Genomic DNA, 60,948 nt, shown 5'->3' with positions numbered 1-60,948 from the left:
GTTCCTGCTATACTCATTCTAACCAAGAGATGGCATCAGGGAAGTTTCTTCTGAGCTGCCTGCTAGTGAATTAGTGAATGCTAAGGAATTTGGCTGGTCTGACCTTCCTTCCTTCCTTCCTTCCTTCCTTCCTTCCTTCCTTCCTTCCTTCCTTCCTTCCTTCCTTCCTTCCTTCCTTCCTTCCTTCCTTCCTTCCTTCCTTCCTTCCTTCCTTCCTTCCTTCCTTCCTTCCTTCCTTCCTTCCTTCCTTCCTTCCTTCCTTCCTTCCTTCCTTCCTTCCTTCCTTCCTTCCTTCCTTCCTTCCTTCCTTCCTTCCTTCCTTCCTTCCTTCCTTCCTTCCTTCCTTCCTTCCTTCCTTCCTTCCTTCCTTCCTTCCTTCCTTCCTTCCTTCCTTCCTTCCTTCCTTCCTTCCTTCCTTCCTTCCTTCCTTCCTTCCTTCCTTCCTTCCTCCCTCCCTCCCTCCCTCCCTCCCTCCCTCCCTCCCTCCCTCCCTCCCTCCCTCCCTCCCTCCCTCCCTCCCTCCCTCCCTCCCTTCCTTCCTTCCTTCCTTCCTTCTTTCCTTCCTTCCTTCCTTCGAAGATTAAGGGCTTCTATTCTAGCAAGGCTGTGGAGTGTCCGTCCAATGCACCCCAGTTTGCAAGGTCTCTGGGAAACCATAGCTTAGGAATTGCCACACATATAGCCTGTTCCCTAGTGTGAGAAAAGCAAATATTGTATGTTCTTCCAAGAAAATTACACATGAAGGAGTTCTGTGAGAAGAACATACAGTATTCTGTACAAAGCTGGGTCATATGTTGACATGTTAAATTGACGTGTTAAATTGCCACCTATAGAAAACTGTTCAAAGCCACCTAAGTAATCTAAATCCTTTGTTTCTACCTTGTTAATCATTGACTTCCATTGTGAGTGATCTAATCCCTCTGCCTGATCCAACAATTTATAAATAGCTACTTGAAATCAATAAACTTTGTCACTGATTTGCAAGAGATTTCTGCTTCTGCTTTCAGTTCGACCCTCTGTAATCCCAGAATCATTTCTCTCATCCCAGTTAGAGGACCCATGCATAATTTGTAGAGCTGGCTATTACAGATCCTCATAACAAGGTAGGTATTATTTTTTTTACCTCCATTTTACAGTTTAGGAAGTTAAGACCCAGGATCTCACAGTTAGTAAGTTTCTGAGGTTAGCTTGAACCCAGGTGTTCCAGACTCCAGGATGTACTCTACCACCAGCTTCCTATGAAGACCATTAGGAATTAGTCAGTTCATTTCCTTCCTTTTACAGAAGGAAGGGAAGCATAGTGAGTTGAATTGATTTGCCCATGATCACATAATTTATAAACAGAAGAACTGGGATTTGACCTTGGGTCCTCTGGCTAAACCAGCTTCTCTTGTCTTGTCTGGTCCCTATCCAGTGGTATGGAATATCTTCTACAACAACCTCCACACATGGTTATAGAGCTTTCACTTAACACTTCCCATGATGGAGAACTTGCACAGCTTTTGGACAGCTCTTGAAGAGAGGAAATTTTTCTTTATGTCAAGATGAAGCCTTTCTTCTCCTCCCCTCTTCTTCCTCCCCCTCTTCCCTCTCCTCCTCCTTCCCTTCCTCCTCCTTCATTGTATTAAAATGAAAAAAAAAAATGCAAATCAATGCACATGGTTCTCTCTAAATAATCTTCCTAATATACACAAGACCATACAACCTATAACAACGAGATGGTAAGAAAAATGTCCTTGAACATTGCAGGTGGGGCATAATTATCATCCTCAAAAGTCAGAACCATGTAAAAAACAGGATTCAGGTGCTTGAATCCATAGGTCTTGAGGACATTACAAGTGCCATAGTAGCTTAATTAATGCTATTGACTGACAGACCGACTAGTTTCCTCATGTATAATAGAAAGGGATTTCATTAGATGGTCTTCAAGATCTCTTCCACACTGACTTTGTCTCATGCAGTTATAAATGCAACTTCAAATTTCACAAAAGGACAAAACAAAAAACAAAGCTTCCACTGAGCCACTTAGCTGCTCCTTCCACATGACAAAATGTATCTTTTAAAAACGAAAACCACTGTCCTCCCCAGAACATTGAAAAAGTCTGAAAATCTGTACAATATGTAACACCTGCGTGTCTACCCTCTCCATGAGGTGGTGGGTTGGGGGTGTTTTCTTCTATCTCTTCATTGTAGTCATGCTTGACCTTTATAATTTTGTTAATCTGCTTTTGATTTTTGATATGTAGTTATTTTTCCCATTTCCATTATTTCCTGTGTATTTTGTTTTCTTGACTCTCTTTATATCACTGTGCATCCATTCATATAGATCTTTCCACTCTTCTCTGTATTCATCATACACATTACTTTTTTCCCAGTGCATTAATATTCCATTGCATCCATGGATCATTATTTGTTTAGCTATTTCCCAAAAGATGGGCATTTACTTTGTTCCAATTCTAAACTGTCAAGAAAATGTTGCTATCAATATTTTGATGTATATGGGAATTTTCTTCTTAATGATGGCTTCTTTGGGGAATAAGCCCAGCAATGAACTTTCTGGTTCAAAGAGTATGGAAGTTTTAGTCACTTTATTTGCATAATTTCAAATTTCTTTCCAAAATGGTTCTACTCTTTGGGGTCTCTAACTTAGAAGCCAATCCTAAAACTTGGGGTTCATTAGATCTTACAAGGTTACAAGTTTGGGATTTCTAGATTCTGTATTGACACTATGAAGACTACATCTCCATAGCTGTGAGAGGTGTATGATCTGCTTCTTTTCCATTTTGAATGATATGATCTTTAATATTAAGGTGGTATATCATTTTAGAATATGTTGTGGAAATGGTATAAGGTAAACGATGGAAAAGGAAATGACAAACCACTCCAATATTTTTGCCAAGGAAATCCTAAATGGGATCACAAAGTCAGATGTGACTAAAATGACTGAACAACAATTTGTCTAAGCCTAAATTTTCCAGACTGATTCCTAGTTTTCCCTGTTGTTTTTTTAATCAAATAAGGATTTTCTCCTAGGTAATTTATATTTTCCACTTTATCAAACATTGGATTATAGAGTTCTATTATTTCTGATTCTTTCCTGTTTAGTCTGTTCCTTTGATCTAATTCTATTATTTAAGACAATACCAGATGGTTTTTATGACTGTGCCTTTATAATATAGTTTTAATTTTGGTGTGCTACTTTTACTTCATCTCTACCTCTTTCCATCATTTCATTTGATATTCAAGACCTTTTGTTTTCCCAAATGAATTTTATTATTTTGTCAAGTTCTGAAAAGTATCCCCTTGGTAGTTTAATTGACCCAGCATTAAAGGTGTAAATTAACCTTGGAAGTATTGTCATTTTTATTATATTTACATGGTCTAGCCATGAGCACCAAACATTCCTCCAACCATTTAAACTGTTCTTTATTTCTTTAAGGAACGCTTTGTAATTGACTCTATAGACTTTTTTTGGTGTTTGGTAGATTGATCTCCAGATACTTTATGCATTTTGTAGTTACTTGGAATGAGATTTCCCTTTCTACTTTTGCTTCTTGAGTTTGTTATGATTATACAGACACACTGTTGTTTTTTGATGCTTTATTTTGTGGCCAGCAACTTTGCTGAAGCTATCAATTGTCTTGATTATGTCTTTACTGATTAGAATTTTCCAAGTATACCATTATATCATCAGAAAATGGAGAATTTTAGCTCCTTTTTACTTATCTTAATGCCTTTAATTTCTTTCTCTTGTCTTATTACTTTTGCTAGCATTGTCAGAACTATATCAAATAATAGTGGGGAGAATGGATATCCTTACTTCATTCCCATATTTATTGGAAAGAGTTCTAGTGTATTCCCATTGCATATGATGTTTACTTTTGGTTTTAGGTAGATGCTTTTTATAATATTAAAAAAAAAGACCCTCCATGCTTATACTTTGTGGAGGTTTTAGCATACAGGAGTTTATGTTTTGTCAAAGGCTTTTTCTGCATCAATTGAGATGATCATGTGGTTTTTGATGTTTTGATGTGATTAAAGATGCCCATTATCATCACTATTATTTAATATTGTACTAGAAATGCTAGCTTTAGCAGTTAGAGAAGAAAAAGAAATAGAAGGAATTAAAGCAGGCAATAAGGAAATTAAACTATCATTCTTTGTGGATGAGATGTTGGTATACTTAGAGAATCCTAGAAAATCAATTTAAAAACTAGTTGAAATTATGAATAACTTTAGCAAAGTTGCAGGGTATAAAATAAACCCACATAAATTATCATCATTTCTATATATTTCCAACAAAGCCCAGCAGCAAGGGTTAGAAAGAGAAACTCCATTTAAAATCACTCCAGACAATATAAAATACTTAGTAATCTATCTGCCAAGACAAACATAGGAATTATATGAACACATTTACCAAACACTTTTCACACAAATAAAGTTAGATCTAAACAACTGGAAAAACTTTAATTGCTCATGGATAGGCCAGACTAGTATAATAAAAATGACAATCCTATATAAATTAATTTACATATTCAGTGCCATGCCAAACTACTAAAAAACTATTTTATAGAACTAGAAAAAGTAATAACAAAATTAATTTGGAAGAACAAAAGATCAAGACTATCAAGGGAAATAATGGGAAAAAAGTGAAGGATGGTGGCCTAGGGGTACCAAACTGTACTATAAAGCAATAATCATCAAAACAATCTGATACTGGCTAAGAAATAGAAGGGTGGATCAATGGAACAGATTAGGGAAAAATTATTTCAGCAACCTAGTGTTTGATAAATCCAAAGATCCCAGCTTTTGGGTTAAGAACTCAACAAAAAACATTGGAAAACAGTATGGCAAAAATTAGGTTTAATCAATATCTCACACCTTTTACCAAGATAAGGTCAAAATGGGTATGTGATTTAAACAAAGAGTGATATTATAGATATTATAAGTAAATTAGGGGAATGTAGAATAGTTTACCTGACAGATCTATGGTGAATTTATGATCAAATAAGAGATAGAGAACATTATAAGATGTAAATAGATAATTTTGATTTTATTAAATTAAAAAGTTTTGTACAAGCAAATCCAATGCAACCAAGATTAGAAGGGAAATAACAAATTGGGAAAAAAATTTATAACATGTTTCTCTGGCAAAGGTCTCATTTCTCAAATAAAAAAGAACTAAGTCAAATTTATAAGAATTCAAGTCATTCCTCAACTGATAAATGGTCAAAGGATATGAATAGTAGTTTTCAGATGATGAAGTCAAAGCTATCAATAATCATATGAAAAAAATGTTCTAAATCCCTCTTGATTAAAGAAATGCAAATTAAAATAATTCTGAGGTACCACCTCTCACCTTTCAGATTGGCCATTAAATTAAAGGAAAATGATAAATATTGGAGGGAGATTGGACACTAATGCATTGCTGATAGAGTTCTAAACTGATCCAGCCATTCTGTAGGGGAACTTGGAATTATGCCTAAATGGCTAAAAGGAATGCATACCCTTTGATCTAGTAATACCATAGTAGGTCTGTATTCCAAAGAGATTGATCATGATTAAATATGTTGATTCTTTTCCTAATGTCAAGGTATAAATCACGCTTGATTATAATGAATGAGTTCTTGGATAAATCACTATAGTCTGTTTGATGGGATTTTATTTAAAGGTTTTGAGTCAATATTCATTAATGGTATTAATTTTTAGTTTTTTCTTACTGGGCTTTATATTTTCCTATTTTTGGTATTGAGATTCTATTTGTCTTATAAAGTGATTCTGGTAGGATGCTTTATTTCTCAATTTTTGAGAATAATTTGTGAAGTATGGATACTAATTGTTCTTTAAAAATTTGATATAATTCTCCTTTGAATACACCAGGACCAGGAATGTTTTCCTTTGGCAGTTCCTTTATAGCTAGATCTATTTCCTTTTCTAAGATAGGTTTAATTAATATCTCTATCTGATCATCTTGTGGTTTGGATATTTTATATTGCCAAAGGCATTCTTTTATTTCTTTTGTGTTCTTGGTTTTGTTAGCATATAAGTGCATAATATATTCTGATTATTCTTTTTATTTCTTCTTGTTTTGTTGTGATTTTACCTTGTTCATTTGCTATTTCATTAATTTGATTTTTTGTTTTCATCTTTTTAATCAGATTAGCTAAGGGCTTATCAATTTTATTAGTTTTTTCAAAGAACCAGATTTTAATTTCATTTATCATTTCTATGTGTTTTGTTTCTAATTTATTTATTTATTCTCTAATTTTTAATATCTTGTCTTTTGTGCTTTTTGGTTTATTTTGTGGTGTTTGAATTGTTACATATTCAATTCATTATTCCTTTCTTTTTCTATGTTGTTAATTAATGTTTTTAAGGTTATAATTTTTCCACTGAGGATTGTTTTTACTGTATCCTAGGAATGTTGATATGTTGTTTCATAATTATAACTTTCTCTTACATAGTTATTAACTGTTTTTATGATTTCTTCTTCAATCCACCAATTATTTAAGATTTCCTTGTTAGGTTTTCTTATGGGTTTGTATCTTTTTTTGTTTGTAGTCCCTTGAATGTATTGCTATTTTTATTGAAATATGCTCTATAAAGGATGTATCAGCACTTCTACACTTTGTATACTTGTTTGTAATATTTCTGTGCCCTAGTACATGATCAATTTTTTAAAAGTTTCATGTAGTGCTGAGAATATGCATATTCTTTTATAGTTCTGTCAAGAAGATGCTGTAAGTCTTTTAACTCTACTTTCTCCAGAAAACTAGTTTATTTAGTTCCAAAATTTGTTTGTTTATTTTTTAGTTAGGTTCATCCGAAATTGAGGATAATGAAGTTTTCTGTTACTACATCTTCCTAAAATTACATGTTTCTCTTACAAATTTGGTTACAAAGGCATTCAGAGCATATAAGTTTATTACTGATATTGCTTTGTTGTCTATGGGTTCTTTCAGCATAATGGAGTTTTCTTTTTATTCTTTTGAAACCTTTACTTTCTGACTTAGTATCAGTTCTGAGATAGAAAAGCAGGAAAGTCTAGGCAGTTTGGGGTTAAGTGATTTGTTCAGTTACTCAGCTAGGAGATCAAATTTGAACCCAGGGCTTCCCATCTCTAGTGCTACCTAATTGCCCCTCTAACATAGTTTTCTTGTTTATCCCTTTTTATCTTTTTGAATGTTTGTTTTTGTTTGGTCAGATAGCATGATTGCAACTCCTGTAATTTGGATTCCATTTGATGAAATAGATTTCCCTCCATGCACTGTTTTAAATTGTGTTTTTAAATGTGTTTATATCTATTTTAAAATATGTTTCTTGTAAGAAATAGTTTGTAGGGTTGGTTTTGTTTTCTTATTTAGTCTGTCATGTTTTTCATCTTATTGTATTACTTAAACCATTCACATTTAAAGTTGATAGGTAGTGTTATATTTTCCTCCATCTCTCTCTAATATTGCATTTTTCAATAATCTTTTTCCTTCTCCTCTTCTGTCGAAAACATAGTATTGTACTCCTGGATTCCTTCAGTTACATTGCCTTAATCTTTTTTAAGGTTTCTTCCTACTGCCTCTCTTTCCTTTACCATAATCTCATCTTCTCCTTATTTATCCCTTTCCCTCAGAAATTTTGCAGCATTTAAGATAAAACATTTCTTCTATTATTAATGATTTAGAGAATTATTTCATGTGATTTTTTTATACAGTATTGATTCTAAGATGGAAGCTAAGTGTTTAAAAAAAAAAGGCCTGCTTTAGTCTCAACCTCGTCTCTTTGGCCATTTTCTCTCTCTGCATTCTTGGCAGGTCTTTTAGATTCCTCACTGACAGAGTCCAGTGTAGAAGCGAGGCCTTGGGTCCTTTTCACTGAGCCCATTTGCTAACTGTATGACCCTGTGCAGGTCATTTAATCTCTGTCTATCTTATCTTCCTCATCTGTAAAATGGGGCTATTAATAGCACTTACCTCTCCAGGGATGATCAAATGGGATAATACTCATAGAATGCTTTGTAAAACCTTTTGTTGTTGTTCAGTCATTTCAATAGTTTCAGATTTTTCATGATACCATTTGGAATTTTCTTGGTAGGGACACTGGAGTAGTTGGCCATTTTCTTCTCCAGCTCATTTGACAGACAAAGAAACTGAGGCTAACAAAGTAAAGTGACTTGCCCAGGGTCACAAAGCTAGGAAATGTTTGAGGCCAGATTTGAACTGGGGAGCTCCTGACTCCAGGCCCCATACTCTATCCACTGAGTCACCTCACTGCCCTTAGAGTCCTTTTTAACAAAAATTCACATTTTCCTTTTTATTGGTAAATTGGAGCATTCTTTCATAGGGTGGTTAAAGATTTACAATTTTTCTTTTCCTAACTGTATTATGTGAGCTTTGACTTCTTATCTTTAGGAAGTGAACTTTTCCTTTTAAAAGATGTTTTAGTAATTTTTTTGTGGTTTTATATCCTTGTTACTTCCCAGCCTCCCTCTCTCCCCTCTCTTCTGCTCATGGAACCTTTCCTTATAGCAAAGAAAAGCAGCCAAGTAAGACAGATTATTTCACCAAAAGCATCTGACAGTGTATGCAAAATTCTAGCAGTGTATGCAAAATTCTATATGTAGAATCTACCACCTCTCCACCAAAAGAAGGGGGGTATATTTCATCATCAGCTTTTGGGAATCAAAATTGGTCATTGCATTTAATCTGCATTTTAGCATCTTCATTTGCATTAATTTAGTCATGTATATTTTTATATTCCTTTCATCTCCACTGCATTGCTTTGATGAGTCATCCAGATTTTCTCTGAATTCTTCATATTCACCATTTCCTACCCTGTGATAATATTCCATTGTATTCATGTATAACACTTTATTCAACCATTCTCCAAGGGGTGGGCACAGGCATTATATTTAGTTTTCTGCTACTACCAAAGAGCTGCTGTTATGAATATTTACAAATAAATGCTTTTTGATATATGGGTCTTTTCTTCTTTGTCTTAAGTCACTGTGGGATATTTGTGGATATGAACTGTTCAGTGACTTTTCTCACATAATTCCCAATTGATTTTCAGAATATTTGAACCAATTCACAGCTTCAATAGTGTATCCTTGTGCCTGCCTTCCCACAGCCCCTCCAGCATTGACTATTTCTGTCACCAATTAACTTTGCCAATTTGATGGCTCTGACATGAAAGCATAGAATTATTTAATCTGCATTTCTTTCATCATTTCTGACTTGAAGCACTTTTATATGGTTGTTGACAGTTCCTTTAATTTTTCTAAACTTTATTGGAAACTTAACCTTTTTAAGGTTAGGGAAGACTTACTGACTGATCTTGTTTGACAATGTCAAACCTCTTTTGATCTCTTGCCAGCAATGGTATTAACTACCCCTCACACTACAGCAGACCTCTTAACCTCCTACTTCACCTAGAAGACTAACTAGCGAGGTAGCGCAGTAGATAGAATGCCATAACTGGATTTGAGAAGATCTGGGTTCAAATGTGAATTCAGATACTTTTTTTTAAAACCCTTACCTTCCAAGTCAATACTAAGTATTGGTTCTAAGACAGAAGAGTGGTAAGGGCTAGGCAATGGGGGTTAAGTGACTTGCCCAAGGTCACACAGCTGGGAAGTATCTGAGGTCAGATTTGAACCCAGGACCTCAGTCACCTTTTTAAAAAATTTAATTTTATTTAGTCAATTTAGAACATTATTCCTTAGTACAAGAATCATATTCTATTCTTCCCTCCCCTCTCCCCGCCCTTCACATAGCCAAGGCACAATTCTACTGGGTATTACATGTGTCCTTGATCAGAACCTATTTCCATGTTGTTGATGTTTGCACTAGGATGATCATTTAGAATCTATATCCCCAGCCATATCCTCCCTCAACCCAGGCAGTTGTTTTTCTTCTGTGTTCTTTCTGGTAGATCCCTCTGGGTTGTTCAGGATCACCCTCAGACACTTCTTGTGCAAATCACTTAATCTCAATTACCTAGCTCTTACCACTCTTCTGTTTTAGAATTGATACTAAGACAGAAAGTAAGGATTTTTTAAAAAAGAAAATTGAATTAATCAGATTCCCTTGTTTCCATCCTCTGTTCCTCAAAACTAAATACTATTAGCCTTTCTTCTCCTTTCTAATGTAAAAGAAAAAGAGACATCTACTTTTGTCATTAAGTCTAATCCCTCTAATAATAATGATTCATATTTAAAGAACTTAAAGATTTGAAAAGCAATTTACAAGTGTTATTTCATTTGATACACAACAGCTACAGGAGGTAAGCACTATTATCCCTATTTTGTAGATAGAGAAACTGAAGCAGACAGGTTAAGTGTCTTGCCCAGGGTCACACAGCTTATAAAAAGTCTGATGTCAAATTTGAATTCAGGTATTTTTTTTTAACCCCTTACCTTCCATCTTGGAATTAATACTGTGTATTGGTTCCAAGGCAGAAGAGTGGTAAAGGCTAGGCAATGGAGGTTAAATGACTTGCCCAGGGTACACAGCTAGGAAGTATCTGAAGCTAGATTTGAACTCGGGACTCTCATCTTTAGGCCTGGCTTTCTATCCACTGAGCCAACAAATTCCTTCCAGAACTCAGATCTTCTTGACTCTACACTTAGTGCTCTTTCCACTGTGCCACCTAGTTGCCTCCTGCAGTCTATGCTCTTGATCTTTCCCTCTCCTACCTCCTTCTAGAATTTGCTCAAGGGAATCTCTCTCTCTCTCTCTTTCTCTCTCTCTCTCTCTCTCTCTCTCTCTCTCTCTCTCTCTCTCTCTCTCTCTCCCTCTCTTTCTCTCTCTCTCCCTCTCTCTCCTCTCTCTCTCTCTCTCCCTCTCTCCCTCCCTCTCTCTCCCTCTCTCTTTCTCTCTCTCTCTCTCTCTCTCTCTCTCTCTCTCTCTTCTTCTCTCTCTGTCTCTCTGTCTCTCTGTCTCTCTGTCTCTGTCTCTCTCTCTCTCTCTCTCTCTCTCTCATGCATTTCAATCTATCTTTCACCATCTCCCCCCTCAACTGCCTTAGTTCTCCTTAATTCTATATCACCATCACTAACTATTCAAGTCTGTTCAGACTACCTCTTTTTTCCCTTCCTCTGCTAAGCTTCTGGAAAAGTCATTTACAATTAGAAATTAGATTAAAGGCAATGACTAATCTTGGTTTCAGACAACTGATGGTGAAACTCACCTCTTGGTAGAGGTGGTAGACTATAGGCACAGCGCTGCGGAAGCCAGCAGACATGATTGATCATTGTAACAGATGGTTTTTCTTAATTTCTTTTCTTTCTTTCTAGGCAAAGTTCTATGGGGGTGTTGATAGTAATTGGGAAGTGCCAGTGGTGTGAAAAACAAAAAAGCATCAGTAAAACATTTTTAAAAAATGATCTAAACCTAATGGTAGTAATTTCTTGCCACCCTCTCAACCTTGCCTTTGAGCTTACACGCAAATCATTTTACTGAAACTGCTCTCTCCAAGATCATTCATGTCACCATCAAATCTAGTGACCTTTCCCCAGTCCTTAATCTCCTTAACTGTTCTATGGATTTTTAAACCTGTTGATCACCCCTTCAGAATGCATCCTCTTTCTTTCCCTGGCTTCAGAAACATCTCCTCATTCTCCTTCTCCCTCCAATGAGTCCTCTATCCAATCCCCCTCGGTGGAGGTGGTTGCCTAAGCTCTGTCCTCTTCTCTTTCCTCCTCCCTCTCTCCTCTCTTCCTTGGAGGTCTCATAACTTCTCATAGCTTCAACTACCCCCTCTGTCGGGATGACTCTCAAATCTCGATTTCTAGTGCTGACCTCACTTCTTAGCTCTAGGCCCCCATCTCCTACTGCCTTCAGCCATCCTTATGGAGTCTGCTCTAGCCAAAATGAAAAGCTCTATGGTCCTGATGCATATTCTGTAGGCTCACCACCTCCTTGTTTTTGCACACACTGCACCCTATGCTAAGAATGTCCTCCTTTCACTCTTTTTAACTGTTGAATTCTTATTTCATCCTGGAAGTGATAGGGAGTAATTAAAATTTACTGAATATGGGGCTAACAAGAAGGTTGATCATAGATTTAGTGCTGCAAGAGGCTTAAAACACCATCTAATTTAAGTCTTTTATTTTTCCGATGAAGAAAATGGAGCGTAGGAAAGTTTTTTGGCCCAAAGTCATACAAATAGGAAGGGTCACATTTAAGGTTTAACTCCAAATATAGGGCTCCTTCTGCAAGCTGAGTTCTTTTGCTTGTGTTTCTTTGTAATTAAAATGGGGGTAGCAATCGTTGTGCCAGCCACCTGTCAGGGTCTGTGACTTGGATTAAAGGAGTATCACAAAAGAATTAAATTACCCAGTTGATGCCAAAAGCAATAGGCCCTTTCATGTGATCTATTTAAGGGAAGATCTCAAGGCTTAACTGGAAATACACAAGAGAGTGAGAGGAAGAGTTAACCAGGGCAGAGTATGAAGCAGTCTGTATTGAAACTGGGACTGCAGACTCTGAGGTTAGCCAGGAAGGGGCTGGGAATGGATATAGTCAGAGATGCTATTTGGTGCTCAAAGCCTGTAGCTCTGTGGCTCAATGAGAGGCTACTGCTAGGACTCAGTGGATGGACATATACAGTGTCCCTTTCTGAGACTCTTGGACCTTCAGGGCAGCTCCCTCAGCTCTGGGGCAATGAGTGGGTCAGAGAGGGGATGATCAGGTGCGTCTGAAGAGCTTCCTAGCCCTGAGAACACAGGTAAGGAGACTTGATATCACTTAGGAAGCTGGAAGGTTTTTTAAAACATTCACTAAAAAATTTAGAGGTTGAAATTCTCTATCTCCAGTCCCTCCCCTGCCCATTGAGAAGGCAAGAAATATAATATGTGAAGTCATGCAAAACATATTTCCATATTAGTTATATTGCAAAAAAAGATAACTAAACAAAACAAGAAAAATAATGGAAAGAAAATGCTTGAATATTCATTCAGAGTTTATCAGTTCTCTCTCTGGAAGTGGGGAGCATTTTTCATCTTGAGACAAAACTAGAAGTTTCTAGCCCAGAATAGAAGGTTCCAGATGTGAAGGCTTTCAGAAAAGGAGCTTCAAAGAGGAGGCAGAGCATGGCTAAAAACTAGATTGCTTGTTGAACAGAAAGACTGGATCACAGAAATCTCTATCTATCTCTCTGTCTGCCTATCTGCCTGCCTGTCTATCCATCTCTATCTCTGTCTCTGTCTCTGTCTCTCTTTCTTTGTCTCTGTCTCTTTCTGTCTCTGTCTCTCTCTGCCTGTCTATCTATCCATCTGTCTATCCATCTATCTGTCTATCTCTCTGTCTATCTGTCTGTTGACAAACCACCCATCCATCTATCCATCCATCTATCCATCCATCCATCTATCCATTCATACATCTATCCATCTTTCTAACTATCTATCATCCATCCATCTATCTATCTATCTATCTATCTATCTATCTATCTATCTATCCATCCATCCATCCATCCATCCATCCATCCATTTCTCTCTCTATCCACCCATCCATCCATCCATCCACCCATCCATTCATTTCTCTCTCTCTCTCTTTCCACCCACCCATCCATCCATCCATCCATCCATCCATCCATCCATCCATTTCTCTCTCTATCCACCCACCCATCCATCCATCCATCCACCCATCCATTCATTTCTCTCTCTCTCTCTTTCCACCCACCCACCCATCCATCCATCCATCCATCCATCCATCCATCTATCTGCCTATCTCTCTATCTGTCTGTCTGACCTATGTGAAGGTATTTTTATTGAAGTCCTCTAATCCAAGCCCTGCCTGAAGTCTCCTCTACAATGTCCTTGACAACTGGACAAGTGATGGGAAGCTTGTTCCCAACAAGACATCCCCATTCTATTATTGGGCAGCTCTCACTGGTAGAAAATTCTAGGTGTGATATAGTAAAATAGATCTTAGACTCCAGAGACCTTAGTTCAAGTCCCAGTTCTAACACTCACTGAGTTCCTTTTCTGTAATATGAGATGGTTTGATTACATGACCTCTGAAGTCCCTTCACATTTGAAATTTAAGTTCTTTCTCATATTGGGCCCAAATCTGCCATCACATAACTTTAATTCATTGGTCCTACCTCTGTTGCTGTCACACACTCTGTGTGGTCTTTGCTGAGGATAAACTGCTACCACTGAAGCTTTAAGCACTGCGTTCATGAAGCCCCAGGTCAAGGAGGCAAGCAATAGGTGATGGCATAGATTTCTGTTGTTGTTCAGTCATTTTTAGTTGTGTCTGACTTTGTGACCCCATTTGGGATTTTCTTGGCAAAGATACTGAAGTGCCATTTCCTTCTCCAGCTCACTTTAACAGATGAGGGAACTTAGGCAAATAGGGTTAAGTGACTTGCCTAGGATCACACAGTTAGGACCTGTCTGAGGCCAGAGTTTGAACCCAAGACCTCCCATCTCTAGGCCTGGCTCTCTATCCACTGAGTCACCTATCTGTCCCTGTCTTAGTATTCATTCCAAGACAGAAGAGTAGCAAGGGCTAGGAAGTTGGGGTTAAGTGACTTGCCCAGGGTCACACAACTAAGAAGTGTCTGAGGTCAGATTTGAACCCAGGAGCTCCTGACCCCAGATAATGATAGAGATAGAGAGACCGTTAGGTGGAGAGCAACCAAATAGATAAATAGGGAACTCAATAAGCAAACATACAGGGTATTTATTTAGTGCTTAGTCTATCCTAGGCCTAATAGGGCTAAGGCAGGAATTAAATTAATGGGAATTGGGGATACATCTGGAGGTTTTCCCAGAGGGTAAGCAGGGTGTACTCAAGTGAGCCAATTTGTCTTGTCTGTGAAATATTAAGCCCTTATCTTCTATCCTAGAATTGAAATTAAGGCAGAAGAGAGATAAGGACCAGGTAGTTGAGGTTAAGTGACCTGCCCAGGGTCACATAGCGAAGGAAATATCTGTGGCTAGATTTGAACCCAAGTCTGATTCCAAGCCTGATGCCCTATCAGACTAACTAGTTGCCCCTTGACTTTACATTTTAAACTTGAGACTGAGTTGAGAGGAACCCATGCCAAGGCTCTGGGAGGCAGGACCCAGAAGAGTTCCTGGGGATTGATGACTACCAGTCTGTCTTTCCTCCAGCTGTGCCCAAATATGGGCAACTGTTTCTACATATTGGAAACTGTCTTGTCTTTCAGGCTGCCACAACACCAACCCTTTATGCCTAGGGCCATTTATCCTTTACATGTGCCAGGGTGTGATCCTGAGGACTCAGTGAGATAATGAACTGAAAATCAAAATGCCAGCTCTTATGATCAGCGGTGGTGCATTGCAGTGGTCCTCGTGTCAGCAGAGTGGGAGCAGGACAGGGAGCTCTTTTGCCATTCCATGAGTCCTTTGAAAAGAATTTGAAATGTCTCTAGCATAAAGGAGCAAGCTGGAAGGGGGAGTGGGGAGTGGGGAAGGTTGGTGGGTGGGAGTCTGGAGGATGCAGAAAGGGTTCTCTGAAATCCCAGCTCAGGAGTCCTCAGGTCATTCCTTGGTCTGGGACCAGAGAGCACTTTAGAAAATGAGATCTGGGGGCGAGAAGCAACAGACAAGCTGTACATCCTTTATTAAGTTTCTCAGTCATTGGGCCAAATGGGTGATAAGAAGACAGCTTAGACTTGGCAGGCAAACAGCAGAAAGTTATCTCTCCAGAGGAAAAAAAACAGGACAATCTCGTTTTCTTCCTTTATCGTTATGGCTGGGGAGCAGGAGAAAATTGACAATTATCTATTCTCCTCAAGACCTCTCTTTTCATTTTCATAGAGGCCTTGGGAGGGTGTGTGTGAGTCATGCTTCCAAGAGCTTCAGAGACAGGAGGCAGACTCCAGGAGCCTGAAATCACAGCCAGCTATAGTTATTCCTCTAAATTTATCCCTCCTTTCCCTTTCCACCCTTCAAGGTTCCTCCCTCTACCCCCATTGCTGTCATGTGTCTATACTGGCCACTTCAGGGTTTCATGAGAGAAAATCACTACCTTTGGGAAGTTCTCAGGATGGATGGGGGAAAACAAAGCTGACCCTAGGGAGCTTCTAGGGTTATTGGATGACCCAGGACAAGTGGAAATAAAAATATGCATGAACAGGAACAGTAAGAGAGAACACATAGTCAAGATGCCAGTATTTATTTTGTTCTTGCAGTAGAAGCCTTGCCCATGCTCCTTGTGAGTTTGGTTTATTTTGATTTGCACAGGATGGGAATATAGAATTTTCTCTGGGGCTAGCTCCTCTCCCCATCTTCATTCTCAAATTTTGGGTGATACAGACGGCACCCTAGGGTTTTTTTTTTGGAAAAATTTATTTAATTAGTTAATTTAGAATATGTTCCATGGTTATATGATTCATGTTCTTTCCATCCCCTTCCCCCACCCCCCTCCTGTAGCTGACACACAATTCCACTGGGTTTGACATGTGTCATTGATCAAGACCTATTTCCATATTATTGATATTTGCACTAGGAGCTCCCTAGGTTTAATGTATTCTGTTGGTCTATATACTTAAAACTATAATTCATGAGCGCCCACCAGTGTGGCTACTTTTAATAATCAGCCATTTGACACAATGAAGTAAGATGACATCGTATGAACAGTAGCAACAAAACCTTCCTCTCCCCATGAACCTAGGATACACTCTGCCACAAATACGTACCCTTTCCGTTAGAAGAGTGGATATACATTGCTACTACTGTTACCAGAGTATGGGAGTTGTAGAAAGACAAACGTAGGGAACATATGTAGGCAAGACAACTCATGGGACCCAAATGTCCTTTCTCTTATGGTATAAACATGCTTTTTGCCCTGGACACAGCATCTTTGCTGGTCAGGTTGCTCAGATGAGTTGCCTGGGTCTCCTCCTGACCACTGGGAATGACTCTCTACCCTGCAGTTGAACTCTTTTCTTTTTAACCCTTACCTTCTGTATAAGTGGAAATTTGGTATCCTTTGGACTTCATCTTCCCGCATTCTTTCCTCATTCCAAAATTCCCTTTTCCCTTTCGTGTGTGTGGTTATGTTGTTTGTATATAGTGGAGGTGGCTCCTCCCTCTCGTTCTCTTTCTTGGTTTCTCTAGCCTTTTACTTTCCCTTTGCTTCAAGTTAAATATTATTAAACATAATGCTTGGAGTATGGAATACTAATTTTTAAAATGTACACTTCCATCTTAGAATCAATACTGTGTATTGGTTCTAAGGGAGGAGAGCAGTAATGACTAGGCAATGGGGGTGAAGTGATTTACCCGGGGTCACACAGACAGGAAGTGTCTGAGGTCAAATTTGAACCCAGGACCCCCCATCCCTGGGTCTGATTCTCAATCTACTGAGCCACCTAGCTGCTCTTGAACTCTTTGGATTTGCTGTCTTCCTAGCATGGCATCTCCCATTGGTCAATTTGCTTTGTTGTAAGATGTCGTTGCTAATGGGGGAGAGGAAGAAATCTCTCTCTCACTGGAGTCTGGAAAAGATGTAAGGTAAAAGGCAAAGGAAGATTTCTTTTTTAGAGCTGGGTTCTGTCTTCATAGCTGGCACTTTTTCATTAATGGAGATGAATTTCTCAATGGAAACTTGTGATAGGACCAGGCTTTGCCCTATTTCCCAGAAATAGGGAGTAGATTTTCCTAATGGGCAATAAAGCTGTACCTGGGACTTGATTGACCACAACCATGTCCTTGCCTAGCCACCTAAGAGTATAAAAAGTCCCACTCACGTAGAGCCAGTATGCCTTCAACCTGTGTATATTTAAAGACTTTTTGAGTCATCTTAAGTTCTCTGCTAACTAAATGGGCTTCCAGATATAGATGAGGAAGGGCTGCATCCAGAGAAATGAAATTCCCATGTATTTTGGTGTATACTTTGCTAGAGCAAAGTAAACTTTATTTTCTTAACTGTGATTTGTTTGTGCCTCATTTTGTCTTCTCATTGAATCTGAACAAGGTAGTGGGACCAAGTCCTTTCCTAAAACATTCTCTTGTCTCAACTGACTCCAAAACTGGTAAGCTTGACTTTTAAAGATCAGAAGGGATATGGTTCATCCTTCTGCCAGCCAATGGCTGGCTAATCACTCTGGATGCTATCCAGTTTGATGAAGGGGCTTCATGTGTCATAAAAGGAAAAATGAAGTATAAAATCTTCCATTACAAGTTATGAACATAACTAATTATTTTCTTTGTTATCTTGGATTGACCTAACCAACCAGTAGGGATAGGATAGATCTCTTGAATACAGAAAAAATATTGGAGCTTACAACTGGAACAAATTTGATCAATAATCAAATCCAACCCTATCTGATTCACCATTTACTAATTGTTGAGTGATGTTGAACAAGTCATGTTACCTCTCAGATCCCCAGTTTCCTCATTTGCAAAAGAGGGATAATAATACTTGTATTGTCTCACAGAATTGTTGTGAGGAGTTTGTCCTTTAAAGCCATTGATAACCTGACTCCCTCCTACCTTTCTAGTCTTCTTATACTTTAATTCCCCCTAAATACTTTGCAATCCAGTGACTGTCTTTCTTGATAATCCTCAAACAAGATACACCATTTTCAAACTCCAAGCATTTTCACTGTCTGTCTCTCTTGCCTAGAATGCTATCCCTCCTCATCCCCATCTTCTGACTTCTTTTGATTCCTTCAAGGGTCAAGCTAACATTCCACTTTTTTTCTGAAGCCTTTCTCAGTCCTTTGTTGATTGTATTGAATTTAATATGCATATAGCTTGTTTGTACTAGTTGTTTGAATGTTGTCTCTCTCTAAAGAGCTGTTTTTAGTCTTTCTTTGTAGTCTCAGAGCTAAATAGTAGGTTCTTTTGCAGTCTCAATCTATTATTCTCTTTTGTTTCTTTGGTGAGGCTTGCCATTGCACTCAAGGTTTTGCTATTCTGCTCATTATTTTTATTGTTCAGGTCATAAATTCTGCTCTTGAAATTCTAATTTATTTTTTAAACCACTCAGGAACATGCTGTATTTCCATGTTCCTCTCAAGTTCCACAGGGTCTTCTGTTTCATCAAGTGTTAGACCATTTTTCAAATTTTCCAGTATTTATTCATAGATGCCTGAACTCATCTACTAGATTTTGAGGCCATATTTGCTTCTGTTGTTACTGTTTTACTTGTTTTATCTGCTTGCACTCAAGATCTTTGAGTTTTCTTCTTTCTGAAATCTTTAGTGCCTTCCATCACTCCACACTTTATTTCTCTTATCATTCACTTTCTGACTCCCTTCCCTCTGATTATAGTTTCTCTGGGGGCTGCATCTCAAAGTCTCTCAGCCTTCTGCCTTACTGGGACATTCACAATTCACCAGCCTAGGTCTCTGCACTCTTTGGGATCAGGACTGGCCCCACTTTAATGTTATGTGCTTTCCCTTAGGACAGGTGGAGTGCTACACAGTCAACCACTTGCGAGGTGTCCTATCCAACTCCCTCTGTTCCTCAGTTCTCTGGCCTGGCACCAGAGGTTCAGAGCTTTGCAGTATTGGTTCTTCTGAGTTGTGCCCCCACCCCAAAGGGAGCCTGTAGGAATTGGGATAAATCCCTTCATCTCAAGAGATCTCAGTTTCCTAATCTGTAAAAATGATAGATTTTGACTAGACAATTCCTAGATCTCTTCCAGCTCTAAGTTTATGATCACGAACTTTAAATGTTACAGAAAGGGCTTTGTACACGTTTAAAAGCTATGTAAGTAAAACGAGAAACTGGCCAATAAGGACCCAGCCCTTAGAGCATGAACATTATCCATGTGGAGCCCTGGTGAGCCTGCTTCTGGAAGTGTATGATGGATGGGTCCTTTCCTTCCCTGATTCAGAGTCTGCCCATCTTCTGTCTGCTAACTGCCTGGAGATGAAAAGTCTTTTAATTGTCTGGGAAGCTAGAACGGAGGGTCCGTGTGAGACTCCAGTAGACAAAGTCTTTCTCTTTTCTGGTAGCTAATGAGGTCGATGGGGACCGGAGATGGGTAGAACCAGGTACGTCCTTGTACAGAGCTTTAAAAGGTTAGAAGAAAGCACCAGAGTGCTTGGCAGCGCCTGTTTGGTCAGGGGAAATATTTCGTAGCTGTCACTTCAAGTCTGGATTCACTCTGTTCAGGATCAGTGTGCTCTTGGTTTGGGATTTTATTGTACTTTGAGTCTTGCTATTTGATATGAAGTAGGATGGATAGCATATAGAACTCTGGGCTTGGAGTCAAGAAGACTCTTTTTCCTGAGTTCAAATGTAACCTCAGATACTTACTAATTGAGTGAACTAATTAATATTAACTGGTGGCATTTAGGTGGAGGTTTGTGATCTATGACACTAAGAGTTAATTATTATATGCTAATATAATATGACTTGCCTTCTTGGGGGGCAGGAAAGGAGGAACAGTAGAAAAAGAGTGAAAAATTAGATTTCTGGAAATAGTTAATGTGAAAATTTGTTTCTTTTGGATAATCATATTTATTATAATTATAGCAAATAATATGTATTATATTGTTACATGTATTAGATTATGTTATATATTAAAATGGTCAGTTAAAAAAAGAAAAGAATTAGAGCTAATGATAATCATATCAAAAAAGAAGGAAAAGAACATTAATGAATCATTTAAAAATACAAATAAGAGTGCAAAAAAAAAGTAGAATGAGATCCAGACAAGCCTTAAAGCATTGTTGAAACTACTGTGTTAAATTTGAAATATATTTTTAAAAAGCTATATGTAATCCATAATTTAATATGTTGTCTTATTTCCTTTCTTTGATTCATGCTTATTAATGCTTATCAAGTTCATAATAATAAAAGATAAAAATTTTTAAAATTTAGTTGATTGAATTCAACTCATATATTAAAGGAATACCCACTATAACCCATCCCACAAGTGATTATTCAGCATCTGCTTGAAAACTACCTCAAAGGTAGACTGAATAAACCAATTAAATCATCCCCCATATCATTTAAAGTGAATGTCAGGGGCAGTTGGGTGGCTCAGTGAATTGAGAGCCAGGACTAGAGTCTGGAGATCCAGGGTTCAAATTTGGCCTCATATACTTCTTAGCTTTGTGACCATGAACGAGTCACTTAACCCTGACTGTTCTTCTGTCTTGGAATCAGTACTTTGTACTGAAATGAAGGATTTTTTGTTTTGTTTTTAAAGAAGGCAAAAAATAAATAAAGTGAATGTCAAAGAGATAGCTAACTGGCTCAGTGAATACAGAGCCAGGCTTGGAGTCAGGAGGGTCTGGGTTCAAATTTAGCTTGAGATACTTTAATCCCTCCACCCTTAGGCTCCTCTGCCTTAGCATCGATACTTAGTATTAATTCTAAGACAAAAGATAAGGATTTTAAGAAAAAATAAAATAAAGTGAATGTTAAGATGCTAGGTTCTGATCTCTTAACTAGGTGAAAATACTTCTCCATTGAATCAATTAATCAGAGACTTTAAAGTAAGTATGGAAAAGTACTTGAGTAGCTGGAACAACTTTGAACATAAGAGTGTTTTCATATCGATTTCACTTGAGGAGAACCTCAGGTCTGTGACACTCTTTCTTCGGTATATAAATAGCACTGGGGCAAGTGGGGCTGGTCCAGCTTAGAGAAAGCACTGTGACAAAGCAGTCTTACACCTTCTGGAAGTCTGTTTGCTGGAGTCCTCCAGATGTTCAATTCTGGGGGAAATGAGGGAGCTTCTCTGCTGGGCTCTTGAGAGAACCTTGGCTCTCCCCTTCTTAATCTTGTTTGGTGTGTCCTTGGCTCCCAATGGAGATTCTACTGTAAGCTGCTGCTCTGTCCTAGGGATACTGCTAGGATATCAATGGGAACATGAGAAGTCTGAAATCCTTCTAAGTTCTTGAGGTCCTCCTCTGCTTAAGGGAAAAGGAGGAGACCAAGAGAAATGCCGAGGCTCTCTCAGGATAGTTTGGTGGTACAGTGGATCGAGCACTGGGCTCAGAGTAAGAAAGACCTGAGTTCAAACCCAGCCTTAGACACCTACTAGTGGTATGACCCCAGGGGAAAGTCACTTGGCACATTTACCTCAGTTTCCTCATCTGTAAAATAAACTGGAGAAGGAAATTGCAAACCAAAGCCAAGGAAACTCTAAATGAGGTTATGAAGAGTTGGATGTCATTGAACAACAAGAGGTTTATTTGAAACACTCTTTTCCCCACTTTCTTGGACACAAACAATCTCAATATTTTATAGATAGCCCACAGGGTGTGATCAATATAAAAACACTTTTGTGTTCAATGTTGTTCAGTTATTCAAGTACTTTTCCATGCTTAGTTTAAAAAGCCTATGATTAATTGATGCAATGGAGAATTATTTATTTTATTTTGTTATTAAAAATTTCTTAATAACAAATTTCCACATAAGTTTTCTGAAGTTATATGATTCAGATTGTCTACCTCCCTTCTTCCTTCCCCTCTCCCGGACCTGACAAGCAATTCAATCTGCAGTATACATGTATTATCACACAAAACATATTTCTATATTATTTATTTTTGTAAGTGAATAATCTTATAAAACCAAAACCCCAAAACATATACCCAAATAAACAAGTCACAAATCATAGGTTTTCATCTGCATTCCTACAATGGAGAATTATTTTCACCTGGTTAAAGTATCAGGTCCTAGCATCTTGATATATTTTTTTTTAATCCTTACCTTCCATCTTAAAATCATACTGTATGTTGACTCTAAGGCAGAAGAGTGGTAAGGGCTAGGCTGTGGGGGTTAAGTGACTTGTTCAGGGTCACACAACTAGGAAATAACTGAGGTCATATTTGAACCCAGGACCTCCCATCTCTAGTCCTGGCTCTTAATCCACCAATCCACATAGTTGTCCCTTTGACATTCAAGTTTAAATGAGGTTGGGGAGGATTCAATGGATTTATTCAGGTGACCCTTAAGACAGTTTTTAAGCAGATGCTGAATGAACCACTTGAGGGATGGATCATAGCAGGGATTCCTTTTGTTTATGGGTTGAACTCAATGGCCACTGAGGTCCCTTCCCACTCTCAGATTCTGGAATCTGAAAGTATAGCAGAAATGCCTATTCATGTAATTGTGATAGGGAGGTCAGCAAGCCCCTGGTAAGCTGCCTTCCAAAATTATTAATTCATGATTTCATTATTGTTGTTGTTAGTAGTAGTAGTAGCTTTGCTCACAACTGTGACAATGGACAAGTTATTTCCACCTTCTGCACTGGTTTACTCATCTTCAAGACAGGGAAAGAAGAGCATCAGTTGATTTCACAGAATCCCTGAAAGCTGAAAGGGCACAAAACAGGGGCTCTTAACCTGAGGTTCATGGAGCTGGCCATGAAAAGACATCAGGGGTTGTATGAGCTCAGATGGGAAAAAAAAACAAACAAATTTAGGTTCATGTTCCCTAACCTCTAGTGAAATCTAGCACTTTTTCCACTCATTTGACAACCTTTTCTTTGCAGGACTCTGGTTTTCACCAGACTGTCAAAGGGGCTCTATGACACCAAACAGATGAGGAACCCCAGGTGTAAAGCAGAGGAAAACATATACCAGGGCTTACAAGCACAAGTGAGATTGGTCGCTGTTTCTGCAGGTACAGCAAAGGCTCCCTTCCTGTCCCTCCCTGAGGTCATCTCCTCACGTCTCTTTCTTCTCCTTTCTCCTTCCAGCCCTATGAAAGGGCAAGCCCTGGGTCACTCCATCTAGCTGATTGATGAAAACAGGCAAATATACCTCCTAGGAGTCATTCTGGTTGCCATGGAGCTTCCTCCAGTCTTCTTGCAGGTTGCAGTAGGGAGTGAATAACTTTGAAGCAAATAGAAGAAAGCAGAATTATTTCACCCAGGCATATGGGCAACTAACAGCTATCTAATTTCCCCTTTGAAGACCTCATCCAGCACATGCAGCCTATCACAGCACAGCCTTCTTGCAGTAAGGGAATACAAATTCAGAACTAGCTGAGGCCTTAGAAATGATTTAGTCCAAGCTTCTCATTTTACAGTGGGGAAAAAATGAAGCTGAGAGAGATGAACTGATTTGTGAAAGGTCATACAGGTAGTAATTGGAAGGGCTGGGATTTGAACTGACATCTTCTAGCAACATCTAGGATAAAGTGCCAGGCCTGGAGTCAGGAAGCCCACCTAGCTGCCCCTCCATGTGAATGGGGCTTGTTTTATTCTTTGCATTTGTATCCCTAGTGTCCAGCACAATGCCTGGAACATAGGAGGCATTTAAAAATACTTGACTGATTGATGGGAAGCAGGGTGAATAGGTGATATAGTTGATAGTGTTGGGCTTGGAGTCATAGAAATTTACCTTCCTCGTTCAAATCTAATCCCAGACATTTTTTTTCTATGTGACCTTAGACTAGTCACTTAACCCTGTTTGTCTCAGTTTCCTATAAAAAAATAAATTTCTATAAAAAATAAAATTTCCTATAAAATAAACTGTAGAAGGAAATGGCAAATCACTCCTAGATGTTGCCAAGAAAATCCCAAATGAAGTCACAAAGAGTCATATATGACTGATTAAGCAATAACAGGGTAGAGAAACCTATTGGTGATACCTGGGGCCAAGATTCCTCACAGCAATATTTTCTTCTCTCTTTAAATCCCCAACTGCACCCTTATGCTGAAGCTTGCCACTGATCACCAAATCTGAGAAGATGGAAGTGATTGATGTGAACTCTCTCAACTTTAAAGCACCCATTCTCTCCTCTCCCATTACCAAAGAAAAGATGTCCCCATCTTTGATGCCACTCCCTCCCACCTCCTGCAGGACCCTTCTTCAGCAGGCATTCCCCCTTCTGCCATGCATCTTTCATTTCTCCCTCTCCACTGGCTCCTTCCCATGGCTCTATACCTATTCCTTGGTTTTATTATGATTAAAATTTTCTGGAGACTATCTTAATTCTGTAATTATTATTTATTAAATAGCAAAAAGTAGAAAGAGAAAAGGAGACAGAGTTAGAGGAAGAGAGAGAGAGAGAGAGAGAGAGAGAGAGAGAGAGAGAGAGAGAGAGAGAGAGAGAGAGAGAGAGAGAGAGAGAGAGAGAGAGAGAGAGAGAGAAGGAGGGAGGGAGAGGGAGAGACACAGAGACACGTGTGGCTGGTTAGCTCATTCAGAAGTCTCCTCCTCCAGCAGGCTGAGAACAGACAGACCACTTGCCTCAGGAGTCTGTGGTCCAGAAAAAGAGTCTGATTCCCTGTCCCCTCTGCCAATCTCCTCTTTGCAAATCTCCCTTTTCCCAGCCTCTCTGATCGAAGAATTCAGTCCTCAATCAGGACAAAAGGATGCCAGGAATAACCACGTGGGGTTTAGAATGGCCACAGGAACATGTGTAGTGTTTCTCCATGTGGCTCTGTCTAGTTTATTTAATTACTTTATCACTCAAGAGACTTGTTTACAGATAAACAAAGAACTAGTCTCTACCCTGCCTGGGGTGGGGTGGTAGAGAAGCCAATTTATAGCTTCATACATATTAGGATCAAGCATTTTTTTTTTTGCTTTAAAATCAGAAGACTGTTTTGGGGACCAAAAAGGGGTATAAATTAATTTTAACTTTCAACAGTTTTTTATTTAAAAAAAATCATTTTTCTTTGATCATTCTTCCTTTGGCCTATCCACTTTCCTTCAACATCCTATCTCACACTTTCCCTCAATGGGCAAAATTCTTGAAAAAAGTTGTCCATATCTGATATTTCCACTTTGTTACTAGCCACTCTTTCCTCAACCTCTTGTGGGCTTCTCCCACATGATTCCTCTTCTTTTCTATTAAAAGTCACCAATGTGCATCTAATTGACAAGTTCAATGCCTTATTTTTCAGGGCTCCTTTTTGGCCTTTCTGGTGCATTTGACATTGTTCCTCTCCCTCCTCCTTTATACCTTGTCTCTTGGCTTCAGAGACATCACACTCTCTTGGCTCTCCTCCTACCTCTCTAACCATTCCCTCTCAATCTTAAAAAAAAAAATGTCTAGCTCATTACTCTCATCTTGACCCCTTAAGACTGGCTGCATTCTCTTTTCTCTCTGCCCTTGACTTCTTGGCAATTTCTATCATGAACCCAGAGCTGGAATGCTCCTCAGACCATCCAAGCCAACTGCTCTCATTTGAACAAATGAAGAAATGGAAACTCAGGGAGGTTAAATAACTTGCCCAAGATCACCCAGGAAGAACTTGTCAGAGCTGAAATTAGAACCCAGGTCCTTTAGCTCCAGTCCAGTGCTTACCTTACTTTACCACCTTCCTAAAGCTTCCACTCTCATCTCCATGTGGGGTGACTTCTCAATTTATAATAGCTCCACCTCTGACTTCTCTTTGGAACCTCAGGCTTAGATTTCCATCTGCTTTTGGGATATTTCCCCCTGGGCATCTTACCAGTACCTCAGCCTGTCCAACACAATAATACTGTTTCCATTTAAACTTGTCCCTCCTTTTGACTTCACTCAGTTTGTCAGTGACACTATTGTTAATTTACCTGTCTCCTATGCTCAAGAGCTTCATGTCATCCTTGACTTACTTTTCCTGCTGACTCTCTCTCTCTCTCTCTCTCTCTCTATATATATATATATATATATATATATCACATTGGTCCACTTTTTACAACTCTTTGAAAAAATTGTATATTTTTTCCAGATCACATGTAGATACAATTTTCATAATCATTTTCTGACATTTTGCAATCCTTGTTCTCTTCCTTCATCCCAATCCTCCTGCCTCCCTGAGACAGCAGATAATATGATAGAGGTTGTACAAGTGCTATCCATCAATACACATTTCCATGTTGATCATGTTGTGAAAGAAGACACGTATCTCTTGGAAAAAATGTAAGGAATGATATAATTCAATCTGCATGAAGACTCCATCAGTTCTTTATAGGATGATGGACAGGCTTTTTCTTCATGAGTCTCTTGGGGCTGTCTTGGATCCTTGCATTGTTTATAATAGTTAAGTCATTCACAGTTGATCACTGGATATTATTACTGTTACTGTGTATTACATTCTCCTGTTTCTGCTCACTTCACTTTGCATCAGTTCATATAAGTCTTCCCAGGTTGTTGGTTTTTTTTTGTGAGATTTTAACAAATTTAATTTAATTATTCCCAGATTACATGTACATACATACATACATACATATATATATGTATATGTACATATATATATATATATATATATTTAAAACCTCACCTTCTGTCTTGGAATCAATACTGTGTATTGATTCCAAGGCAGAAGAGTGGTAAGGTATAGGCAATGGGGGTTAAGTGACTTGCCCAGGGTCACATAGCTGGGAAGTGTTTGAGGCCAGATTTGAACCTAGGACTTCCTATCTCTAGGCCTGGCTCTCTCAATCCACTGAGCTACCCAGCTGCCCCATTGATATATTTTAAAAAATTGATTTCATATTTTTCTTTTTAAAATTAATTTTCTATTTCCCCCATCTCTCACAGTTCTTGTTGCTATTACTCTAGCATAGGCCCTCATTACTACCTCCTCAGTGTATTGAAATGGTCACCCAGCAGGTATCATCACCTATATAGTTTTACCTCTCTTCAATTTCCTCTTTATATTGCTACCAGAACATTCTTTAAATATAGATGTAGTATTTGTCACTCTTTTGCTCAAATCTCTTCAGTGGCTTTTGAATCTACTGCGGGAACAGAAATGCAGACATATGATTGATTACGTAGTTCAATAGGGATGTGATTAGGGTTTGATGTTAAAGGATCACTCTACTGCAAATATGAATAACATGTAAATGGGTTTTGATTCTTCAGTAGATGCAGCCAGATCCTGTGTTATCCTCACTCTGGTTCCATGGTATCTGAATGACTTCTTCTTAGCAGCTTGTAATATTTTTTCCTTGGTCTGATTGTTCTTGAATTTGGCTATAACATTCCTGAGTGTTGTCAATTGGGGATTAAGTACAGGAGGTGATCTGTGGATTCTTTCAATCTCCACTTTTCCCTCTTGTTCTAGAATATCAGGGCAGTTTTCTTGGACAATTTCCTATAGTATGATGTCCAGGCTTTTTCTTTTGTCATGGTCTTCTGGTAGACCAGTGATTCTTAAGTTGTCTCTCCTGGAACGATTTTCTAAATCTTCTGTTTTGTGAGCGAGGTGCTTCATATTTTCCTCAAATTTTTTCATTCTTTTGATTTTGTTTTATAGTGTTCTGCTACCTTGTGAAATCATTTGTTTCTAGTTGTATTCTGGTTCTTAAAGACTGGATTTCATCCCTGGCTTTTTGGTCATCCTTCTTCTTCTGGTCTGATTTTCTTTGGAGGTCATCTTTCATCTCCTTTGCCTCATTTTCAAGCTGGTTGATTTTGGCTTTCAAGACACTATTTTCTTATTTTAGTTAAAGTGCCTCTGTTTCCAGATGACTTATCTTAGTTTTTAAGTTCTTTTCCCAGTTGTCTTCAGCCTCTCTTAATTGTGTTTTGAATTTTATTTTAAGTTCTTACAGAGCCTGTATCCAATTCACTGGGGTTTCTGTTTTTTTACTTGGTGTTCCCTCATCCTTCTCTGTTCCGTTTGCTCTTTGTTCATTGCCTGTATAGAAGCTGTTGATTATAATTTATTTTTTCTTTTTCTGTTGTTTGCTCATATTTACCTCTTCTTTATGCCCTGCAGTTGCCTGAACTCTTGCTCCTCTCATTTTTTGTTGTTGTGGTGGTTTTGGGCTTTTCTTTCTGCCTTCACCCTTGGAGTTTTGTCAGTAAATCTCTCAGTGAAGTCTGTGGGGTAGGGGTGTTGGAGCTTGAGCTTTCCTGCCCTCTGAAAGTTTTGGTGGGATTAAGTCCAACTGGTTTCTGGATGTGCCCTGAGGCCAAAACCTCAGGAAGGGGGCGGGGCAATATGGAGTGCCTCTGCTGCTGCAACTGCTGCTCGCTCTGTGTTCTGTGTTTCTTCTCTAACTGCTTCCCCACTGCCTGTGATGGACACTCTGAGCCTGGCACAGCTTTGCCCACAAGGTTCTCCCTCCAGACCAGTGCTTTTGCCCACCCAGAGGTTCCAGCTGCCGATGGAGGCTTAGAGCTCTAGGTGGGGGAGGGGTCCCAGGGCCTTCCTTCTTCCTTCCCCTTAAATGAGAGTGTTTGTGGATTCCTGCTTTGGGGGGCATACCTTTTAAGTTGAGTCCAGCAGGAGTGTTCCTTGGCTCTGTCTTGTTGTTAAGTTTGATTTTCAGTCCCCTAAGAGTATTTAGTTTGTAATTGGTAAGGAAGCATTTTCAGAGGTCTGTACATTTGCTGCCTCTATGCTGCCATCTTGGTTCTGCCTCCTCAGAAATAGGTTTTGAACAATGATACATGGATAACCCAGTGGAACTGCTTGTCTGCTCCGGGAGGGGGGAGGGAAGAGTGGTGAGGGGGGGATCATGAATCTTGTAACCATGGGAAAATATTCTAAATAATAAAAGGGGAAAAAAAGTTCATTCTCCTTTATCTGGTATTGGAGTTTCTCCATCTGGTCTTTCTAAACTTCTCTTCTATTTTTCTCTTCCAGGGTCTTTGTGCTCCAGCCAGGCTATATTGCTCTCTGTCCTACCAACATATAATGTATAGTCTTGCTTCCATGATAGTCCCTAAGTCTCCAATTTTGTCCTTTCATCCATCACCCATTAAATTTCTATCCTTCAGCTATCTCTATGAAGTCTTTTCTAACTGGTTCTTTCTCCAACTGCTTTTCAAGCCCTCTTGTCCCACACATAGTTCTTTGTTTGGTATCTCTCTAAGTCACTTATCTGTATGTGTGGCTTGTTATTTATTCATGTCTAACCCTTTGTGACCCCCATTTGGGGCTTTCTTAGCAAAGACACTAGAGTAGATTGCCATTTCCTTCTCCAGCTCATTCTATAGTTGAAATTGAGCAAACAGGGTTAGGTGACTTGTCCAGGGTCACCCAGCTAGTAAGTGTTGAGTGGATTTGAATTGGGGAAGATGAATCCTTCTGACTCCAGGCCCATTGCTCTAGGCACTTTGTACCTTCTACTTGCCCAATAAGTGTGGCTTAGATGCAAATGAGCTCTAGGATAGTAGAATTAGCCTAGAATTTGACATCTAGGGAAGGCAGGATTAGAACAGGAAGTCCAGTCATAGAGTCGGACTGGAAGAAAATAGACAGATGATGAACAAAGTCTCTGCCCTATCCAAACTTGGTCCCCCACCCCACCCCAGAGCTAAGCAACAACAATCTACACTCAGGAGTAGGTACTTAATAAATAACTTTTGAATTATTTAACCAAACAGAAGGAGCTCTCCTAAGGCTTAAGGCTGGGAACATGCAGTCTGCTTATACACAGATAAATCCTATAATTCCTTCTAAGGAGATCTGGGCTGGGAATGTATCTGAAGGAAGAAGGAGAGGTAGGCATTGTTTCTGGGGAGCTCCTTTTTATACCCCTCTAGCTCCACCCTAGTTACAACCCTAGAAACAGATTAGCTACAGAAGTCAAGGGGGTGGCAGGGAATAGAGAGAAGTTCAAAAGAATCAGATGATGCTCAGAAGTTATAGAAGGACAAGCAGAAAAAATTGGATTTTATGATTAGGAAGCCATAGGGATCACTAAGTGACCATGAGCTCACAGATTTAGAGCTGGAGGGTTTTCTAGATGTCTTCTAGTTTAACTCCCTCATTTAAAAAATATCTCTATTATTATATTTTGTTTTCATATCACCAAAAATTTCCCCCATGCCTATTTCCTCCCACTCCCAGAAAGCAAATTCAAAGAATATTTTTAAGGGAAACAAAAAGAGGAAGAAGATGGAAAATGAGTAAAAACTGATCAATACATCAAGACTATGATAATACAATATATATGATGGTTCATATTTATGGACCTCACAATTCTGCAAATGTATCTCTTCTTTGGGGTCAAGCTTTTTTGGGCAATGTGTAATTTTGCAACATTCACTTTTGATTCCTTTGTGGTTGTTGTTTCCATTAATATTGCAATGTCCTTCTCTTACAGATGAGGAAACTGAGGCCTGGACTGGTGAAGTAACTTGTTCAATTTCACATAGGTATTAAGCCATGAATATCATTAGCCCTGGAACACAGGGTTCATTCCACTTCCATTGGGATGGATGTGAGCAGGTAGAATAGGCTCCAGTTTCTTCATGCTTGGGACTCTGGCCATATTGCGTAACATCAAGCTAAGGCACTATCTAAATTCCATCTCTGTGTCCACTCTAAGTCATTCTTCATTGCCTGGATTATAGACTCTGTAAGGCTTTTCTCTGAAGGGGCAGGAAGTTGTAGAGATCTGAACTGGAGTGGGAGGGAGTTCCAGAAGGATCTGCTTCCAGAAACCATCAGGAATCCCCTTGCTCTAAGGCAGAGGTATGAATCTGCACAGCCTCCTCTCCCCATTCACTCTAGGGAAGAATAGAGAAGAGGTGTGGGTGGATGGGTGGGATATTGCAGAGATTGAAATATTTTGATGAGATCCCTCAGGCTCAGGTCCCTGGGATTAGTCTGGATTCCATTCCTGGCAAGGGGAGCAAACAGTCAGATCTCAATTATCTAAACTAATTGGGGAGGGCTGGAGTAAAGAAGAGCAGATAATAGTTATGCGTGGTTCTTGAATGCCTTCTCAGGCCTTGTTACTGCAAGCAGAATGTCCAGGACTAGAAACATAATTGTCCATTGTCTGCTGCCCTGGTTAGACCACATCTGGAGTTTCTCATTATGTTCTTACATGTTAGGAGGGACATTGAAAAGCTACATTGTGCTCAAAGGAGACTAGCCAGAATGGGTAGGAGGACGGAAATCAAATTTATATAAGAGGATTCATTGAAGGAACTGGGGATATTCTTTTTTTTTTTTTAAACCTTTACCTTCGGTCTTGGAGTCAATACTGTGTATTGGCTCCAAGGCAGAAGAGTGGTAAGGGCTAGGCAATGGGGGTCAAGTGACTTGCCCAGGGTCACACAGCTGGGAAGTATCTGATGCCAGATTCGAACTTAGGATGTCCCTTCTCTAGGGCTGGTTCTCAATCCACTGAGCTACCCAGCTGCCCCCTAGGGATATTTATTCTGAAGAAGGGAAAGCTCAGGGAGGATATGACACATCTTTCAGTATATGAAGGGTTAAAAATGGATTGGATTTATTTGGGGGGCTTCAGAAGGGAGAACCCAGACTTTTTAGCTATGAGGGAAAATTACAGTGAAGTAGATTTTAGCTGGAAATCCTTTTTTTCTGTTTGGATCTGTCCAGCAGTTGAAGGAGTTGCCTTGGCTGTTCTTGACTCAAGAGTCAAATAGAAAGGGATCCATGCAGGGTGTATATTGACTTAGAAAACCACAAATTAACATTATCTATATTGTTCAGTATTTTAAATTTTATTTTGTTGAACAGTTCTTAATTACATTTTAACTGGTGAGTTTTGGCTGCAGTGAGCTTGATGTTTCTGTTATAGCTCACAATGTAATAAGAGCTTCCCTTCCAGCTCACTGAATGCTTTCCTTCCAATAACTAGGTAAGGTAGACAGTGCAAATGTTATTATCCCATTTTACAGAAAAGGAAACTGAGGAATAAAATGATGTGAATTGCTTGACACTTGTAAATGTCTGACCTGGGATCTAGCATAAGTCACAATCTTAGGAGACATTAAAAGATACAAAATAACTTCCAGGACTTGGAGAATAACCATTTTGCTACACTTTGCCCTAGTCGAACCATATCTAGAGTATAGTTCTGAGCACCAGATTTTAAAAAGAACATTCATAATAATGAGTGTCTAGAGGAGAGTGACCAGATTTACTTTGAGTCTATGTCAAAAGAAAATAACCTGAAGGAACTGGGGCTATTTAGCTTTGAGAAGAGAACACTTAGGGGGCATGTGATAGCTGCCTTCAAAAATGTGAAGAAAGGGGGGTAACTGGGTGGTTCAGTGGATTGAGAGCCAGACCTAGAGATGAGAGGTCCTGGGTTCAATTCTGGCCTCAGACACTTCCCAGCTGTGTGACCCTGGGCATGTCACTTAATACCCATTGCCTAACCCTTACCACTCTTCTGCCTTAGAACCAATACATAGTAAGGGTTTTGAAATTTTTAAAAAATGTAAAGAGAAAATAGATTCATTCTGGTCAACTCTAGGGAGTAGAACCAGGAGCTATGAGAGGAAGCTGCAGAGGATCAGTTTAGAAGAGTCTTTAGACACCATTTTGTCCAGCTTACTCACTTTACAGATGAGGAAAACTGAAGCACAAAGAAGATTTGATCAATGGAATCTGGCTGAGGAGAGATTTGAACCCATATCTTCCTGCCTCCAAGTCCAGTGCCTTAATTGCTATACCATGTTGCCTCTCTATTTAGACTTGATTTAAAGACAGACTTCCTAACAGAGCTATCCTGGGCTCTCTCTGACAGTCTGGGCTGTCTCTGGAGATCTTTAATAAAGCGACGGCTACTTGTAATTTTTGTTGTAAAGGGAATTCTTTTTCCTATCATGGCTGGAATAGGTGGCCTCTGAAATCCCTTCCCACTTGAAGATTCTGGAACGCGGATTCTGTTACTCTGGTTTCCTGGCACCAAGTCCTGAACTCTTCCCACTCAATCATTATTTCTCATTGAAGGGGTTTAGGCATTGACTAGACAGTCAATATCAGGGATGCTCTAGTTCATACCTCAGACAGTAACAGGCTTCATGGTGTCTCTTTATTTTTTCTAATCCTAACAATCTCAGATCCCACATGCTGGTTCCCCCCACCTCCCACCCCCACCCCATTAGATATCTGTAACCAGTTCTCACTGGGTTGGGCTGAAATGAGTTTTCACCCCCTACCTGCATCCTAGGGATAACAGAGCTAAAACAAGAGCAGGGATATAAATGCATCTGGAAATGTAATATATGCAAAGGATTATTGTAGCTTTCATTTGGGGATCATCATTTTACATTTCTTCAGTAGCTTGTGGTATCAAATGGGCTGAAGGAAAATGGAAATGTGAAGATGTCTGGCTAAGTTTGATAATGTCACTGTATTCACTCATCTTCTCTTTGGCAAGCAAAACTCACATCCCCACGTGCACTGTTTTCAATAGTTTCCCCAGGGATTTCCTTCTCGCTTTGACACCTCCTGTGAGTTTTAGGTTTGGGGGAGGGACTAGATCTTGGTCCCTCTCCTTCTTCTGATATCTTGGGGTAGTTCCTGCTTTCCTCATTTCATTCATTGCTTTAGAAGTTGGGAATAGACACCCGTTAGAGAATTCTGAAGACATCAATCACTTTATTGACCTCAATACTGAAAGGCTGCATAATGGCGCATGCAAAAAATCCAGCATGTTGTTGGTGATTCATCATCAACTCCTATGGGAAAATTACCCCCATATGGCAGCAGAAATGATATGTTCTTGCCTTTCTTGCTTATTCTTTTAAAGACCAAAATTTCACTTGCGCAAGTGGTAATTCTGGGACTACAGAATCATGTTAGAACAGATAATGGCAGAATTAGGAGGGACCATTTAACAGATTATTTGAACAAAGAATTCATATTGGAAAAGGTCCTCAGAACAGAGAATTTTAGTGATGATAGAGCCATTAGAACAGTGAAGCTCTTTTCTGGAAGGTTTCTTAGAACAGAGAGGGTCAGAGATGGAAAGGCCTTTAGGACATCGAATGTCAGAGCTGGAAAAGACCCTAGCACATAGAATGTGAGATCTGGAGGGTATCTTAGAACACAGTGTCAGAGCTGGGAGAGCCCTTAGGAAACAGAATGGTAGAGCAGGAAGGGGCTTTACAGTATAGGATACAGAACCTTGGAGAATATAGAATATTAGAGATAAAAGGAACTTTAATTGGCCCATCCTCCTCATTTTATAGAATTGGGAAGGAAGTGAATTGCTCATTGTCACACTATAGGGAAAAGAATGTGTGGGTTGACTTCTAGTTTAGTGAACACACTACAACCAACCACACTGAAAAAACTTTTTTCTTTCTTTTTACATTTAATTCTTATGTTTTTCTCAATTACATATAAAAATTTTTAACATTAATTTTTAAAAATTGAATACTATATTCTTTTTTCTTTTTTCCCTACTCCTTGAAAAAGCAAGTAATTTGATATAGATTATAATATGTATTCATGCAAAATATCTCCATATTAGCCAAGTTGCAAAAGAAAATCCAGACCTGAAAAAAGCCCAAGAATAAGGAAGTAAAAAAAGTGCTTACAATCTGCATTTAGATTCCATCAATTCTTTCTTTGGAGGTGGATAGCACTTTTTCATAGCAAGTTCTTGGAAATTGTCTTGGATCATTGCATTGCTGAGAATGGCCAAGGCATTCAAACTTGATCATCATTACAATATTGCTATTACTGTGCACAATATTCTCCTGTTTCGGTTCACTTTGTGCCAGTTTAAGTAAATCTTTCCAGGGTTTTCTGAAATCATACAGTTTGTCATTTCTCATAGCACAATACTATTCCATTTAATCAAATGTTGCAACATGTTCAGGCATTCCCCAGTTGATGAGGATCCTCTTCCCAAACTGCCACCACAAAAAGATAGAACAAAAAAGTATGCTATAAATATTTTTGTATGCGTAGATCCTTTTCCTTATCTTTGATCTTTATGGAATACAGACCTTGTAATGGTATTGTTGGGTCAAAGGGTATGCACAATTATATAACCCTTTGGGCAGGGTTCCAAATTGCTCTCTAGAATATTTGGATTGGTTTGGGAAACCATTTTCATAATTAAGTGTTAAAAGCTAAAACGATTCTTTAATAGCCACTTAGCTTTTTGCCCCTCCAATGTCAAATGAAGGGATGAGACTAGATTGCCTTTGAGGTCTCTCTCAGCTCTGACAGCCTGTGTTCTAAGGTCCCTCCCCACTTTGTCATTCTATGAAGGCCTCTCTCCTAGCTCTGACATTCTCTGTTCTAAGCTCTCTCCCAGCTCTGGCATTCTCTGTTCTAAGGTCTCTCCCAGCTCTGACATTCTGTATTCTAAACTCTCTCCCAGCTCTGACATTCTCTGTTCTAAGGTCTCTCCCAGCTCTGACATTCTGTATTCTAAGGTCTCTCCCAGCTCTGACATTCTCTGTTCTAAGCTCTCTCCCAGCTCTGACATTCTCTGTTCTAAGGTCTCTCCCAGCTCTGACATTCTCTGTTCTAAGGTCTCTCCCAGCTCTGACAGTCTCTGCTCTAAGGTCTCCCCCAGCTCTGACATTCTCTGTTCTAAGCTCTCTCCCAGCTCTGACATTCTCTGTTCTAAGGTCTCTCCCAGCTCTGACATTCTCTGTTCTAAGCTCTCCCCCAGCTCTGACATTCTCTGTTCTAAGGTCTCTCCCAGCTCTGACATTCTCTGTTCTAAGGTCTCTCCCAGCTCTGACATTCTGTATTCTAAACTCTCTCCCAGCTCTGACATTCTCTGTTCTAAGGTCTCCCCCAGCTCTGACATTCTCTGTTCTAAGGTCTCTCCCAGCTCTGACATTCTCTGCTCTAAGGTCTCTCCCAGCTCTGGCATTCTCTCTGTTCTAAGGTCCCTCCCAGTTCTGGCAATTTGTGGTTCTATGATTCAGAGATAGTCTATACAGAGGCATCAAACATGAATCAAGTGACAGTGAAGATAATGTTAATTTGTGACTCTCTAAGGCAATATACAACATTTCTATTGGACTCTGATATCACTGATCTGTAAGTGCAGTCACAGCCCCACATAAGAACAGTATCACCTCTTTGCATGTCTAACCAAGATGGCCATCTCCCTGGATTAAATGCATGAGTTACATGGCCAGTTGTGGAGGGCACTGAGAGCAGACTGAAGAACTGGGAGCTCATTTCCACTGGTGACCATTTTATTGGTGAAACTCACTGTTGGAATTGATTTTTGAGGCAAGGGAAGCCCAGAAAGTCTTCTGTACCTTGAGAAAGGCTGGGTGACAAGTTGAGCGCGCAACCATTCATTACCTCTTCCTTCAGCTCAAGGATTTTTGTCCTTGCTCAGCTCACAACTTTAGCCCCAAATTTAAGTGCCTACTATATGCACATGTATTTTGCTAAAATCCCTATCTTCAAAGAACTTATAGTCCAAGTAAAATGTGGGTGAAAAATTGATCCTATCCACTCCCATAGCACCAATAATTCTGTATGTGGAGCTGACTCCAGAGTTAGATATTTCTCTCCTTTGAGCTCCAAATTACATCTCTAACTGCCTGCTGGACAGTTCCACCTGGGTAGCTTGTTGGCACCTTTGTGGAAATGCATCACATTCAAAATTGGCCTCATCACTTCCGGCAACTCCTGAACTTCTCTGTTTGTGGCACCACCACCTTCCCTTTTGTTATGGGCAGGAAAACCTTTCATTTCTCTGGCCTCATCTTTCTCCGTTTGACAGACTGTCAGACTCTTCTTACCTGGTACCCCTCCTACCTGACCTACTCCTCTGAAATCCTTTTCCCTATATTTGGAAGTCGTCTATTTGGGGCTAGAATCTTCCATTTTTCTCAATGATTGGATTCCCCTCCTCTTCCCCCAAACCTCAGAGATAAGAAATCAATTACATCTTCCAGAGCAGGTCCCTTTCCTCCCCATAAAACACCTGAGCTATGTTGATCTCTAAGGTTCCTGGTGCACCCTAAAGCATGTACCCTTGCAGGAGTTCTAGATCATTATAAACTCCCTCTTCCTATCAGTTTTTTTTTTTTGCTTTCCTTCTTAGAGTAGATAATAAGTATTGATTCTAAGGCAGAAGAGCAGTAAGGGCTAGGCAATTTGGGGTAAAGTGACTTGTCCAGGATCACATAGGTAGGTCTATCATAAGCACTGAAGAGCACGGTGCCTAAGGTCCCCTGGCAACATCCCTGATTGTTTCTCTTCCTTTTCCTTCTCCATTCAGCAGCTTTGGAGGTGTATGAGTCGGGGTCTGTGTGTGTGTGTGTGTGTGTGTGTGTGTGTGTGTGTGTGTGTGTGTGTGTCCTAACTGTAGAGTGCTAGTCTTGGCCCCAGTGTGAGGAGCTCCTTCCTATGTTGTGGAGGCCTTCCACTCCCATTGGAATCTCCAGCTAGGTCATGGGGCCTCCTCTTTAGAACCAGCCCCTAAACCTAGTGTCCCTGGACTCCAAGGATAGATTTCAAGGGCTCTGTGAACTTGGATGGGAAAAAAGTTCCATCGTTATTTTTATCAACTGACTGAAACAACATTTCCTAATTGTGAATTGAAACAACAACATTATTCTTAGGACTCCCTAAGATGTATCAGCAGGCTGCCAAATGGCTCTCTGATGCAAAAAGGTTAAGGAGCCCTGCCTTAATGATCAACTGTGAAGGACTTAGCCACTTGGAAGAACCCATGATGACAAATCCTCCCCTCCTCCAGGGAGGGAACTGATGAGCTCTAAATGCAGATGAAGCATTTTTAAACTTCTTTTTCTCATTTCTTTGTCTCTGTTTTCATTTGCAACATGGCTAATATAGAAATATGTTTTGCATGACTTCACATGTATAATCAACATCAAATAACTGACCTTCTCAAGGAGGAGGAAGGGATGGGAGGGAGAGAACTTAGAACTCAAAATTTAAAAAAATGAATTTTAAAAATGCTTTTTACATGTAATTGGGAAATATTCAGCAACAAAAAAAAGACCTGTCTGAGACACACCAAAAGAAAGGGAATTGTTGCTTTTCACCACAACTGGCTCATCTGATTCTTTTAGAAAGCTCCTTTAATCCCAGTGCTTGACACTGATGACATTCATTCAGGTTCAAAAGCACAGAATCATCTTAGACTCCTTTCCTTGGTCCCAAACATCCAGTCACCAGTTTCTGTTGATCTTATTTTCTAGTTTCTAAAATTAGCCTTCTCTTTTTACTATTAGTGCACTCCCTCATCATCTCTGGCATGCAATGTGGAAACAGCCTCTGGACCCATTTTCCCTGTCTTAATTCCTTCCCCTCCTCACCCCTCCAAACCATCCTTTAAAAAAAAAAATCCTTGCTTTCTGATGAAGTGAGAAGGGCAAGAGCTAAGCAAATGGGGTTAACTGACTTGCCCAAGGTCACATATCTAGGAAATGTCTAAGGTTAGATTTGAACTCAGGTTCTCGTAACTCTCGTAACTCCAAGCCTAGTGCTCTATCTACTGTGCCACTTAGCTGCCCCTTCAATCCACCCTTAATGCAGCTGCCAGAGTGATGTAGAGGTCTGACTATCCCCCTCACTATTCCTGTGCCTCCTCCACCTTCTTTTCAGCCTGGACAGACACTTCTTGCTATTCTACCCTGTTTTCCAGTTGAGCAGGATTACCTGTCCCCCTCTCTCCCCCACTTCTTTTTTTTCCCCTTTCTCCTCACCTCTGGGCCTTTGCAGACCTGAATTGGTCTCTCCTTTATGCTGGCCTGCTGAACTTCCCTTACTTCTGGGCTTGGCCTCTGGTTTCCTAGAGCCTTTCCTGATTCTCACTCCCCAACCCTCCAGAAGTGAGTAATCTCTTCTTTCCAGTGTCTCAGGCCATTCTCTGGTGCACTTATTTGCTTCTGGAATTGTATTGGAGTAGTCTGTATTCTTGTGATTACTCTCTTCTTCTCCCCTCATCCCCCAGACTATAAACTCTTTGAAAGTTTCTTTTGTCTCATTTCACTTATGGCTCTTTAGCACCTACCCAGCACAGTGCCTTGCACCAGGATAATTAATACTGACAGCTCACATTTATATAATGATTTATTTACATTATCTAATTGCTCCTCAGAGTATTCCTGTGAGAGAAGTGCCCTCATTATCCCTGTTTTACAGATAAGGAAAATGAGGCTCAGGAAGGTTCAGTGACTTGCCCTGGCTAACAAGGGTTAGTGCCTGTGTTGGGGTTGGGCTCTAGGGCTTCCTCATTCCTCCTGACTCTATATGCTGGACATTCTCTGCATGCCACACCTCGATGTAGAAAAGGAGGTCAGTACCTCTAGTCCTTGGATTCTTAACCCAGACTCTCTGAATTTGTTTTAAATCCTGTATATTTTGTTTTATTCCTTTAAAAATATTATATTGAAAAGGGGTTCAAAGGCTTCACCGTAATAGTAAAGAGATCCGTGATGGAGAAAAGGTTTAACACCCCCCCCCCCCCCCCCGTCTAGTCCATTGTCTTCTTTTTTTTTCCCCCAGAAATTAGGAGGCAGAGGTGCAGAATAAATGACTTGCCCAAGGTCATATACAGGTAGCAAGAGACCGAGGCAGCACTCGCACCCAAGCTACCTGGGATGGTATATATTTAATTAATGTTAGTCAACGATTATTTATAAGTGCCTACTAGGTGCCAAGTACGTTGCTCACCGTTTAGGGGAACAAAGAAAGGCAAAAGACTGTCCTTGCTCCCCTGGAGGAGCTCTGTCTAACGGGGAAACAATATGCCCACAGCCAGGTACAAACAGGCTGTAGAAAGGCTAAGCTGGGGATAATCAATAGATGGAACACGACCGACATCCTCCAACCCCAGGCTGTTCTCCAGGCTCCACCAGGGCCCCTTGGGAGTGGGGGTCTGGCCGGCTAGGCTGATGCAAAATCCGCCCCCGCAGCCTGGCAGCTGCCCACGTGGTACACCACGTCTGAGGAGCCGGCAGCTTTTCTAATAAATCGCGCTGGGGCGAGAAGCGGCGAGCCAAGGCTGGGGCGCACGAGGGAGCCTAAGGAAGCGAAGCTGCGGCTGGCAAGGAGCTAGCGAGAGAGTACGGGACTCGGAGGGCGGCAGCCCGCCTTGGCGTCGGGGAGCTAGCACCAGGGGCAGAGACTCCTTTCCCGCAGCGGGGCTGGGAAGTGCCAGGGTTGCGCTCGGACGCACCAAGCGCGCAGCTCAGCGCTGCAGCCTCCGGGGGCCGCCGCAGTGAACTGGATCAGCCAGTCTCCAGCCTCTGAAGCCTGCAGGGGCTCCCCGTCCCGGACCGCAGGAGAGAGAGTGACCCGGTTCTCCTTTCCCGCTCAGGTCCGTCCCAGCTCTACCAGCCCGAGCCTGCCCGCCATGGAGCCGGTCCTTCTGGCGGACGCTGAGCAGGCGCCCCTTTTCCTCACCAACTGCTCGGGCGCCAACGTATCCGAGCAGGAGCCGGAGCCGCCTGGGGGCGGCCGCAGCGCCGCGTCCATCGCGCTGGCTGTGGCTATTACGGCTCTCTACTCGGCTGTGTGTGTGGTAGGACTCCTGGGCAACGTACTGGTCATGTATGGCATTGTCAGGTGAGGCTGGGGTCGGGGGCGCTGGGGACCTGGCGACGAGAGGGTGGGGGCGATGAGGGAGGAGGTATCAGGGGGCCTCCAGTGTGAGATGGACAGTGTGTGTGTGTGTGCGCGCGCGCGCGCGTGTGTCTGAGGGCCCTTTACCGGAGAGCACTGGATAGCAGAGGCTGTCCCTGTGTGTCAGAAGCAGACAGTGTGCCACGACTTCCCGGGCTTTGCGGGGCTGCAGCAGTTGACGGGAACCGTGTGTGTTCCTATGTATTCATCCACACTGCCAGAGCTGGTGTCTGGAACTTGACACAGGTGACCACAGGTGCCCTGCCTGCCTACAGCGAGCTCCCTTTGCAAGGGGGCCAGTCTGTCGGCAGGCTCACTTGAGCTGACCTTTCCATCCCGACTTCCTTGGAGCTTCCAATGATCTCAGGTGCTCGGCTAGCCTATATTCCTATATTGTGTGCCATCGCATGTACAGGTGTCTTCCTATACCCTCCGTTCTGGTTCATGGTGATCGCGGGGATTCTGGGTCCCCATAGCTCAATATTTGGGTGTACTCTGCCCTTCTGCACCAGGGGAGTCCCGATTTCCAAGCCACCTGTGCTTTGGTCTCTTTCCTGGGAGTCATTTGACCAGGAATAGCTGAAAGTACTTAGTAATTGCTCTATCCTCACTTCCTTTCTAAATTCAGGATCGCATTAGTATTTTTTGAAGCAAACAATGCAGTGTTGGAGAGGGACCCATAAGGACACGGATTACTGGAGGGTAATCAGGTAGATGAAGGGATTGGAGACCTCCTTAAGGAAGAGTTCCTAGAGGGAACTGGAGATTTTTAGCCCAAAGAAGGGGATATTGGGTGACGGGCAGGGGACAGATGAACATGAACAATATTTTCAAGTGTTTGAAAGGATGTCACCTACAAGAGGAATTCGATTTTTCTTTGATGCAGAAGTCTTGAGGGATCCCCAGACTTTGGAGGTAAAGGACCTGGGTTCCAAGCTCAGCTTTGCCTCTGAGTGCCTGGAGAACCTCGGACAATTGACTCTGTCTCTGTAAAACATGAAGGTTGGGCTAGATGAGCTCTTAGGCCCCTTTAGACTGGAAATCTTTCATCCTGTGCCTGGTGCTTCTTGGTCCAGGGTATAGAATTAATGGTGATGAGAAGACATTGCAGAGTCAGGTAGGCTTGATGTCAGGAAGAACTTCCTCATAACTAGAGCAGTCCTAAAGTGGAAGGGAATACCTTGGGAGCTGATCTCATCCCTTTCATGGGAGGTCTTCAGAGAGACCAGATGACCAGGTGAATAACGGGGATGAGAATACCTGCTCAGGGTAGCTAGGTGGAGCAATGGATAGAATGATAGGCTTGGAGACAGCTCAGACTTATCTTCTTGAGTTCAAATCTAGCCTCAGAAACTTCTTAGCTGTGTGGCCCTAGGCAAGTCACTTAACACTACTTGCCTTCTCTGTCAAATAAACTGGAGGAGGAAATGGTGGTATCCAGTATCTTTGCCAAGAAAATCCCAAATGGAATGAATAATATAAATATTAATGTGAAAAAGTATTTTTAATTATTGTTAAGGTCTACTATAATTTTTGAATATTTTTCTTATTTTGGTTTTCCTTATTATTTATCAGCATTGTTTTATAGTTGTAACTATATAGATTCAATGTGATGTCAAGATATTTAATGACTTTTGTCTTATACTCAAATTCCCCTGCTTTTTTTCAATTATAAAGACAAAAAATAAGGATAAAAAAAGAAAATCCCAAATGGGGCCACAAAGAGTCAGACACAACTGAAATGACTGCACAACAACATACCTGGTTAGGCAGATAGCCTTCGAGGTCTTTTCTTGATTCTTTGAACTTATTTCAATCCTACAGAGCTAACTCCAGCCCTGTCAAGAGAAGGGAGAGGGAGAGGCAGTTGTTTTAAGAATATGAAGGTGGCACTGAATCTGTGACTTCCTGAGGAGGTTACATGTCCCTGGCAGATGGAATCGTTTTAAATGTTTCTGGAGGAGCTTTCTGGAGAGAAGTGCTTGAGAAGCCTGTAAAGCGTTCTTTTCCCACTGACCTGCCTTTCATCTACCCTGACTGTGTTCCCTAGGAAGTAGGGAGAGCCTTCCCTCCTCTTCCCTCCCCAGTGGCTCAACTACTTCTCCCCCACTACTGTGACCCCTTGGCACCCCATAGACTTATCACACCATTGGCAGAATTCGGTTGAATGGAAGACAACGATGCTTCCTTTAACTGATGGTCATTATACCATTTATCCAGTAACAAAGAAAGAAGCAGTGAGGAGGGATAAGACTTTGCAAGGCCAGAGTAATTCATAATGCACTTCAGTCACTGGAGAGCCCTTCAGGTCCTAACTTGGAGCCTCTTGCCTCTTCTATTAGACCCAGTTCTGGCAAGCTCAATTAATTTGTGAGGAGTGAAAATCAGTAGGAGTGAGACTGTTGGAAGCAAGAACTTTGACAAGGCACCTCGTAGCCTGAGAGAGAAGAGAAGAGAGAAAAATGATCTTGCAATCCAAAAAGCAAAATAGGTTAGAATCATTTAGTGAGGTAGCCAACAGTATGCAAACATTCTCTGTGTCTCAATATCAATATTGTTGTCCAGAATAATGGATATTTGTAATACTTATAACCAAGACCTAAACTCATTAAGAAAACCACGGTTGAGGGGCAGCTAGGTGACTCAATGAATAGAGAACCAGGGCCAGAGACCGGCTGTCCAGGGTTCAAATTTGGCTTCAGACACCTCCTAGCTGTGTGACCATGGGCGACTCACATAGCTTCAATTGCCTAATCCTTGCCCCTGTTCTTCCTTGGAACAGATATTTGCTATAGATTTTAAGTCAGAAGGTAAAGGTTTTAAAAAAAAAACCTGGTTGTTATACTTTTTTTTTTTTGAGACAATATTTTTAGGAAAGTTTCTATGTTGTTTAGACAAGTATGACTCTTCATGACTCTGGGGGTCATATTGTCCATGGGTTCTCTTGGCAAAAATACTGGGTTTGTCATTTCTTTCTCCATTGCATAAGATAAACAGAGGTTACGTGACTTGCCTAGGGTTACACAGTAATAAATGCCTAAGATCAGATTTGAACTCAGGTTTTCCTGACTCCAAGCCCAGTACTCTATCCACTGAGCCATTGATTCCTTGAAGGTTTCTGTCTCAAATGACTAAAATACAAAAATTTTGGTGTTTAAAGAGTCAAGTTTTGATATTCTAGTGGCTGATTCACTAGTTGACTCCTGTCTGCTATTCCAGAGGCCTGAGTTCAATTTCTCACTCATATAGGTACCTTTTGAAAAGCAGGATGATATAGGGCAGTGATGGTGAACTTCTTAGAGACTGACTGCCCAAATTCCACCCTCATGCTGCATGTGAGCTGCCCCTTACCCCAGACAGGGGAGGGAGGAAGTGCTCCCATTGGGCTGCTGGGCAGGGGATAGGTGATATGAAAAATGTCCTTAGGCACAGTGGAGAGGGGAAAAAGAGCAGTCCTCTCTGGCACACAGGCCATAGGTTTGCCAACACAGGTATAGGGAATAGGACTCTAGACTTGGAGTCAGAGACCTGAGCTCAAATCCTGCCCGAGACATTTATGAGCTGTGTGACCCTGAGCAAGCCACTTAACCTCTGCTCTCATTTCCTAATCTGTAAAATGAAGTGCTAGTAACTTTCTAATGTCCCTTCTGACTAGAAATCTATGATTCTGTAAGTCGTCTCATTTCTGGTCTTTAGTTTACTTATCTGAAAGATAAGAGAGTTGAACTAAATGATTTTTAGGTCCTTTCTTAGCCTAAAAGCAATGAATGGTGCCACAATACATGGAGAACCAGAGAACACTTTCCACTGTGCAGATTACAACCCATAACCCTAGGAGTCCATCTGAGGGGAGCACTGAAACTGAGTTACTTGTCATGAGTGCCATACTGCTAAGTAAGTGTCAGAGGCAGGATTTGAACCTAGAACTTTATGACTAAATCCACACTGCCTCTTGTTGCTATTGAGGCATGATTAAAAGACATTACTATGCAATGGCATCACATCACACAGGAATTTAACTTAAGTAAATTAAACTACCATCACTAAGGAAAAATTTTAATAATGTAAAAAATTTCACCTTTCATCTTCCATTTTAGTCAATGAGCATCTGACCCAGAGAGAGATGAGCCAGAGATGGAAGAGGTGAATTGACTGTTTCCTTCCCTTCAGTTCTTTCCATTCCTCCTCTTCAAGAATGAGTGCCTCCCTTGTGCTGAGGATTAGTCTATAGTCTCACCATTATCACACCTACTCAATCTATTCATTCTACTTAAGTGGGTGAAGTTAATGAGAGGGGCAGCATCCCTTGCCCTTCTCAGAATTCCTAGTCAGCTAGAAGACTCCTGCCATGTTGTCCTCTTCTCCTTGCTTTTAGATAAAAGGAGAAACAATGTAGGAGTCTGCTCACCCTTTAATAGTGTCCCACATGTGTGAAGCCCTTTTGAGACTATAATTTTCCTTCAATCATCAGTTTTCCAGGCAGCTAAATCATTTCCTGTTTCTGTTTTCTTCTATTTGAAAAAGAAGTCCTAGTTCTTGACTCTCTCTGGATCCATATCTTAGCTGGGTGTGGTGAAAAAACAAAATTTACTTTCAGTTGTTTCCATAGCAACCATCTCAGCACCTTCTGCTATCTGCCACTGATTGCTGGCTTTTAAAGAGACCCTGGCTGTGGTACACAGCCCATACTATAAGCCTAGGTTGATGGGTTGGTTAGTTTTCCTGAACTGTTATTTTTCTCCTCCTTTTTTGCCCTTAATTAATGTATGTAAGTATGTGTGTTTCAAGGATAGTTTGCTGGGTTGTGTGTATATGGAGGAGAGAGAGCAATGTGTTCCAAAATGAAGGTGATATAAAACAAGAGTGATGGATAAAAATTAAAATCAGGGAGAAAAAATGATTCCCTCTCCAGTGGCAACTGTTTAAAGAGACTGAACTTTATGGGTAATTTAAGGGATTTTCAAATGAGCTGACTTTAGAACCTCACCTCCGCAGGAAGATATGACTCTGCTGTAATTGATAATTGCCATGTCTTCCTATTCTCTTCAAACATGGTACAATCACCCACCCACCCACCCAGAGCCAGAGATGGGAAAAACCCTCTGACTCTTGCTGAAAGAAGAGATTCATTCCCTCACAACGAACTGAGATACTGGGGTGACCTTGCTTGAGTCAACTAGGCACCCATGTATGCCTCCCATCTCCCTGCCCTCCCCAAAGCCAGACTACATTCTACGAATGATAAAACTTTTATGATTACTATTTAATGTAATTTCTCTGCTTCTAGCTTTTGTTTTATCTATATTTACTTTAATTTTATCTAAAATTGTGATTGCTACACCTGCTTCTTTAAGTTAACAAAATCTTTTACAGAAATGATTTAATTCGAACCTCACAACAACTCTGTGTGGTGAAAGGTATTGCTATTTTTATAGATGAGGAAATTTCTGCTTAAGTGAAGTGATTTGCCCAGGGTCACAAAATTAGTAAGCATTGTAGGTGGGATTAGAAGCCAGGTTTTCTTGACACCATTTTCCTTAGGTAGATAACTAGTGCCAAGGGGCTCAGGTAGACTTCCCTGCAGCATATCTCTCCTACCACAGGTACCCTTGCCCTCTCCTGCCTTCCCATTTACACTAGCTTGATTCACAAGTCAGAGAAATGTCAATAGATAACAGATGAAAATTAGGGTCAATATTGACTCTTCTGAAGCCTGGAGAATATTGAATGCTGTATCCAGACCATCTCCCTTACACAGTGAAGGAGAGAGGAGGGCTGTGAGGGATTTTTGAAATAACTAATCCTCAGTTCGTCATTATCTTGAATTTCTCTCTATATTTATGATCTCTCTCCTTCCAACTTATCAATGTCATTTTAGTTTCTCCTCAGACTGTTTTTGATTCTTTTTCTCCATCATCATCACCATCATCCAACTCCCAGTTTGAAGTATGAGAGGTCTTATCATTACATTTTTGAGTACTTGAGGCCAGGGCAGCTAGCAAGTGTCTCTAGACCAGGGGTTCTGAATCTATTTTTTTCTTTATTAAAGTTAATTTAATTAATTAACTAATTTAGAATATTTTTCCATGGTTCCTTGATTCATGTTCTTTGCCTTCCCTCCTCCCACCCCCCTTCCTGTAGATAACATGCAATTCCACTGGATTTTACATGCGTCATTGATCAAGACCTATTTCCATATTATTGATATTTGCATTAGGGTGATCGTTTAGAGTCGATATTCACAATCATAATCCCATCAACCCACATGATCAAGCAGTTGTTTTTATTCTGTGTTTCTATTCTGAATGTGGATAACATTCTTTCTCCTAAGTCCCTCAAAATTGTTCTGGATCATTGCATTGCTGCTAGTAGAGAAGTCTATTACATTTGATTGTGCCACAGTGTATCCATCCCTGTGTACAATGTTCTCCTGGTTCTGCTCCTTTCACTCTGCATCTATTCCTGGAGGTCGTTCCAGTTCACATGGGATTCCTCCAGTTCATTATTCCTTTGAGCACAATAATATTCCATCACCAACAGATACCACAATTTGTTCAGCTATTCCCCAATCGAAGAGCATCCCCTCATTTTCCAATTCTTTGCTACCACAAACAGCGAGACTATGAATATTCTTGTACAAGTCTTTTTCCTTATTATTTCTTTATAGTACAAACCCAGCAGTGCTATGGCTGGATTTGGAATGTTTTTCAAGGCATAAAACACATGAGATTATAATGGAAACCAATCATAGTGAAATAGCTATCAAAGTGTTTATTAAAGGGGCAACTAAATGGCTCAAGGAACAGAAAGTCAGCCTGGAGATGGGAGGTCCTGGATTCAAAAACTGGCCTCAGCTATTTCCTACCTGTGTGACTCTCAGCAAGTCATTTAACCCCAATTGCCTAACCCTTGCCACTTTTCTGCCTTGGAACCAATTCTTAGAGTTGATTTTAAGACAGAAGATAAAAGTTTAAACACACACACATACACATTAAAAGGGGCAGCCAGTTAGAATGAGCACCATGCCTGGAATCAGAAATACCTGGATTCAAATTGGGCTCAGACACTTTCTGGCTGTGTAACCCTGGGCAAGTCACTTCACTCTGCCTAGCCCTTGTCACTCTTCTGTTTTAGAATTGATACTAAGTCAGAAGGCAAGGGTTTAAATATACATATACACATTAAGGCACTAAATTAAGAGAAAGCAGAGTGTCTGAGGCAATTTATTTTTATGTCCTGGAAACTAGGTCTGGGCATATGAGGACATAAATATCCAGAAACCCGAATGGCATAGGTAACACCTGGAATCACCTGTCCTAAGGCCCTAGGAACTATGTCTGATGATATGAGGAGACACATACAGAATCAGAAGACCTGGGTTTTGAGTCCAACTCTCCCACTTATTAACTCTGTGACCTTGGGCAAGTCACTAAACCTGGCTCCCAGCCTCAGTTTCCTTACCTCTACAAATGAGGGAATTAGAATAAATGCTCACTAAAGTCCCTTCCAGATCTAACAATCCGTGAGACCTAAATGCAAGAAAGAGTGTGAAGCCCAGTCTACAGGAAGTACATAGGACTCCTTGAAGACTGGGTGCTGTCAGCCTCTCTCTTCCTTTTAACATATTACTTCCTCAGTTTTCACCTTTGTAAAATGATTATCTTAGACTAGGTGGCCTAGAATATCCCTTCCAGATCTAAGTCTAGAAAAGACTTAGTTTGATCCAAAAGATTTGGAAGAGTAGCAAGGGCAGAAGAAAGTGATTTTAGCTCTCAGCTACTTTTTGTTAAGATGCGTAAATGGAAAAAATAGCCAGAAACTCACAAACAGGGTTAAGGAACATTTAAAAATGTGTAACTTTTATTTTTAATTAATAATTTGTCATCTTGACCATAGCCATAACTAATGGACTAAATGTTCTCATTATCTAGTCCTTTACTCCCCCCACCCCCAGCTGGGGATCCTAAGCTAACTGTCTGCTTCTATGGGGGAAGATTCTGGCAAGCAAATATCCCATGAATGAATGAATCTCTTTCTCTTCCTCTTTCTTTATCTCTGACTGTCTCTGTGTGTATATCTCTATCTCTGTCTCTCCTTAACTGATGTAGGGAAGTCCCCCCACCCCAATACCAGAATAAGCCCAGAACCTGGGATAGTGAGAAGTTAAGTGATTTGCTCGAGGTCACAAGCCATTTATGTTTCAGGGGCAATATTTAAGCCCAAGTCTTCTAGAATCTCTGTCTGGTTCTCCCATGGTCCTCTTAAAGTCTTTCCTGAAAACTTATAGAGGCTCCACAGGCAAATAGCAATTTGTGAAGCTCTTTTACTGATATCAGCCCAGGAGAAACAACCTCAATTTCTTCTGAAAGGCAGAAGAGTACAGGACTCAGGGAGGCCATTCAATCCTCAAGTGCCAGGTCCACAACAGCATTAATCACCCTGCTCATCCAGAACCTTTGAGCTGGCTTCTGACTTTGGGGTTTATCATCACCTTGGAGAGCTCCCCGATCTGCAGAGTTGTGTTTTCTCGGAATTTGAAGGCTTTGACAGATACATAAAGTAAGAGTATATAACAGTGGGATTGAATGGACCCTCAGATTAGGGATTGTTTCTCTTTTTGTTCTCTGTAACTGTCTAGGTCTCCCCCCCCCCCATCTCTACCTCTATATTCTTGTGAATCTCTCTTTCCCTTTCCTTCCTTCCTCCTTTCTCTGCCTCAGAGGTCTTTTCCATGCTTCCTTCAATCTCTCTTCCTCTTCCTCCTCCTCCCATTTTTTCTTTGTATTCCAATGTTTCTCTATGTCTCTTTCCCTTTCTGTTCTTTTCTCTTTCTGTTTTTGTCTCCCTGCCTCCTCCCAATGTTTCTTTTCCCCAACATCTCTTTGTTTCTTTCTATCCGTGTCTCCCCCCCATCCTGCTTTTTCTTCTCCCCTAGCCTGCCTGTGTGTCTCTTTCCTCCTTTCCCTCTAGATCCTTTGTCCTATACATATCAATCAATCACCAAGCCCACATTCCTCTCCTTTCCTAGGAAGCCAGACATTTCAGTGCCCATCCCTTTCTTTCCCTAACATGCTGAGAAGCAGAGAGCATTTTCTGCTCTTAATATCATTCCCTGAACAGTCTGACTCCCTCTGGAGCTAGAGATGCATTGATTTCCCTGCTGAGAGATTATGAGAAAGCTCTCATCCTGAGAATGAGGCTCTAGCATCATCCTGCTTGCTGGCCCAATGTCCATTCTTCGCACCAAGAGATCCTTCACCTCAGACCCTCTTCACATCCATCTCCCTTCGGAAAAGGAGATGATTTCTTAAGAGACATTTATTCTTGTTAGTGTTTAGACACAGAGATGTGATGAAGTCAATTTATTGAGTAGGTGTAGGAGAGCAGGGCATAATGGAATAAGCTCAATTTGCTTTGAGGGTCAGAGAACTTGAGCTCAAATCCCAGCACTGTTACTCACTACCTGTGAGTAGTCACTTACGCTCTCCAGGTCCCAGTTCCTCATCTATAAAATGAAAGTGATTGGAGTACACGGTCCCAAAGGCACCTTCCATCTCTAAATGGATGATCCTCTACCACACTGATGCATCTCACTCCTCTTTCCTCTCCCTCTGCTCCTCTTTTTCTTCTTCCCACTGTTCTCCACCCACTTCTCCAGGAATCCTTAGCTTTGATTCAGACAAGAGGAGAGTTAGGCAACCCTCATAGAGATATTGGCTTGAAGAGCAGGGAATGAGCACTGTCTTTTCTGGGAACAATGAAAAAAGTGGTTTAGCTGGAGCAGAGGAAAGATAGAAGTAGAGAAGTAAGGCCTTGAATGCCAGGCTAAGGATTCCAAACTTGAATATATAGGCATTATTGCAGTGTTAAAGACTTTGTAAGGAGAGGGCTGATATTGGCAAAATGGTATTTTAGGAGGATTAATGTGCCAATCAGTCTATCAATTAATCTGTCAATCTCTTGAACTGTCTGTAAATTAAAGGTGTCAATTCCACTGCCCCCCTTTTTCAGAAATACAGAGTTTATTCTCTATTAGGAAAACTACAAACATCATAGAACATATAAAGTAACAAAAACAATTTAAAAAATCATATAACTATATCTCATATTGAACACTATTTTTAATCAGAAATACAGAGCTGGTTCTGTATTAGGACAACTGTAAGCATAATGGAACACATAAATAACAAAAACAATTTTAAAAATCATATAACTATCTTAATAATTACAGGGAAACAGCCATAGCACTGCTGGGTCTGTACCCCAAAGAGATAATAAGGAAAAAGACTTGTACAAGAATATTCACAGCTGCGCTCTTTGTGGTGGCCAAAAAATTGGAAAATGAGGGGATGCCCATCAATTGGGGAAGGGCTGAACAAATTGTGGTATATGTTGGTGATGGAATACTATTGTGCTCAAAGGAATAATAAAGTGGAGAAGTTCCATGGAGACTGGAACAACCTCCAGGAAGTGATGCAGAGCGAGAGGAGCAGAACCAGGAGAACATTATACACAGAGACTGATACATTGTGGTACAATTGAAGGTGATAGACTTCTCCATTAGTGGCGGTGTAATGTCCCTGAACAATCTGCAGGGATCTAAAAAACACTATCCACAAGCAGAGGATAAACTGTGGGAGTAAAAACACTGAGGAAAAGCAACTGCCTGACTACAGTGGTTGAGGGGACATGACAGAGGAGAGACTCTAAACGAAACTCTAATGCAAATACTAACAACATGACAATGGGTTCGAATCAAGAACACTTGTGATACCCAGTGGAATCACGCGTCGGCTACGGGGGGGGGGGGGGGAGGAGAGGAAAAGAAAATGATCTTTGTCTTTAATGAATAATGCTTGGAAATGATCAAATAAAATATTATAAAATTAAAAAAATAATAATAAAAAATAATTACAGGGAAAGTTTTTGGCAGAGCTGTTGTTTTAGCTGCTATGGAAGTTCTAGTGTGGCCTGAACCAGATTAAATCATATTAAAACATAACTGGGAGGGGGGGCAGTGAGGTGGCTCAATGGATTGAGGGCCAGGCTTAAAAATGGGAGTCATCACTTCAAATCTGGCCTCAGACACTGCCTAGCTGTGTGACCCTGGGCAAGTCTCTTAGTCCCCACTGCCCTAGCCCTTCTATCTAGGAACCAATATATAATATTGTTTCTAAGACAGAAGGTAAGGGTCTAAATTTTTTTTTGAAATAAATGACAGAATAAATAAAAATAAAATATAGGTAATAATATATTTTAAAATGAGGTTGATTTGTGGCCCATGGGGAAATCTTATGTATGAAATAGTGGCCCCCATTTCCATTTGAGTTTGCCATCACTAGTGTAAAGGGTAGATTGGAAAGTCAAGAGACTGGAAGAAGGAAGACTAGGTTATTGCCATAGTCCAAGCATGAGACGGAGAGGACCTGAACTACAGAGGCAGTATTAGGAATGGAAAAGGAGCTCTGTGATCTTGGGCCAGTTCGTTCATCTTTCTGGACCTTGACTGCAAAATGGGGACACTGTAGTTCAATAATGATAACTTTCATTCTGTGGTAGTTTAAGGTTTTGCCGAATGCTTGAAAAGTAACAATAACTTACATCTTGTATATAGGATCCCATTTGATCTTCACAACAACCCCAGGTGGAAGACGCTATTGTTATTTCCATTTTATAGATTGGAAAATTGAGTTTCTAAGAGCAATTAAGTGACTTACCCAAGGTCTCACAGCGAGTAAGTTTCTGAAGCAAGATTTGAACCTAGATCTTCCCAACTCCAAGACCAGCTCTACTTACTACACCATGTGATTGGATGGCAGACCAATCAAAACCACTTGTTCTCTTGAGGTCCTTCCATGCCTGGATTCATTGGATCACATATTTCAAACTAGAAGGGGCATTTTGAGGTCACCTAATCAGTGCTTTCATTTTGCAGTTGAGAAGTCTTAAGTAGAGAGATAACAACAACAGTAGCAGCAACAACAACAACAACTAACATTTATGTAGCCCTTCCTATGTGCCTGCGCTTTATAATTATGATTTCATTTTATCCTCACAACAACCCTGAAAGGCAGGGGCTATTATTATCATCCCCATTTTACAGATGAGGAATTTGAGGGAAACAGGGGCTAAGTGACTTGTCCAAGGACTCCCAGGGTGTGAGCACACAGGCATAGTTTGAACATGGGTTCCCCTGACATGAGATTTAGCTCTGATTCTTTGAAGGAACCTGAGAAAGATAAGGAAAACTTGACCAAGAGAGAGGTCTGAGAATGCAGAAGAATTTACCTGGCCACCTCAAAACGGATACTTTCCAGCCTTGTTCTTCTCTCATTTCTGACTACTTGCCATGACTTAGTTTATTATTTATCTATTTTTAAAAAATCCTTACCTTCCATCTTGGAATCAATACTGCATATGGGTTCCAAGGCAGAAGAGTGGTATAAGGGCTAGGCAATGGAGGTTAAGTGACTTGCCTAGGGTCACCCAGCTAGGAAGTGTCTGAGGCCAGATTTGAACCCAGGATCTTCCATCTCTGGACCTAGCTCCCTCCTTTATATATTCTTGAACAATACGTGGTGACCCATAGCTCCATCTGCTTGTCCAGAAGATCCTCTACCATGAAGCTCCAGCCAGCTGCACCTCAGGAGGAAGGGATTGTGCAAGTGCAAAGTATGATTTCATTACCGCTGAGGATTAGGGCTTCTAAATCAAATTGGTTCCTGAGAAAATCAGAGCGAGCACAGGAAGAGGGTGAATAGTTACTGAGAGGAGAAAGACTGGGTTAAATAAGTCATTCACCATGCAGATGGCTGGAGCAGTCCTGGCTCTGCCTAATGGGAATGGGTGCTCTGTTTGAACTTCTGGTCAAGCACAGCTGCAGAAATCAAGGGAAACTTTTCTCTGACCAGGAAGATGGGGGTGAGGAGGGTAGGAGAGGAAGAGGACCTAGAAATTTGTCTTCCAGAGCCTTTTGAGTAAAACTGAGTGACAAAAGGGAAGGCTCAACAGTGCTGTGGGTGCCATGTTCCTGGATGGGTCTGACCAACCACAAGAGGCACTGATGTACCTTCTACTAGGTATGCATGCCTAGGTAACTTCTTGGTGTTGTTCAGCCATTTTCAGTTTTGCCTGACACTTCATGGACCCATTTGGGATTTTCTTGGCAAAGATACTGGAGTTGTTTCCCATTTCCTTTTATCCAACTCATTTGATGGATGAAGAAACTGAGGCAAACACAAACACAGTTAAGTGACTTGCCCAGGGTCATACAGCTAGGACATGCCTGGGGGTAGGTTTGAACTCAGAAAGATGAGTCTTTCTGACTCCAGGCCCAGCTCTCTATCCACTATGCCATCTAGGTGTCCCAAAGCATTATATAGAATCTATAGATTTAGAAGAAGTGACCCTTCAGATCTCCTAGCCCTATTCCTTTATTGTATGAATGAACAAGCCAAGGCCCAGAGAAATGTTGTACAAAGTTATATAAATATTAAGTAGCAGGTCTAGGATATAAATGTTAGTTAGTTTTTTTTTTTTAAACAAACCCATATGTGTTTTTATAACTATAGAAGCTCCTGGTGGATAACTTTCTCTACTAATGATGGTCACCATTATTTCTGCAATTTATAAACTTAGGAGGTACTTATGAGAAAGAACACTATCCACATCCAGAGAAAGAACTGTGGGAGTAGAAACTCAGAAAAAAAACAACTGACCAATCACATGGGTCGATGGGGACATGATTGGGGATGCAGACTTTAAAAGATCACCGTAGTGCAAATATCAATAATATGGAAATAGCTCTTGATCAATGACACATGTAAAACCCAGTGGAACTGAATGTTGGTTATGGGAGGGGGATGGAAGGAGGGAAGGGAAGGAACATGAATCATGTAACCATGGAAAAATATTCTTAATTAATCAATTAAATATAATAAAAAATAACAAAATAACAGATGAGATGATGAAAAATGCTTAGAAAAAATAAAATAAAATGATCATTAACCACACACAAAGAAATAAATTATGGTGTGATCACACACACACACACACACACACACACACACACACACACACACAATTATAAACTTAGAACTTGGAGCCCTGCAAAATTAAGTACTTTTTCAATGTCATATAACCCGTGTGTTCTCAAAGGTAAAATGGTTATTATTACTATTATTATTATTATTAATTCACTCCCTGCTACTTCAATGTTAAGTACCCACAGGGAACTGGGGCAGGGAGCAGCTAAATCTGGCTAGCCATGTGGTCAGATAATAGCATTCAAATTGAGTAAGATCAGGCTTTATTTACCTGTCTCTTAAGACCCTGAATGGCACTTATGGGATCTATGGCAAAGGGAAAGAAGAAAGGGAGGGAAGAAGGAGCAAGGCTCCTCAGTGAAGATCCAGGGGACCCAGCTCATAGTTCTGACCACTCCAACCTGGGGTCACTCTCCCCTCTGCATCTATTCCCTGAGTCACTCAGAGAGGATGTAGTTATCATGCTGCTTCTGGAACTTCTGGGTCCACATTGTTGGAGCTGAAGCCTTGGAATTTGATGGATAAGCTTGTCTCTTACTTGGGTCATTTGGTGATGAGCATCTTCCCTAGAGCACATCAGACTGAAGCCTGTTCCTGTCCTACCAGGTATGGTTCATTATAAGCCAAACCAACTCTGATAACTAGAGGAGAGATCATGGAATCATAAATTGAGAGGTGACAGTAACCTGAGAATCTATCCCTTTCATTTTACAGATCAGGAGACTAAGGCTCAGTGCTATTAAGTAACTCATCCTAGACCACACAATAAGTATATGAAGACTTTTTCCTCTTTAAAGATATTTATTATAAATTAAATTTTGATTTTTTTTCAATCAACAAAATCCATTCTCTCTCCCTTTCCCCTCCTCCCTTTTCCCCAATTTAGAAAGAAAAGAAGAAGAAAAAGAAAAACAAATTCCCCCCAGTGACACACACACATAATCAAGCCAAACAAATTCACCCACTGACCATGTAAAAAAAGTTCATCACTTCTCTGTGAGGAGGTAGGGAGCATGTTTCATCTCAGGTCTTCTGGAATCATGAACAGAATTCAAAGCTGTTGGTCTTCACATCATTGCTGTTATTGCATCATTTGTTGTCCTGGTTCTGTTCACTTCACTTTGCATCAGTTCATAGGGGTCCTGCCAAATTTCTCTGAAGCCATCCCCTTCATAGGTTCTTATAGCACAATAGTATTCTGTTCCATTTGTATGCTATCATTTGTTCAATCATTCCTACTCCGTTAGTTTCCAGTTCTTTGCCCTTGCAAAAAGAGCTGCTATAAATACTTTTGTACATATGGGACCCTTTCCTCTTTCTCTTATCTCTTTGGGATATGAACATAATGTCGGGACCATTGAGTCAAAGGTATGCACAGTTTAATAACTTTCTGGGCATAGTTCCAAATTACTTTCCATAATGGCTGAGCTTGTTCACAGTTCTGCCAACAACACTTTAATGTACCAGTTTTTCCTCAGCCCTGCCAACATTTATCATTTTCTTTTTTCTGTCAACTTTGCCAATCTGAGGTGGAACCTCAGAGCTGTTTTTATTTGCAGTTCTAGAATTATTAGTGATTTAAAGCATTTTTTCATATGGCTATAAATAGCTTGGATTTTTTCCCTTTGTATAAAGGCAGCTAGGTGGCTCAGTGGAGAGGGAGCTAGTTCTAGAGATGGGAGGTCCTGGGTTCAAATTTGACCCCAGGCACTTCCTAGCTATGTGACATGGGCAAATCACTTAACCCCAATTGCCTAGCTCTTACAGCTCTTCTGCCTTGGAACCAATAACAGAAGGTAAGGGTTTAAAAAAAGAAAAGTGCCTATTTAAAAAATTAGGAGAAGGCAGACAGGGTTTTTAAATTTGGAGGGCACCTTAGCAGCGATAGATCTAACACACACATTCATGAAGAGAATCCCCAGGCTAGTATCTCCAGCAAAGGGTCATCCAATCTCTGCTTGAAGACCCCCAAAGAAGGGAAGTCCAGCTCTGAGGCAAGCTGGTTTCACTTGGGGCAGCTGTGTTCTGAAGGTTTTCCTGATCTCCTCCCTAAATCTATTTCTCTGTAATGTCCATCCATGCCTCTTGATTCAAACCAGATCCGAACAAGTCCGATCCAGTTCTACACGATCCCTGCTTCAGAGACTTTAACACAGCTACCATGTTCCCCTGAGTCTTCTCTTCTCTAGACTAAACATCCCCAGTTTCCTCAGCCGATCCTCATATGACATGAACTAAATGTCCCTCATCCTAGGGTAGGTCACCAGTTTCTTCCTTTGTTAGGAAGCTGCCAGAAGAAGAATAAACACTCAGAAGAGCACATACGCCTCTAACTCTTCATTAGGAATTTCAATTCAAATCAATAAACTTTTATTAAATGTCTACCATGTGTGAGGCATTCTGTTGGCTATTGGGGTTACAAAAACAAAACAAAATTTGAATTGTGGGTATATTCTACCTTTTTTTTTAACTTAGATCAGGAAGACCCAGAGTTCAAATCCAGCCTCGGGCATTTACTAGTTGGCTGACCCTGGGCAAGTCACTTAACCCTGTGTTTGTCAGTTTCCTCATCTGTAAAATGAGCTAGAGAAGAAAATGACAAACCATTCCAGTGTCTTTGCCAAGAAAGCCCTAAGATCACAAAGGGTCAGTCATGAGTGAAAATGACTGGACAACAACAATCCATCAAATTCGTTTATCAACTACTATGTGTCAGCTACTGTGCTAAGTTCTGGGGGTACAAAAACTGGAAATGCACAGTCTCTATCCTCAAGGAGCATCTGTTGGCAGAGCATCTTCTGACAGGCATCTGTTGGCAGAGATAGCCAGCAAGAAGGTGAACCAGTGAACCAATGCCCACCTCATCTGCGAAGGAAATTGTTGATAGGGGAGGGAGTAAGGAATGCTGGGTTCAGGCATGCAGAGACTCCACATTCTAGTCCACATGAGCTAAAAGGCTGAGAGAAGCATCCTAACAGGACCGGCAATGGAAAAATCAAGATGGAAAAGAAGCAGGAGAAGCTAAGAAGCAGTGGAGAGGTTTCATTTGGGGCTTTATCTGGCTAACACCCAGCATAGTGCAAGGTGCCTTGTTTGCTGGGCTCAGCCAGCTTTCTACCAAAAGTAAACTAAATAGACCTTCCTTGTCTCTTATCTTCCCATCTTACCTGACTTCTGTGTGCCAGAAGGACCTCCAGAGAGTGTGGTGCAGGGAAGAGACCTGGGTTTGGAGTGAGAGGACTTGAGTACAGAGTCTGTCTCTTACTTAACTACTTGTGTGACTTTGGGCAAGTCATTGGAACTTCTCTGATCCCTAGTTTGTACCCCCCCTTTTTTTGGTAAAATGGTAAAATGAGGGAAGGTCCCATCTCCCTCTACATTTCTCTTCCTATAGATTGTTGAAGTCTGGAGTTCAGGAGTGAAGTCAGGGTGGGAGATAAAGATTTGATTATCTGAATAAAGATGTTAACTAGAATGTTAAAAAAAATGAATGAAGTTATTAAGAGGCAACATGAAAAGAGAGAAGAGAGCAGAGCCATGGACAGAATTTTGGGGATTCTTAAAAAGAACCTAGAGAAAGAACAATTAGAAAAATAGGAAACAAGAGGAGAGAGACTGGGAAGGAAGGGGTGTCAGTGTCACAGACTTAAGAAAGATCCAAAAGAATGAGAATCGAGAAAGAGCTATTGGGTTTGCTGGTTTTGGGGTCATTGGGGACCTGCTGGGGGAGACGATTGAGGAGAGGGGATGTTGAATGAAGACGGATAGATTGCAAGAGGATGAAGAATGAATGTGTGGTGAACAAGCAAAGGGTAGGCAAGATATATATTTTAAGCCCTTACCTTTTGTCTTACCTTACCTTAAGACAGAAGAGTGGCAAGAGGTAGACGGTCCAGATTAAGTGACTTGCCCAGGGTCAGTAGCTAGGAAGAGTCCAGATTGAACCCAGATCCTCCTGACTCTACATCGGGCTATTTTTCCCCCTCTCTTTCCAAATTAAATCTCATAGTCCTTGCCTCCTTACATGAATTATTCACAATATGAGATTTTCCTAAAAGTATTTCAGGATCTGAGATCCATTTGTTTGGAGATATTTAATGGATCTTAAATATTTCCCTCTTAGAAAATCATTATAAAAAAGAGGACATATTGTTTCTTGTCACTTAATGGGGCCAAATGTCTAATTAGGTATGGCCAGCCATTGTCAGCTAACTGAGAATCCCTTTGTCCATCTCCAAATGGGCAACATCTAGGCTCACCCTGAAAACAGGAGCTGATGGGTATTTTGAAACACATTTTATTGAGTTGATTCTTGGGTTCTAGTCCTTGCTCTGCCACTGATACATTATGTGACTTTATTTTCCTCCTCTGATCTTGTTTCCTTTTCTGAAAAAATGAAGGCATCCATGATGATCTCTAAGGGCCTTCCTTCCCAGCTCTGAGACCCTACATTCTCAAGACTTCTCAATCTGACATTCTGTTACCTCTTTTTAAAAAAAAATCCTTATTTTCTGTCTTAGAACCAATACCAAGTATAACTTTTAAGGTAGAAGAGTGATATGGGCTAGGCAATTGGGGTTAAGTGACTTGTCCAAGTTCACCCAGCTAGGAAGCATCTGAGGTCAGAACTGAACCCAGGTCCTCTCTACTCCAGGTCTGGTTCTCTATCCATTAAGCCATCTAGCTTCCTATATTCTGTTAGCCTTTTAGTTCTAAGGTAATCTGAGAATCAAGGCGGGCTTGGAGTCAGGAAGATGAATTCAAATCCATCCTCAGATACTTATGAGCTGGGTGACCCTGATCAAGGAACAATCTGTTTGCCTCAGTTTCCTCAACTGTGAAATGGGAGAGTAATAGTAGAGTCATTGTGAAGATCAAATGAGATAACTGTAAAATACTTAGTACAGTGCTTGGCATAAAATAAGAACTCAAAAAAATACTTGTTGAAGGGGCAGTTAGGTGGCTCCATAGATAGTCAGACCTGGAGATGAGAGGTCCTGGGTTCAAATCTGACCTCCGACACTTCAAGTCACTTAACCCCAATTGCCTAATCCTTCTGCCTTGGAACCAGTACTTAGTTATTAGTTCTAAAACAGAAGGTAAGGATTTAAAACTAACTAAATAAATACTTGTTGATTGATTGACTTTCTAGACAATGAATATAAAGCAAAGTCAACCTCAGGACTTAATCAGAAGGAAGGAAGAGGGGGCAGCTGGGTGGCTTAATGAATTGAGAATCAGACCCACAGACGGGAGGTCTTTGGTTCAAATCTGACCTCAGACACTTCCTAGCTGACCCTAGGCAAGTCACTTAACCCCCATTGCCTAGTCCTTACCACTCTTCTGCCTTAGAACCAATACCCAGTATTGATTCTAAGATGGAAGGTAGGAGCTTAAGAAAAAAAAGAAGGAAGGAGCAAGCATTTATTAAGTACCTACTATGTACCAGGCATTGTGCCAAGTGCTGGGGCTATAAAGAAATGGGGAAAAATTCCCAAACAAACTAAAAACAGTTCCATCCTTAAAATAGGAGACAAGAGTCAAATATACAAGATATAGACACTGCAAATGAAGAAAGTCCACCCCACTTTGGGACAAGAAAGTTAGCTCTATTGTTGTATTAGAGAATAGTTGTATATCAGGTCTCCTCACTATCCTTGCCATGTAGAATGTTAGCTCCTGTGAGAGAGCAGGGATCATTTTCATTAGCTGATCAA

General features: G+C 40.6%; 1 protein-coding gene and 1 non-coding gene across 2 annotated transcripts; both read left to right on the top strand.

The window, feature by feature from the left end:
- The first annotated feature begins 564 nt into the window (after nt 1-564).
- Nucleotides 565-33,457, top strand: LOC100021122 (uncharacterized). Its single transcript, XR_008911507.1, has 3 exons — nt 565-1,103; nt 23,430-23,560; nt 30,940-33,457. It is a non-coding gene; the product is annotated as an uncharacterized LOC100021122 (transcript).
- A 6,355-nt stretch (nt 33,458-39,812) lies between these two features.
- On the top strand, nt 39,813-41,507 carry OPRD1 (opioid receptor delta 1). Its single transcript, XM_056826174.1, has 3 exons — nt 39,813-39,857; nt 40,675-41,129; nt 41,294-41,507. Exons 1-3 carry the CDS (start codon nt 39,813-39,815, stop codon nt 41,505-41,507), a joined length of 714 nt encoding a protein of 237 aa, XP_056682152.1.
- The last annotated feature ends 19,441 nt before the right edge of the window (nt 41,508-60,948 follow it).

The sequence above is a fragment of the Monodelphis domestica genome, chromosome 4 (genome assembly GCF_027887165.1).
Source record: "Monodelphis domestica isolate mMonDom1 chromosome 4, mMonDom1.pri, whole genome shotgun sequence".
Classification (NCBI taxonomy): Eukaryota; Metazoa; Chordata; class Mammalia; order Didelphimorphia; family Didelphidae; genus Monodelphis; species Monodelphis domestica.
This window is presented reverse-complemented; position numbering and strand designations above follow the sequence as displayed.

Excerpts from the sequence above, each read along its gene's own strand:
- OPRD1 (XM_056826174.1), top strand. The coding sequence starts at position 39,813 with ATGCTGGACATTCTCTGCATGCCACACCTCGATGTAGAAAAGGAG. Across the intron at positions 39,858-40,674 it reads ACCTCGATGTAGAAAAGGAG|CACCAGGGGCAGAGACTCCT; the intron begins GTCAGTACCTCT and ends TCGGGGAGCTAG. Across the intron at positions 41,130-41,293 it reads GTCATGTATGGCATTGTCAG|AGGCTGTCCCTGTGTGTCAG; the intron begins GTGAGGCTGGGG and ends ACTGGATAGCAG.